The 72,089-nt window shown below is 41.0% G+C and overlaps 2 protein-coding genes and 1 long non-coding RNA gene across 6 annotated transcripts in view; 1 reads left to right on the plus strand and 2 right to left on the minus strand.

The window, feature by feature from the left end:
• The window catches only part of CERKL (ceramide kinase like), a 139,110-nt gene extending 124,320 nt beyond the window's left edge, over positions 1–14,790 (minus strand). The window contains exon 1 of one of the 4 annotated variants that reach the window (XM_059394283.1): positions 14,142–14,790. In XM_059394283.1, coding sequence (XP_059250266.1) covers positions 14,142–14,379 — 238 coding nt within the window. In that variant the 5' untranslated portion in view covers positions 14,380–14,790. The remainder of the gene's footprint in view (positions 1–14,141) is intronic. The other 3 variants (XM_059394281.1, XM_059394282.1, XM_059394284.1) reach the window with 3 other exon arrangements.
• A 13,796-nt stretch (positions 14,791–28,586) lies between these two features.
• On the minus strand, positions 28,587–32,806 carry NEUROD1 (neuronal differentiation 1). Its single transcript, XM_059394285.1, has 2 exons — positions 32,599–32,806; positions 28,587–30,968 (listed from the first exon to the last, which is right to left on the minus strand). The coding sequence occupies exon 2, from the start codon at positions 30,955–30,957 to the stop codon at positions 29,887–29,889; it is 1,071 nt and encodes a 356-aa protein (XP_059250268.1). The 5' UTR covers positions 30,958–30,968; positions 32,599–32,806; the 3' UTR covers positions 28,587–29,886.
• Positions 32,807–35,114: 2,308 nt separating this feature from the next.
• Positions 35,115–53,742, plus strand: LOC132013882 (uncharacterized). The gene is made up of 3 exons (XR_009403133.1): positions 35,115–35,361; positions 39,014–39,162; positions 52,804–53,742. It is a non-coding gene; the product is annotated as an uncharacterized LOC132013882 (long non-coding RNA).
• Positions 53,743–72,089: the final 18,347 nt, after the last annotated feature.

The raw sequence follows: 72,089 nt of genomic DNA on the forward strand, positions 1-72,089 counted from the left end.
TTTCTTCATTCTTCCTAAGAATAATGGTGTAGATAGCTGTTGTTTTCAAAGCTAATGGTAGTACTTGATTAGTTTAGGATATGAACAGGAATTCTTCAGTTCAAATCCATAGTTCAGCCTGGTGTCCTATACTCAGTATTTAAGCAACTGGTAACTACTAGGTCATTATTGTAGAGGAAAGCTGCAAATAATTTAGTAAGTGTATTATCAGCTTCAACCTCAGAAGTCTGAGCTCTTCAAAGATAGTTCTTTGGAACAGTTATACACAACAAAGTATATGGTGACACAATGGATGCTAATTATTATTGACTAAAAGATCTTTGAAAAGCCAAAGCCAAAAGGCATTCCATAACTTAAAGATTTTATTTATTTAAGAGAGTGAGTGAGCACACAAGCGGAGGGGGGGTGGTGCAGCAGAGGGAGTAGGAGAAGCAGGTTCCCCACTGAACAGGAAGTGCGATGGGGGGCACTCAGTCCCAGGACCCTGGGATCATGACCTGAAGGCAGAGGCTTACCCAAATGAGCCACCCAGGCTCCCTGGTAAGCTGTAACTTTTTATACTAATTGTTGGGATTCACATTATACTGTAGGAAAGTTAAATTTGAAAAAGCGTTAGAATTACAATGTACATATTTTGCATCCACTGCTTCAGCATGGAAAAATAAATCCAGCATGTACCTAGCAAAGTGCTCAAGTATCAAGAAGATTTGGGTAAAATTAGATTTACCCATAAGATATTTCCACAGCATGAAGCCCAGTGACAGAGTAGGTTTGATCCCAGTATAAAATACTCAAGCAACTTGGAAAAAGATTTGAATTTTATTCAGAAGCTAGAATACCAAGACATTTCCCCCACCCAGATATGAAAAATGCTAATTTACCAAATGGAAATATGATTTTTAGAGAAAAATTTCTACTTTTGAAATGAGAGATTATAAATCAAATCCCATGACAAAAATGTATTTACATTTTTTTAGTTTACCCTAAGTATTTAAACAAATTATCTGAAATAAGTAGGTTATGAATGGGACTTTAAAAATGCATTCTAGGGGCGCCTGGATTGCTCAGTGGGTTAAGCCTCTGCCTTCGGCTCAGGTCATGATCCCACGTCCTGGGATCAAGTCCCGCATCGGGCTCTCTGCTCAGCGGGGAGTCTGCTTCCCCTCTCTCTGCCTGCCTCTCTGCCTACTTGTGATCTCTGTCAAATAAATAAATAAAATCTTTTAAAAAAATGCATTCTATCCAAGATTTTTTTTCTGTTTTTTTAATTTTTTATTTTTTATAAACATATATTTTTATCCCCAGGGGTACAGGTCTGTGAATCACCAGGTTTACACACTTCACAGCACTCACCAAAGCACATACCCTCAAGTGACTCTATCCAAGATTTTAAGTGTAACAAGTTTCTATCTATATAATGAAAACAAAACATACTCTACCTTCCCTTTACACTTTCAGTACATGAAAACAAGCCTAATATAAGGAAACCATACATGCCAACAGTTGCTCAATTTTATTGATCTTATTCTTTCTGCACAGGTGGACATAGAAAGTACTGTGAATTAAGTGTTAATGTTCAGTACACTTAAAAGGTTAATTTGGAATATTATTTGTATTAGACAAACTCCAATTTTAGGAAATGAATATTTTCTGAGTTTAAAGCGATACGTAAAAAGTCCTTTTTTAGGGGCACCTGGGTGGCTCAGTGGGTTAAAGCCTCTGCCTTCAGTCCCAGGGTCTTGGGATCGAGCCCCGTATCAGGCTCTCAGCTTCGCAGGGATCCTGCTTCCTCCTCTCTCTCTTCCTGCCTCTCTGCCTACTTGTGATCTCTGTCTGTCAAATAAATAAATAAATAAGTTCTTTTCTACATGCAAAAATTGTGTTTAAAATAGCTTCATTGATTTTTAAAATTTCAGTAATACCTAAATATTATGGCTGTACAAAGATCATAAATTTCTAATATTTAATGTTTTCTGAAAATAGCTTTAATTTCTTTTCTTAAAGTAGCCTCAGCCTAGTAAGAAACATGACACAGTTGACAGCCCAAGGTTCATGAGAAACAAAGATCTGAAGTTTGATAAGTTTCAGCTTACAGTCCTTCAGGAGCCATTTCTCCAGTTTATGCATTTTTCAAGCTTTCAATTTCCCTTCTGTTTGGACATTTCGCTAGTCACTGGTATATTTGATGCATGGTACAATGCATTTCGAGTAAGATACTTTCTCATTGTGCTATTCTGAGAATTTTAGCAGTGTCCACACTATCCATTCTGTCATACACATTAAAAATCTCGGCATCACCATTATTTCTTCCCCTTCCCTCAAGCCCCACATCCTCCAAATTCTATCTCTGACAATATCCCTTCATCTAGCTTCACCTCTCCTTTCTCCCCGCAACATGCACACGGTCTCCTGGATCTTCTGCTATACTCGCCACTTAACTGGGCTCTTCAGTGTGGAGCCCATTTATACCTCCTCCTGGTTCCATAAGTGCCTTCTCAAAATCCAAACTCTCTTGCTTTAAAAAAACAAAACAAAACAAAACAACAACAACAACAAAAAACCCTTGACGTTCTCTGACATTCAGATTTTGCCACCGCTTACTCAATTCAGGGTGAGACACCAACTTCCTAGCCTGATATTCAAGTCAGTACAAATTACTGAATAACTGACTTACCACAAAGCGCTGTCATCTCCCTCATTTACACATACACACTCTTTATACCCTATGCTGATTTTCCAAATAGGTCAAAGCATTCTCTCCTGAGATTTTTCCCTCAAAATTGTGTTCGTAGAATTTTTTTTTTACACCTTTGTGTTGCCAACTCCCAGTCCTACTTTCAAGTCTACCCTCACTCACATCCCTCTGTAGCTTTCCCTGACCTCCTCCTCTACCCAACCCAACAGTATGATTTTCTCTTTTATAACTAAAAGTGATAACTTCCATGTATTATGCCCTGTAATATCTCAAAGGCACATAAGATAGGCCGCTAATAATTTTGCCAGTAAGTCTCCCTGCAGATTGTGAATATTTGGAAGCAGAAATTGTGGCAAATTGATTACGCCATTCCCGGAGCCTCCCCCCACCCCAGCACGAAATAGGTGCCCCCTAATGTTGGGGGAAATAAGCTACAAGTATGAATAATTTAATGAGAAAGACAAATTAAAACCATAGGGAAATAGAATTTCTCATCTATCAGGTTTTTAAAACTTTTACAACATACTCTTTTGAAGAAACTTCGCAGAAACAGGTGCCCTCATACAATGATAAAAAGGCAAAACAGTACAATTTTTTTTAAAGATTTTATTTATTTATCAGAGAGAGAGAGGGGGAGAGAGCGAGCACAGGCAGACAGAATGGCAGGCAGAGGCAGAGGGAGAAGCAGGCTACCTGCCAAGCAAGGAGCCCGATGTGGGACTCGATCCCAGGACGCTGGGATCATGACCTGAGCTGAAGGCAGCTGCTTAACCAACTGAGCCATCCAGGCGTCCCAAAACAGTACAATTTTTATGAGGTAATTTGGAAATATTAAGCAAAACTATGCAAGCAGTTGGGGGGAGTACATGAGAAATCTTTGCCAACTTCTGCTTAATTTTGCTATGAACCTAAAACTACTCTAAAAAATAAAACCTATTAAAAATTATATAGGTATTTATTCTTTGAGTCAACAATCCCACTTCTAGGAATCTATTCCAAAAATATACTGAAAAAAAAAAAAACACAAAAGGATACATAAGGTTTTTCATTACAACACCATTTTTTTTTCCAGCAACAAAAATGACTAGAAGCAACCCAAATCCTTCAATGGAGAGCTGGTTCAACAAACTACAGTACACAGATTATTGTGCAGGTATAAAAGCAAGCGTGGACTCTCACTATAGAGTGATATGCCAGGTATATTGTTAATTTAAAAAGAAATCAAAGCGGAGAAAAAATATGGTAGGCTAAAATGCATTTAAGAAAGTAGAAAGGGGTTGGGTAAGGAGTATATACATATAAGCAAACATGTACACACACACACACACACACACACACAGTTTGCTTATATTTACAAATGAATAAGCCAAAAATTTGAAAAGACAAATAAGCTTACCTATAATAGGAAGGAAGAAAAAGCATAGAAAAGACACAGATAAAAAGTTACACTTCCCAGAATATAGTTTGTTTAAAAGGTCTGACTCTGGAACCCTATATTTTTACATAATTACAGAATAAAACTGGATTTGAAAAAAAATGCCCAAAATTAAAAACAAAGTTAAATTATCATTCTGTGCATTGAGTTGAAGATAGACTATCACAGATAGGAATGATTTTGGGTGTCTTTAAAACACAATACTTTGGGGCGCCTGGGTGGCTCAGTGGGTTAAAGCCTCTGCCTTCTGCTCTGGTCATGATCCCAGGGTCCTGGGATCGAGCCCCGTATCAGGCTCTCTGCTCTGCGGAGAGCCTGCTTCCTCCTCTCTCTTCCTGCCTGCCTCTCTGCCTACTTGTGATCTGTCTGTCAAATAAATAAATAAAATCTTAAAAAAAAAAAAAAAAAAAACAGTACTTTGACTACACACACCATCTACCCTGAGTGGTATATACCCTAAAAGCAATAACAGAAAGTTACAGAATGATCTTAAATGGCTTTCAGAAGTTATACTGTTAATGGCAGCATTGGTGTTACTATTCTGTGATTTATAGGTGTTGTAAGATAAAGCAAGGGAGCAAGTAGGTATATTGTTGCAGTTATAAATCAAGATTTTAGGGGCACCTGGGTGGTTCAGTGGGTTGTGCCTCTGCCTTCAGCTCAGGTCATGATCTCAGGGTCCAGGGATCAAGCCCCACATTGGACTCTCTGCTCAGCGGAGAGCCTGCTTCCCCCTCTCTCTCTACCTGCCTCTCTGCCTGCTTGTGATCTCTCACTCTGTGTCAAAATAAACAATTATCTCTTTAAAAAAAAAATCAAGATTTAAGGATAGCAAAAAAGAGATAAAACAAAAACCTTTTAGTTCTGAACTGAAACTAGAAGTATAATTCCATGATGCATTTTCATTTTTAGAAGAAAAATACATACTTCCTAGCTGTTTTCTGGAAAACAAACAAACAAAAAACCCTGGAAAACAGGCCCATTGAAGGGAAATATTGGCAATGAGAACAAGCAGTGCTCAAACTGTGGTCTTGAAATACCACTACCCAATAAAAGTAACTAAGTGTCCTTGATGATTGGGTTGTACCATGTCTGAGGCATGACCTACCATTCCAGAAAGCCAGAAAACGATCAGAGACAGCAGAGGGAATGTCAAAAGAACTTAGAAGTCAACTTGGAGGGCTTCCCAACCATCCCAAATGCCAGAATTAGGACAATTCGAGAATTAGTAAGAATTGGCATTGCTGTAAATTGAAACCTGTATTATATGTTTCAATACCTAAGTTCTTAACAATCATAATAAACCTCACTGGTCATTATGGCTGCTGTCATCTCCCTTTGAGGAAGAACTTTCCTTTCTGCTGCAGAGAAGGCAGTTACCGGTTGGCCCCCAGCTGTCGGTCCCTTCAGGCTCTACCTCAACTCATTGCTGAAGTCATACTATTCCCAAACTAAACACGGCTGAGGTTCGGCCATTTCTGGCCAAGGCAGGGCTCCTAATGGGCAGTCTTATCCCCCAGATCTCACCATAGGTAAGCAAAGACTTGACTAGACCTGGATCATGGGCTGAGGCTCTCCCTGTCCCTGCCTGCTTTACAGGTGTCAGATCGGCCTCAGAGTCACAAGGGTATCCCTCCCTAGCAGCCTCCCCCTACTTGTATCTTTCACAGATACTTGCCCCCAATAAATTTCTCATATTCTTTTAAGAAACTAGAGACCAGACAACTCAGTTTGTTCAGAAAAAAAATTGCAAGGGAAAAAAGAGGAATCCGGGGATTAGAAAATATTAAAAACCCAGCAACCAACTGCAAAATGGCCCTTATTCCCCCCTGTTGATTTCTATTTAAAGAGAAACAATCAGAAGATTCTGAACACGGACTGGATATTTAAGGATATAGGGGATTATTTTAAATTGGAATAGTGCTTTTGTGATTATATTGTGCCTATTTTTTAAATCCTTATCTCCTAGAGATACACGCTGAGATGTTTATATGTATAGATGCGATTTATGAGGTCTAGGAATTGCTTCCAACTATTCCAGAGAAATAAGGGGAAAACCCAGGGCATAGATAAAACAAGACTGAGTTTAAACAATTTCAAGGCCAATGTGTTCTACAGAGCCTCACTCTTCTCTGGGTTTTATACAGACTTCTATTATTCTTTCTACATTTGACTATGTGTCAGGTTTTCCATAATAAAAACACTGGCCTTTTTTTTTTTTTTTTTTTTTTTTAGCTATAAAAATTCCCACTTCTTTTTCATCATGTACTCTGAAATGGAAGTACCCCAAGAAGAATGTGATGTCCATGGTTGAATGGTCTTCAAGGCCTGAAAGAAGTCTGAGAATATTACTGTATTAAAGGTTTTTTGTTTCTGTTTGGGCCATGATGCTCCCTCACACACAAGACAGACTCCTGATGGCATGAGGGGAAATTCCTTCTTGCTTGATCCAGGAAGCAGAGAACCTAATGGGACAGTATGGGCTCACCCGTCAGAATGGTTGGCTTTGAACTCCATTGCTAGTATGACCTTGGACAAGTTATTTAACATCTCTGGGCCCTAGGGATAAAAATCCTACCTAGACTACATAATCTTGCTGGAAAGATTAAACAAGATAAGATACTTGGCACAGGACTTGGCAGTGTAAACATCAATAAGCGTTCACGGTTTTCAGTCAAACACTGGACACTGTTGTGTAGCAGCAGTTTTCCAGAACACGGTTTCTGATTAAAATCCTGCAATGTACACAGGAATTCCCTGATGCCAGCTGGTATATTATTTTAGATTTATCTTTAGGCTTACCATAAGTCCACAGCATTACGCCAAATTTTTTTTTTAAAGATTTTATTTATTTATTTGACAGAGAGAAATCACAAGTAGACAGAGAGGCAGGCAGAGAGAGAGAGAGGGAAGCAGGCTCCCCGCTGAGCAGAGAGCCCGATGTGGGACTCGATCCCAGGACCCTGAGATCATGACCTGAGCCGAAGGCAGCGGCTTAACCCACTGAGCCACCCAGGCGCCCCAAATTTTTTTTTTAAATATTCATACCTGAAGGCCTCCCTGCTTCTTGATTTCGTCATTTATCACACCAAAATCCTCAACTTCTGGTCCACATGCCAGAAGTTATCATAAAACTTAATTCCCTTCAAACTCCATTTCTCTTTTTTCTTTTACTTCTCTCATCACATACTGATTTTGGAAAACTTAAGAGCGTATGAATAGTCATGGCTACTAACAATCCCCTCCTTTTGTTCCTTCTACACATACAACCAGATTTCACTTGCCCCGGATGTACTACATCTTTGGTTCAGTTCTTCCAAAACCTGGGCAGGATACACTCATATGAAAGACTTCTAGAAGGACTGATATTTGTAGATTTGCCAATATTTGAAATGTAATCTAAGGACCTAGTCAAGTAACAGGCTCAGCAGGAGAGATGATAAGGTTCAGAATGAGCAGTGCAGAACTGAGTTCACAGGGAATTAGGTCTATTACCTCCCTAGCCCTTTAAATAAGGATGGTCCATTTCCCCCAAAGTACAGAGAGCATGAAAACGCCCAGTCCAGGCAATACCATCCTCCTATGTATCCAACCTACCCATCAATCCCATTACCTACTACCACGGCTCTTTGATTCTTCAGCTCCACGTTTAGACTTTGATGATTCATGTCAGGTCCTCCTGCTTCCCTCAGTCCCAGCTGGATTCGCCTCTGGTTTACTGACTGTGATCCAGACATTGGACTCTCGGTTTTTAAGTCCCTTGGCTTCAGCACAAGCACGGTTCCCCAGTTCCCAACATAAAAAGATATTTATGTGCCAGGTCTAGCCCCCAAAGATCCCTATGTGGGGGAGGGCAAAAGAAAGGGAGACATAAAAGTAGATCAAGGTTCTAAAAGTACTTGCCTTCAGAGGATGCCATATGGTTGAGGAAACCATCAATATGGAGACTCTTAGGGAGCTGGGGTATGCAGGCTAAAGACAGTCATTTCGCATATACTATTTCTATAGTAAGAAACAGATTAAGTTTGCCAAATCTCAGTTCAAGTAAATCACAGCCACCAAGAGGAATAATACAATCACTTTTAGAGACAAGATTTCAACTTTACTATCAATTCTTACTTTGCAACAAAAGGGTTTGTTTTTTGTTTTTGTTTTTTTTTTGTATTCACAAAATATGTTAAAGGACTTTGCTGTCTCTAGGCTCTGTGGTTTTGTCTAAATTGGCTGCTCCGGTTGTAGGACTGTATCAGTTTTACATGAAGATTTGGAAATGGTACCTTCCTGGAAGAAGTAAATATTATATTAAAACTGACACCTTAGGAATAAAGGAAATCAACAATTTCAACTCTTGATGCATTAGAACCCCATTATCCAATGTGATCACCACTAACCATTTGTGGCTATTAATTTTAATTAAAATTAAAAATTCAGTTAATCACAGCAGTCACATTTCAGGCATACTAGCCATGTGTGGCTGGTGAGAAGGGTACTGGACAGTTCAGACACAGAATATCACATCACCACAGAAGCTTCAAGTCATGCTTTAAAGATTCACTCTACATTTGTTTTCTGTGTGGACCAATTTACTTTAATAAGAAGCTTTTATACAACAGGACTATTTAATATTTCTATAATAGCTTAACAGACCCTTCAAAGCACTTTAAAAACTTCATAAACAATACAGGCAGTTCCTTGGTAAACTTGATTTTTCCTACTATCTTTTTAAAAGTCCTTCAAATCTGACATCTTAGGAACAGTGACCATTTTTTTTAAAAGAAGTATTTTCTTAATATGTAGACTGATAAATCAAAGCATGTTTTACCGAGTAATTAATCTTTCAATAATTCACACAACAGGTCATTTTGGGGTTTAACCCCTGCTTCCATTATTTCTGACCACAAGGTCCACCGACAGATGTCTCACTTTGGATGTACACAACAGAAGACTGGGATCTGTTTCACGTACATCTGTTCCCAAACAGCTTAGGCAGATTAATACTTAGAATGCACCCAGGTCTGCTAAGTCCCAAACAACCATTAACTCTTGTTGTTTTTAAATTATTTTTTCTCACTTTCACATTTTTCCACACTACCTTTCACACTGCTAAGTTTCCAGCAAATGTTTATACATGTAAAGCTAATCATTTTAATGCTCCTAAAAGAAACACTTTCAAGACCTTATTCTGAAGCCCAGCTTTCTCACATTTTCTGTTCAGCTCAGCTCAGAACTAGGGTAGGAATAACCCTTTGGTGAAACAGATCATGAAATTGTGTAATCTGAAGGAGGAAGTCCATGAAAAATAGAGAATTTTAAACCACAAGATTTGAGACTCTCATTTTTTTTCCTATTTAATACATAATATTCAGATGCTAATCAGATTACAAAATCCTTGTCCTGAAATTTGCTTAAAAGGCATCGTAAATGAAATCAAGGATAAGCTAGTCTTTTTACCAATCATTAAAAAATGTGCTGATGACTAGTGCTAACCAACATTTTTCCATCAGAAAATGGTTTCTTCCTTTCCAAAGATAGGCCCGGGGCTGAGAGGACTGTCCACTTCTCTCTACTATGCCCTGAAGCTGTGGGAGGGCAGGAAGGGGACTGTTTTTCCCCCATGTGTTTCTTCTAATTAGAAATTCATTAGGGTTGAATGGCTCCTGCTGTCAAACAAGACTCATCTGCAGGCACCGGACGGTTGACCCCACTGGTCATTCAAACCTGAGACTTATTTATGTCCTAACACCTGAAGTCTATGAAAATAGGTATGTTCTTTAAAAAGCAACTTCTGAGTTAATGGTTTTTGGCAATTATATACAGTTGATCCTTAAATAATGTGGGGGTTGTGCTGACCCACGTGCAGTCAAAAAAAAAAATCCATTTAACTCTCGATTCACCCAAAACTTAATAGCTAACTGTTGAACAGCAGCCTTCCCAGCAATAATAGTCAATTAACACATATTTTGTATGTTAAATGTATTTTATACTGTATTCTTACAAGAAAGTAAACTATAGGAAAAAATGTATCTTTCAAGATGAACATTTATACTTCTGTACTGCATCAAAAACAAAACAAAACAAAACTCACATGTCAATAGAGCTGTGTAATTCCAAGTCAAGTTGTTCAAGGGTCAACCGTAATGAAATGTATAATTCTGCAGGTGAAGAAACTAAGTGGGGTTAAATCACTTGCCCAAGTCAGTTACAGTTCTGATAGTCACAGAGATAAGATGGCAGGTCCTTTGGAGCCCCGTCCTGAGAACATTCCTGCACCAGGCAGATTACACACAGCTTGAGTGGGGAACCTATAAAAGGTCCCATCACATTTTTCATACATCAGAATGCTATCCATTAGTAAATAGTGAGGCTTCCAGTGTGAAAAGGCAGAGATCTGTGGGCATTTGGTATTCCTGTCACAGAAATTCCTAAATTGATCATTCTTTTTTTTTTTTTAAAGAATTTTATTTATTTGACAGAGAGAGATCACAAGTAGGCAGAGAGAGAGGAGGAAGCAGGCTCCCCGCTGAGCAAAGAGCCCGACGCGGGGCTCGATCCCAGGACCCTGGGATCATGACCTGAGCCGAAGGCAGAGGCTTTAACCCACTGAGCCACCCAGGCGCCCCTAAATTGATCATTCTTAACTGTATTAAAATTTGAGCTTAATACAGCTTAACCCTACCCATTCCTAACTCTCCCTACCAGGAGCTTTTCCTTTATAAAACAAGATCCACCCGGTCACACAGTACAATAAGCAGATCCAGCTTTGCGGAGGTACAAAAATGCTTCTATCTTCTGCTTTCATCGAACCTTTCAAGTAGAAGCGTACTACCTGCTAAGCAAACATGGCAAGAAAGATGTCCTTGGCTGAGATCTAGAACAATGCCAACAGACAACTGGTGATGCTTTCAAAGACCTTGAACTCTGAAAAGTGTCTGATCCAATAACAGCACAAGGACTAAGTTGTAAAATACACAGATCTATCTAATACATGTGCCCATGTCCCCTTTCCTGTGCACCCTTCATTTCTGACGCCTCCCTTCCCCACCCCAGTTCCAGGCACTGTGTTGAGAGCTGCCCATACTGGTAGCACTACTCTTAATCCGCTTTGCCTAGATAAGTCCCATAACCCAGGCTTATCTGGTCTCAGACAACTCACTTGATCCCTCTCCCCTTTATTCAGAGTTTTGTTCCTTCCTAGGTCACAGCTAAGGGGGTAATTACTTTATATTCACAGGAATAAACGGTTCATTTTATATTTACACAAGAAAAATGGCCAGATTTTTAAATTCCCATAGAAAGATCATTGGGTAACATAGCAGATCATCAACCTTTTCTGAACAGATGACGCCCTTCTGTGCACATATTTTACATTGTTGTGGTGGCCTCCTGGTCAACCCATGCCCAGGTATGCTTACCACCCTGCAGCTGAGCAAGAGAGAACCTTCTAGCCAAGGCACCCACTGTGGAGAAGTGGGCCAATATTAGCTTAATTTTTTTTTTCTTTTTAGAAGAGTTCCAATACTTTAAAGAAAAATGGAGGGGATACTCCTGCATGCGATGCAAACCCACTGTTAAGTAGCAGTATAATAAAGGGTACAATGCAATAGGCAAAACTAAAGTTCATGGGACCAGTTAGCAAATTCATTCAACGATCAGTCACATGTCAGACACTCTTCAAAGTGCTGACAGGTAACAAACCGATGGTCTGAACATCTCCCCCCCCCCCCCCCTAGATCTAGTCTGAGAGTTATACCATCAGCCCCGCTGCTTCTCAGGCCTTCAGATTGGGTCTGAATTCTACCACTGGCTTTCCTCATTCTCCAGCTTGCAGATGGCATGCAAGGGGGACAGCTCAGGCTCCGTAATCCCACAGTAGACCTCTTCAAAGCTATAGCCCAAGTTCCTTTTCTCTGGAGAACCCAAACACATTCTAGATTTGTCAAAACCCATAGAATGTACAACATCAAGAGTGAACATCAAAAGTGAACCCTAATGTATACTATCGACTCTGGGTAATGATGGTTCATGTAGGTTCATGAACTATAACAAATGTATCACTCTGTTGAGCAATGTGGCTAATGTGGGGGGGGAGGTGGCTGTGCATGTGGAAGGGACAGAGGGTATATGGGAAATCTCTGTACCTTTTGCTCAATTTTCCAGTGAACCTAAAACTGCTCTTAAAAATAAAATCTACTTTTAAAAACCATGTAGGTTTAAAAACTGAGTGGTCTTGCAACTCTTTCCTGTGTATGATCTAATAATAATGCCCAGTGACCCCACTCCACCCTTTCCCGGAACAGCCTGTCACTGGCCAAGGAGCACTGGACACACCCCACTACATCCTTCCACACCACAGCCTCCCAGGTATGGTAACCTTGATACAGCTCTTCCTCCATTAACTGGACCAATTTCACTGGTCTTTCAGCACTCACCTCTAACCTAATTCCACATCAGACATTATTTCTCACATTTAAACTTGTGTCTTCGTACCTTCTTTTACCACTCAGTTTACTAAGTAAAACATCCACTTCTAAAATAGAAGTTCTTATGAAGCTGCTAGGATTCCGACCTTCCAATTTTAAGGGCCTAAAGTGGCACACTAGGTATTAAAAAAAAAAAAAAAAAAAAATAAAAAACCCAAATAAAAAAAAATGGGTTTTAAAAAAAAAAAAAAAAAAAAAAGTAATACACCTAGATGAAAAAAGATGGGTTTTAGAGCAAAACAACAAAAACAAAACAAATTTTCAACCTTTATGTTTTTAAATTCTACTTCAGGAACACTAAGCAAGCATACTTTTCCTCCATCACCACTCAATTTAAAACATTTCCTTTCTTGTGTCATTATTTGCCTTTTTCTGGAGGGGCACTGCAACACCAATCTGTATGATCTCTCATTGAACAAGGTCGTGTTTTAATTGTCTTGTTTCCCCTTCATTGTAGGTAAAACTGGCTCTTGTAGGCTAAACTCTATAACTTCTATATCCTCCCAAATTCAAACTGACTTAAAAACTTAAAAGTTAGCGATATGGACATAGAATTCTGTCAACTCAGAGCTTTGATAAAATAGTCTACCTTAGTTGTCAAAACACCTGAAAACATTTTAATTAAAGTATAAGTGAGCCAGGATGGTTTATGGAGCAGAGGCGGAATTCACACTCAACCAGGGCAGAGTCCCTGACTAGTCGGCAGCATTTTGTAAGCTTTTTGCAGAAGAAACTTTAAAACAGTAACAGGTTTCTATAGTACTAGTACAGGGTGGCCAGTTTTCCAACCCAGAAAGATTTTTTTTAAATTTTCTTAAATTGGTATTCAGCTAGGTGAGACAGCATCACATCCCAGTTTCTTGAGAAATCATCTCTAGACTGACTTGAAATAGTTCTATTGTAAATAAGGCACTGTAATATTTCTAAGTAACTCAAGTCAATAAAAGACGAATGCAAGTAAACAGCATGATTAAAGTTTTAAAGTTAACATTAAGACTAAGCTTGTAGAAGCCTTGATTCTAGACAATGGCAAGGAATGCGAGGGGCATCGAAGTCCAGAGAGAGCCCAAAGTTGGGGGGAGGGGGCTTAAAATTCAGAAGTCAGCAAAAGGAGAGGTGGATTCAGAACCCACATGTTGGTGTACTCTGCAAAGTGCTTATACTCCCAGCGCACCGGCAGAAATGGACGGATTAAAACTTCAGCTTGGAGGGAAGGAGGCCCTTCCAAGCAGCTTGAAAAACATCGCCCCTCTGGGGCTCAATTCTTTTTTTTTTTTTTTTCTGCGTCGCAAAACAGAAGCTGAGCGTGACTTTGCTCCGGAGGCGGGAAGCCAGGCAAGAGGCAGCAGGTAGCGCGAGGCCCCTGGGGGTAGATAAGGTTCTCCCACTTTGGGAAGGAGGGGGCGGTGGCGTCGGGACGCTGGGAGAGGAGGAGCCTGGGGGGAGCGGAGTGGAAGCGCGGGGGCGGGAGGTGGAGGGAGGAGCAGAGGGTGGAGGCGCGGCTGGCGGTGAAGGAGCCGGGACCACTCACCCGCGGGTCGCTCGGGTTGGATGGGCCACCACCTCAGGGCCAGCTCGCTCAGCACCACGTCGCAGCTGCTCCTCCCGATCTCGAAGATGCCCCGCAGCAGAGTCTGCCCGGCCGCCGCCTCCGGCTGTAGCCCGGACACCCACAGCGCCGAGGGCACAGCGACCGCCGCCGGGGGCGCTTCTTCCTCCGGGCCGCCCTCCAGGGCGCTCACGCGGCCTCCGCGCCTCCCCCGGGGCATGGCGGAGACGCTAGCTGAGCCGGAGCCAGGGGTCTGGGGAGGCCTTTGAGGAGGAAGTGGAGGCCGCAGCAGCCACGGCTCCGGCTGCGTCGGGCGCTGCCACAGCAACCGCGCGCAGGGCAGAGACCCAAGAGGGAGGCGGGGCGGGCAGGCGGGGCCGCCGGGACCCAGTCCAGCACCTCGGCCTGCGGGACGCGGGTCTCCGCCGCTCAATACAAAAAGACCCCCGTCCGGAAAGAGGAAAAGTGTCTCCCTCCGCCAAACTTTACTCTTCGCGGGGATTTCGTGGATTGCGCTACCCGCGGCGCTTCTCAAACTTTTACTTAGCCTCTGGGCATCTCGTTAAAATGCACATTCCTTATTGAAGCGGTGCGGGATGAGGTCCGGGATACTGTATTTCTAAGAAGCTCGGGGTGATGGCGACGCCCACGTCCTGGTCCGCAGAGCACAGTTCGGGTTGCAAGGACCTCTGTTTTTTGCATCTCCTTCCCGGTGGGCTCTCTTGGAAGGCGGAGGTCACGCCCGCAAGTGTTAGCTGGTTTTTCCGCACCTGGTGTAAAGCGCGCATTTCCCAGGTGCCCCGAGGGGAAGCCAAAGTCTCAGGTTTGCATCGACCAATTCTCACCTGACAAACATAGTATTAAAAGAAGATGCCTTAACACCATGAGCACTAACGTATAGAATTATTGAATCACTATATGTACACACTTAATCACTATATGTACATCCAGTAACGTATACTGGAATGAAAGGGGGAGGAAAAGCCAATAAAAAGTGCCTTTGTGTTCTCAGTATGGACGGTCCTACTTTCCTCAAGATCTCTCCAAGGCAATCTTGTCTTTGCCTGGATCTGGCACTCCCTGGAGAGAGCTTACAAGCAGCAGGCCTTGTTCTCTTGAAGGCTACTGCCGTAATGCAGTGTTACCTGGAAATGGAGAGGGCCCCGAGGGGTTCATTCATCACTTTCTTCTGGGAGTGGAGAGTCATGAAATTAGCCTATGGTTAATTGGGAAAGCACAGAGAGTCTGGAGGCCAGTGGTTCTCAATCATGGCTGCACATTAGAGTTACCTGGGGAGTTTAAAAAAAAATCCAGATGCCCAGGCTGCACTTGAAGACAATTAAATTGGAATCTCTGGGGATGGGACCCAGCTTCCCTGATGATTCCAGTGCTCAGCTAGGCCTGGGAATCGCTGCTCTGAGCGGTGGATGAACCGGGAGCTGACAATCTGTGACAAGAAATCAGGGAACAACGGAGTTCTCTGGAAGAGGAGCGGAGTGGGAGGTAAATCAGCAGCCTTTTCATAAGGTCAGAATAATTGTATTGAGAAAAAGTTAGGGGCAAGGGACTGAAAGAACAAATTAAATTCACAGAGTTGTGAATTCTCGTTCCAGGGTGCTTGGGCCTCACCAATGACTTCAGGCTCTTCTCACTCCTGCGCTTGTCCTGGTCACGCTGCAAAGCCAGACGGAAGACCTCGTGGAAGCAGGAGTATCTCATGGTTCTCTGCTCAAACTTGGATTTCAGACAAGCCGGGGAGGAAGACTGGAGGCCTGGCCAAATCCCTTTCAGACATAAAGCGCATGTGTGTCAGTTAAGCTGGGACTCTGACTGTTTAATGCTCTGAAAACAAATACCCAAGCTTCCAAGCAAAGCAGGGAAGAGCCTCTGTTTGATCTGATCCCGGAGAGCTGTTCCTTGGAGCAGAAGTGCAGCTGCTTTGAAACCCCACGAAGGCTTCAAGTGGCTCAGCTGAGCCCTCATCAGTGGGGAGGCCCAGGCCCTTGCAGGACGCATTGCCGAGTTGCCTGTTCTGGAGTCAGCATCTTGTACTCACAGCTGTCTGGCCGTCAGCACAGAGCTCCCTGGCATTTGAAAAGTTCACTGAGAGCCAGGGCAAATAGGCCAAGTCAGTGGCTATTTCTTAGGACCTTTGCAAGTGCCAAGTTGCCATTTTTCAAGCTTCATAGGGCCAGACAGTCAAAACAATTGACTTTGCTTCTCTTGAGGATGACAGTAATAGCTGTACTCCATTCTTTCCTCTTGATGGGGGGGAGTGGGGGGGTCTCTGTCCTCAACATCTAGCTACACAAGCCTCAGGGCCTTGGCTTTGCATATAATAGAGGGTTCCTGGAATGAAGTCACCAGGCCCAATCACTCCCCTGAACCTTAGGCTCTAAGTCCAGCTGCCTACCTGACATGACCACTCAGCCATCCTTAACTATCTGAAACATAACGTAACTAAAACCAAACTCGTGATTTCCCATCATAAACCTGTTCCTCCCAGAATGTTCCAAATCTCAGCAAATACTGTTATCAGAATCCTTGATGTCATTCTTATTTCTTCTGATCGTCTCGGACTCACATCCAATCCACTGGCAAATCCTGTCAATTCCATCCGCAAAAAAAGACTCCTTTCAGGCTCTTGTCTCTAGTCTGCATCTCTACACTTCTTACTGGACCACTTCAATAGCCCCCCACCCATTTCTATGATTTCCCCTTTGCCTGTACTCCCTTCTCCAGGCCATAGTCTATTTTCCATCTGGCAATCACATTGCTTCTTTTAAAAGTAAAGATTGGGGCGCCTGGGTGGCTCAGTCTGTTAAGCGACTGCCTTCGGCTTGGGTCATGATCCCAGGGTCCTGGGATCAAGCCCCACATCGGACTCCCTGCTCAGCGGGGAGTCTGCTTCTCCCTTTGCCTACTGCTCTGCCTACTTGTACTCTCTATCTGTCAAATAAATAAATAAATTTTTTTTTAAATTGAAAAAAAATAAATAAAAAATAAATAAAAGTAACAAGATCGTATCACACCTTGCTCACAAACTTCCCATGATCTCCCATCACTCTTGGAACAAACTCAACATGCTTGGCAAACATACACAGCGTTACATAATCAGGGCTCTGGCTACCCCTCCAAGGTCACCTTCTAACACCTTTCCCCTTGTTCCCCCACACAAGCCTCCTTTCTAGTCCTCAAACAGACTGAGACTAGTCCCTTAGAGCATTTGCCTTGCTCTTCCCTCTCTGGAATGCTTTCCCAGCCAGCCAACCAGATGGCTCCCACCTTCATCCCAATCACTTTGCTGCTTAAAGATCTTCTTCTCTGGGAGAACATTGCTGATTTCCTCCATCATTCACCTTCCTATAACCATGGGTATTAGTTTTTTTGTTTTTGTTTTTTAATTGCTGCTGCAACCAATTGCCCTAAACTTAGTGGCTTAAAACAACACAATGTATTATCTGACATTCCTGAAGGTCGGAAACCTAAACTCTGTTTCACTGGACTAATATGAGGTCATCAATAGGCCTGCATCCCTCTTGGAGTCTCCAGGGAAGAAGTCATTGCCTTGCCTTTTCTAGCTCCTAGAGGTTGCCTGTATTTCTTGGTTCATCCCCCCCCCCAACCCCCACCTCCATCTTCAAAGCTAGCACCATCACATCTTTTCTCTGCATCCATCCTTCCATCTCATGTCTCTGACTTTGCCCTTCTTTCCTCCCTGTTATAAGGATCTTTGTGATTACATTGGATCTATCTGGATAATCATTAACCGTGTTTGCAAAGTCCCCTCTGCAACGTAAGGTGACATTTTCACAGGTTCTGGGAATTAGGACATAGACATCTTCAGGGTACTATTGATCTCTCTACCATCCCCTGCTTTATTTTTCTTTATGTCCTTTATCATTACCTCTTACTCCATTTACTTGTATGTGTATTGTCTAGATAGCCCATTGAATGAGTTAATGCACTTAGCAACAGTGCTGGAATATAAGAAACACTCAATAAATGTTAAGTGTTGGGACACCTAGGTGGCTCAGTCAGTTAAGCATCCGCCTTCAGCTCAGGTCATGATCCCAAGGTCCCAGGATCCAACGTGGCATCCATCTCCCTGCTCAGTGGGGAGCCTGCTTCTCACTCTGTCTGTCCCTCTGCCTGTCACTCTGTCTGCCTTTGTGCGAGCTCGCTCTCTCTCTCTCTCCCTGACATATAAATGAATAAATAAATAAACTTTTTTAAAAATGTTAAGAGTTATTATTATTATTATTAGAATAAAAGCTTCTTGATGTCGGAGAATTTATCTTGTTCTCCACTGAACTCTCAGTAACTGACATAGCACATAGCACATAGTATGTGCTCCAGAAATATCTGTAACAGTAATGTACCTCCATAGCTGTTCCCCTTAGTTCCTGAGGCTCAGTTGTTCCATAAGTGATGCATATATCTGATACCCTAATGCATGAAAATTGCTCTCTGAAAATTTTTAGATAGCTTCCTGAACATTGCTTTCCCTGCTTTGACTGAAGCTTGGGCGTTTGTTTTCAGAGCACTAAACAGTAAGAGTCCTAATTCCGCAGGCACATGGTTGCTTTATGTTTGGAAGGCATTTGACTAGGTCTGGAAACACAGTCTGCACCCCTGGTTTTTGTTGTGTTTTTTTTGTTTGGTTTGGTTTGGTTTTTAGAAATTCACATCTGAACAGAAGACCTTGGAAAACTTTCTGCTTTTAACATTGTTTTCAGAAGGTTATTAAGTATCTGAGAGATTTAGGCCTAATGGGACAGTCTCCTAAGTCAGAGACCCCTTCTCAGTTCCACAGATGGAGGCAGGTGAAATTACAGCCAACCGAAACATCCAGATCTACCGCATCGAGGGCAGAGGACAAGGAATTCTAAGGCCTGAATTTTGGCCAGTGGAGAATCCTAGATCACACCCTTTGATTGCCCATAGGCTTGCTGGCTTCAAAGTTTGATGTTTGTGAACATAAAGGAATACCGGTGTTATCAAATTACCATCAACACAACCTTTTTCAAACTCTAGCTTACTTTAGAGAATATTTTTTACTAAGGACTGCTTGTTGCAGGTAGACTCGAATCCAGACGCTCACCATGACCTATGAGATGCCTTGTGACCAGCCTCCTTCCCTCCCACTCACATTCTATCTCCTATCATCATTCTTCCTTCCATGCTTCCTATGCTTATGTCTAACCACATTGGCCTTCTTCCCATTCTTCAAATAAACCAAGTTCCTTCTTCATTCAGGGCCTCTGCTGTTGTCATTTACTCAGTGTGGAAACTTCTTTACAATAGCATGGGCTTTTTGGGGTGCCCAGATCAACTTCATGTCACCTTCTCAGAGGGTCTTCCCTGGCCAATCAGAAGTTCACCCCTACTCAAGCTTATTTTCCTCTTTGCCTTCCCACTATCCAGATGTATGTCATTGCTTTATTTGCCTACTTCTTTCTTGTCTGTCTCTCCTGTCCTATCAGATGGGTACCTCAATGACAGCAGTGACCTGGTCTGTTTGCTTATGGTTCTGTCTCTTATGCCTAGAACAAGACCCTTCGAAGAACAGATGCTGAATAGGTGTTCGCTGAACCCATGAAGAAAAATTAACTTTTTACATTGAGTTCTTGTATTAATTTTTGAAATCATTGAATATATTATATCTCATAGATGAGGAAAAAAGAAAAATAATTTGACATATTTAATTTCTCCATATCAATATATATTTTAGGTGAAATGAGCTTTAGTTATGTCCAACTCTCAGTCATTTCTAATACAAAATGTGCACCTTCTCCTGGGGTCTGCCTCCCTCTCATCCTGAGTGGACATTTTGTCAGAATGCTCTTGCTACTCTAGTTCTTGCTGCCTACAAGGTAGAGAGCAATGTGCCTTTGCAAAAATTATAGAATCAGATTCAAAGTACAGGACCTCATAGATGAGGATTTTGGGATGTGTGCCTCTTATTCTGGGAAACTGTGAACTAAGAATACGAGTTATCTGCCCCCACACATCAACACGCAATGGTGAGACAAGCAGAAAATAACCCACAGAAAACGCTCCCATTGGAAAACAGAGGCGGCGGCAGGGGGCGGGACGGGGGTACAAGATAGAAAGCACATCGCAGTCACTTGTTCAGAGCAATTCTGAGATGCAAGCAGGCATGTGTTGCTAGCTCCGGAGACTCAGAAAGAGAATGTTCCTTATCCTGCATGTAGTTCTGCTCCCTAGGAGCGGTTCCTTAATTCACTGTTCTCAGCAGCTCTTCATTCCAGCCTCTGGGATTTGGGTTCTGCCCTTTATACCATTTTTCTTTTCAACAGGAAACTGACCATGATGACAGCTGAGGAGATTTTCAGCCTTTTTTCTATCCAAGAGGCTTCTTTTAATTTTGAACTTTTAGTTCAAATAGGTATAACTCCTTTAGAAACTATGTAAGCTTTCTATATGTAGTTCACTTATATATGTCATATATGGTATGTAATATTTGTCTATCCCTTATATATAGACATGTATATAACTATATGTATACATATCTATATCTATGTGTGTGTGTGTGTGTGTGTGTATAAAATCATATTATATCATATTCTACAAAAGCCATTCCCACAAATCTCTTTGAGACTGTCCTCTCTATACTTTGGACTCCAAGTCAGGATGTATTGGGGTATAATGCTTCAGTTGTTTTTAGAAGTACTTTTGTGGGGGCGCCTGGGTGGCTCAGTGGGTTAAGCCGCTGCCTTCGGCTCAGGTCATGATCTCAGGGTCCTGGGATTGAGCCCCGCATCTGGCTCTCTGCCCAGCAGGGTGCCTGCTTCCTCCTCTCTCTCTGTCTGCCTCTCTGCCTACTTGTGATCTCTCTCTGTCAAATAAATAAATAAAATCTTTAAAAAAAAAAAAAAAAGAAGTACTTTTGTGTAGGTATACTGTGTCTTCCAACCATACCTTTGATTAGGATTTGACCTGAAGGCTTGTTTAACTGGAAGGAGCCTACATTTCATCTTTAATTTGAGGCTACTTCTTGCTTTTAGGATTTTTTTTTTTCCCCAGAGGGTCTGGGTCTGTCCTGGGCTTTCTCTAGTTCCCCTAAATTATGCTTGCTCATCATCCTCTTATAATACCCTCAAAGAAGCCAAATAATACTTGTGATATTCTGCCAAACAAACACAAAAAGAAAAGAAAAAGATTAAAAACAAGGTAGCATCTCAGATCTATAAAAACTGAAATTTCTGATTAATTGAATAACTTCTGAAGATATAATCAGTAACTGGTATTTTGAGCAATGAAACCAGTCAGATAAGAAGATGTATGGCCTTATACAACTAAGGTTGGCGCTTTAGCCCTGGGTTTTAAGTTCACAAGGCAAGCACTGGCTCAAGGCTCTAAAAAACATGGGAAAGGTAGGTAGGTAGAATTTTTAAAGGTCATGGCACTTAAATTCATTTGGAATATATAATTTTTAAAAAACTATGTAATGTTACATGTCATAGAATTATGTGTTAAATGAGTGAAATATTCTTATTTGTGAAATAAGAAAATGCTATCTTTCTTTTTTCAGAGGTCTATTAGTATACCCGTTGTCCCCACATATCAAATAAGCATGGTATTTTTTACATGAAGAATAAATAGCAGTTTATAGTTCATGATTTTATAAATTCTAGGATAAGAATTTTAAACAAAATTAGATTATTAGGTAGGCCCACTCACACTAAATCTACATGTCACTTTAATAATTCACATGAATAAAAGCCAATAAAACTTTAACATAATTCAGATGCTTATGAAATAGCTATAATTTGTCAGCTTGTTCAAATATCAAACCTGGAATTAACTGAAATAAGCTGGTTGTTACATATTGCATCACTAAAACTTCATAGTAATATTTTCATAAGAATTCAAATGAACTCTCCTATATTTATGCATATTTAACATACCAATTTACTGTAGCCTTCAGCATGTATATTAGCTTCCTAGGACTGCTATACCAAGTTAGCTCAAACTGCATGGCTTTAAATAACAGAAAAGTGTTGCTCACAGTGGTAGAGACCAAAAGTCCGAAATTAAAGCATCTGCAGAGTTGGTTCCTTCTTGGGGACTTAGAGGGAAGCTCTGTTTCATGCTGTTATTCTAGCTTCTAGGGATTGTTAGCAATTCTTGCACATCTTGGTGTATAGAAATGTCAGTCTGGTCTCTCCCTGTATCTCCATCTTCCCTGTGTGCTCTGTCTGAGTTCTGTCCTCTCCTAATAAAGACATCAGTCCCCTTCCTGAACCACTGTTCTAATCCAGTGTGACTTCATCTTAATTTACATCCTACATATTAGGATATGTTATTTAGACACTATATCCAAATAAGATCACACTCTGAGGTTCTGGCTGAACATGAATTTTCGGGAGTTGGGGGAAGGCACTATTTAACTCAGTTCAATACATAGAGAGAATATATATATATATATATGTATATATATACATATATATATATAATATACATATATTAATGTATTTTAAGTAAGATAAGTGGATTTTTAGTTAATTAGGCAAAGAGGAAACCTTGGGAAGCAAAAAATTCTGTTCTTTAATATTTTAATATGCTAGTCAGAGTCAAGGGAGCAAGAAAATGCAGTTCCTATAACCAAATATCTCATGTTGGAATTTTAAATTATCTAAATAAGCAGCCTTGCCTCTGTTAACTAAGAAATTCTTTTAGTAAAAACATATTTTGATAAAGAACCCTACTTAGATTCCAGTTATAATTTACATGCATTTGTGACTATTGTTTACCATGTATTTAATCACCAGCTGGAATAAAGTTTATTTAAGGATCTAGCAGGGACAAGTGAAGTTAGCCCAACTCTTCTTTCTAGAATGTTCATGTTATCCTCAATAGTCTTGGATGTGAATGTCACCTTGTCACATACCTGCAACCTACCACAGATTATAAATTTATAATATCCTGCTATGAGTAGACAAGCACTTCAGTTGTTAGTGACACCAGTGGTAAGTGATTAACAGTTTCCCAAGCATGGTAACACCCCTTCATTGATGTCACAGAAAGTGGGGATGTTCTTCTAACTGACATCATTCAGAGAGAACACTAAAGAAATACTGTTGATGTGTCAGGTTTACACAGTGAACATTTTGAAGTAGAAATCATTGTTTAGGTAATTCATCAGCATTTATCTCAACCAATAGCACATACTGTACATAAATATCATGACCATAAAGAACATTAGTTACTCTTCAGTTTTCAGTGATTTTAAATTAAATCATCTTCCAAGAATACTGATCCTTTGATGTTTCTGGTCTGTAAGCACCTCTCCTAATAACTAATGTGTCATGCTAAAATACATACCTGGTGTTTGGACAACAATCCCTCTACGTTTTTCTTCTATTGTGTTGCATTGCCAAAGAAGATCATATCCCCCACAAACCTGCCACTTTTCTATTCTAACTTATATTTTGGAGGAAGATGAATGTAACTAACAACTATTGTGATGGTTCAGTACTCTTTTATGTTGTAGATTCTATATCTGAGCTATCATCTACCTAGAGGTGACCAGGTTTACTTTCTAGTTTGTTGAATGCTGCTCAAATTCTCAAACTCATTGAGGGTCTACATACATAGTCCTTATGTGTGCTCTAATCTAAATTCTTCAGTGATGATAAGGAAGTTTGGGACAATTTTATATAACACTAACAATAGAACAAGAACAGTTGCTTCAAGAATGATGAACAGAAAAGAAAACAGTAACATGCATTCAGGTTCTTAAGAAATGTAAAAAAAAAAAAAAAAAAAAAAGGCAGGGTCTGGAAAGAACCTATACTATTTTGATTCTTCATTTATTATAGTTCCAAATCATATTTTTAAAAATTGATAGTAAATAAAAAGAAAGAACTGATCAATCATGATTTTTGTTCTCAAAAAAAGTGGGAGAATGGTGTTTGGTACCATGTTATAAGAAATTAGTGTCAAGGGAGGCCTGGGTGGCTTAATGTCTGACTTTGGCTCAGGTCATGATCCCAAGTCCTAGGATGGAGCCCCATGTCAGGAATCCCTGCTCAGTGGGGAGCCTGCTTCTCCCTCTTCCTGACACACATACTGTTTCTCTCTGACAAATAAATAGACAGATAAAATCTTTATCTTTTTAAAAATGAAACTAGTGTCAATTTTTCTCTTTTCCTTGAATTAATGCTTATAAATTTCACTGAGCTGAGAATCATTTGTGGTCCTTTCCCATTCTCAGCTGACTCGATTTATAACACAGCTTTAACATTAGATTAGTGCGGTTTGTTCTTCTTGGAATGTTAATATTTATTAAGGATCTTCTAGATCTAAGTACCAGAGAAACAGCAAATAAGAAACAAGGTTTCTGTTCTTATGAAGCTCACATTCTACAGGGGGAGTTAGATAATGCAAAAGTAAGTGATATAAATAAGCAAGAAAACATCAGATTAAAAGCTCTGGAAAAGGGAGGGTGTAATATAATTTTGATTTTGCTAAGGTTGAAAGTGGTTGCTGCTTTAGATGGGGATCTGAGGAAGTGGCATTTGAACCAGAACCTGAATGAACAAAGAAAACCAATCATGCAAGTATCTAGGTAACCCAGCTTCCTGCAGTTCCTTCATCTGTAAAATAAGGCACAGATTATGTGTTTTATTTTGGTTATGAGATGTGTAAATGAACAGAGAGCACTTAGTACCGACCTAGTAATCGTGTGAGGCCATCTTCCTAGAGGTGTGTCTTTAAGGCATCAAAACCTACAGTAGGGTTAGCTTTTAATCTTGTTAAGGGCAAAGTAAGTTACCAAGTTTCCCCATAGATGTGAGATTAAACTTGTTCTCCAATCTCTAGATGTTATTTTACAAGTGGATCCGTCCCTTTGGATTGCTCTATACCTGGGGATCTACAAAAGTGATGATTGTCACTATCCACTTACCTCTCTATCAGTTGGGCAAATAGCACAGCAATGTTTAGATGACCAAATCCACATTTATTGTATCTGAAGATTTAGTCCAGCATTTGCATAATACTCTGCATTTTAAGATATTTTAAAATTCGCAATTTAAACAGAAGTCCCCAGAGGCTGGGGCCTTGTCAGTGCCACTAGTTTGGTTACCCAGCTAATTCCATCAGAGTCATCGAACCAAGTGTTAGTGTGTGTGAAGAGTCTATGAGTCAATTGCCAGCACAAAATTCTTCCTGACATGGGAAGGCAGATGATCTCAACTTTTGAGTGCATACAGTGCAGATTTCTAGTTGAATGGTTCTTGACAATAGTGTCCTCTGAAACATAATGCCTGGCCAAGAGCCAATGATTATGCCACCATACAAATCACTGTGTATCTGACGCCAGAATGCCTCTGTGCAATGGTAGCAACAAGAGTTCTCAGTCCTGGTGTTCCACAAGATGTTGCGTTGGCTCTTTTATTCTTTATCAGACCCTGGAATTAAAGATTTTATTTAGATAGTTTTTAGGAAATAAGTGGTGATGGAGGAAGAGGAAAAGGGAAGAGAGGAGGCTTTAGTGTAGTTTAAGAACAGCTTTGCTGTTTTACAATTCCCATTAGGACAAAATTAGTCCACATTTGAAGCCTAGTTTTAATAATTGTTGGATAGATATTTTCACTTTAAATCTCTTGTTTAATTATAGAACTAAAACAGCTTGCTTCAAACTGCTAGCTAATGATCCAGATATCATTTTAGTAATTGCTAGCTTCTTTCAGAAATGCATTAATTTTGTAAGAATTATAGACTTTCAAATGTAAAAAACATAGGGTGTTTTTAAGATTAATACATCAGAACACTCATAATTTGTTGCAAATGTTATTTTACTGTATCATATTATAAATCTAAAATTATCAGAACATTCTTAAGATATTTTAATTATTTTAATTTGCATTTAATTGTATTTTTTAGGATTAAAAGTAGGTAGATCATACTCTATGAATGCAGTTGGTGATGTAAATGAAATCTAAGTTATGCAGTGTTCTATTCAAAGGGAATTATGCACTGGTTAAGATATTTAGCCAAATTTCATCTCCCACTATAAAATTGATGGCTGATTTTTAAATACCAGGTTTTTTTTTTTTTTTCTGGAAATAACTCTTTAGTGCTTTTTCACATTAGATAAGTAGATCTAAGCTTTGTATTTGATAGGAATAGTAATTTTCCACATAGAACCCTAAATGTTACTCATAACAAACAATATACAGCTACACTAAAAAATATATTTTTTTTGACTGAAATCAAAGTTGTCAGTGTTTCTTCTTTTTGGTTGGTTTTTGACATAGTAAAACATTTTCTTTTCTTATTAGCTAGATATAGGTATTAGCAAATTATAAAAACCAAGTCTCTTTTAAATATTGGTGGCAATTCAAGAAGAAAAGAAAAAGATAATTGAAAAGGTTTCTTGTGGTTTGAAAATGCCTTCCAAATATTCATTAAACATTTAAGTGAGTAAATTTGTAGAATATGTTTCTGACATTGGCACTGGTTCTGTGGTATTTCTCTGATCAGATGGAAGTGCTGTGTGTTATGCAGAGTGCATTCAGTTCATTCATGCATAAACAATATCATTTTCATAAATTAAAACCTCCCCTGCAGAAGGAACATCTGTGCCTGCCTTTGAATAAAAGATGGTGGCATGTGAGTTACTCCTTGACTGACTGAAAGAATCCTTATGTTTTAGAATGAAGTTATATGGGCAAAATGAAAGGGGGAAAAACAATCTAACTTAAGAGCCTGCATTTCTACTTTACAAAAAAAGAAAAAATCCACAATATACATTTCCTTTCTTGATGTTTTAAAAGCTGGAATCCTTAAAGTGCATTCTTTTATTATTTCTTCTGTTTACTACAGCAAGAGTTTTTAGTTTGAATGAAGATGTATAATATTAAATATAGGTGAAATTAAGCTGCTGAATAGATCATCACATCAGATCTGAATGTTCACTTCATGTCCCGTGGGCTGGAAGGCTGACAATGTTCAGATATCCTATCAGTATTACATCTCTTAAAGTAAGAACAGTGAGAGCAATCTTAGAAGCAACAGCTTGATTTCAAAATAACAACTCAGATTCACTTGGAATGAGATTACTGCATTTTGGATAAAGTTGGGACTAACTTAAGAGCATTTCTGTCATCTGATGAAGGCTGATGGAAAACATGTTAAAATGATATACTTTAAATTGAACTCAAACATTTTTTAATGTTGAAATATTCCTTACTGCTACTGTCACAGCTTGACATAGCCCCATTGGCAGTGTTATTAGTATGGCTAATTGTTCCTGTCCATTAGATTACTCACATTTTTCTGGAGCAGTTTGCTAAATGAGGTCAGCTTTCTGGAACCCCTAAATCACCAATGAGAAGGAGATTAAAGGAACAAGCTTGGGAAGAGAGGTAGCCATCCAATGTGGCATCCGAATCAGAGGAGGAACAATGGAGTTACTAATGACAGTAATCAGAGCACCATGGTAGAGCCAGGACACAAGTGCCAAAGTGTTATTCCCTAGGAAGCATTCCTGTCAGTCAGTACATCCAGACGAAGAGAAATGCCAAACTTTGTTTTTGGTGGACTTAACAATGGACAGAGTCATCTGTAAGTTTTCCACAGAATTCTTTTTAATGTTCCAAAAAGAGAAGGAACACAATTGTACCATCTTAAAATATATTACATTACACATAGTATGTTCTTGAGTACAAATAACTCACTACATTTTCTCCTGGAAATCATCACAGGAGGTTCATAAGGTAATTACAAAATGCTACTTCTTGGATTCTTTAAATTAATTAAATCATTTCTACCTGGCATTTTCTAAAGGTACATAACTTTCTTTGGGGATAGTACTGGTTTGTAAACCAGTACTATATTGTATAGTACTATTGTATAATACATGTTTGCCAAGTGCAATGGTACTTTATGATAGTACTGATTTTCAATTCTGTTCAGGAAAATGCACAGATAACAATGTACTAAGAAAATGGCAAAGTTTTCTCATATATTTTTAAATGTATAGACAAACTAAGCTAGGGCACTTGTTTGTGTCTGCTTATTAATAATTAACTAAATATCCCCTTTTTTTAAAAAAATGGAAAAAACATAATCATTTAAAAGAATAAAAATCAAAAAGCTAAAAAAGAAGACACAAAACAAAACAAAGAAAAACAAACACAACCGTTTGTCGCCCCCCCTCCCCCCGCCTCATGTTCCATGTAATGAAATATGAGTTAGGTTCTTTCATTATCTACGAAGAGCTGGTGACTCCCTAATCCAGATATACAGACTAAAGAGTATGCCAAAGTAAACTTTTGTCTTTTATTTTATTCTACTTTTAGCATTTAGTATTTTTTAATTCAGCAAATAAAGCAACTATTCTGCTTAAGAATTATACTTAAAAATCACTTTAAGAAGAAATGCAACAATTGGTCAGATTTTCAATACTATTTTATTGCAACTGGATGAGTGTTTTCTAAATTGTGCATTACACCATAATATACAGGATTACAAACAAGATTACAGTACAGATCGATTCCAGTGGTACCAGTATCACATCTCAAACAGCACTTATTCTGGACTGCATTTTACATGCAATAGCTATTGTTCTAATTATGAATTAAATGGTTTGAATTTATTTAAGCTACTGTACTAATTGACTACAATAGGTATAAATCCCAACATTAACAACCTGATTAGATTTAGGCTCAGATTTATTACATGAATATATGACAAACCACCATTTGTGTGACTATGTATAAAATCATGCATTTATATTTTCTGGGAACATCAATAGCTTCAGATTCTCTGTAAAATCATGGAATGCAAAGGAGTAAAAGACTAAAAAGAAACAGTGCAAATTGTATGTGATAGTCAAGCAGCTTTTGATTTAAAGAAGGGTATGTTGGCATTTGTTTATAATATGTATATACAAGCTTGTGCAAGTAATGTGTTGAATTGATATGTTTTGATAGGGACTACATCTCTCTCTCTTTTGTTTTTTAATCCTCTTAAGAGTTATGGATCTGGTTTTCGTTTTAAGGAGAAGGAAAGACTTTAAAGTGAAATGAATTGCTCAAATTGTGCAATTTTTTTTACAATTAGAGAGGAAAGAAGTGCTAAGGCAACACAATAACTTTCTAAGCACTTTTCTGCTGGTTTAAATTAGTTAAATTATTTTGTATAAATTAGATATAATTCTACTTTTCTGATATGTATAAAAATTGATGAAGCTGCATGGTTTTAAAATAGGAAATCCACATTATAAAAAGTCATTAAAAATTCTGTACAAAATCACAACAAAATAATTCAGCATGGGAAAGGTAACAAGTAGTAAAATGCTGGTTGAAAAATATATATTTATATATATTTTAATTGGCCCATTACTAGTTTAAAAATTGCATAGATCCTAATTATTGCTTGTGATTTTGTTATCCCGATCTGATAATTAATATGATCTGAATACAGCTACACCAAATTTGTGGTGCATTTTTTTTAACCGTATTACTTTTTTAAAATAGAAGAGCTATAGAAAATAATACATAAGGTGAACAGGAACTTTGATCCCCTGTTTCTTCCAAAGGCAGTAACGACAATAAATACATATATCACTTGAAGCTTGGAGTATTTGCACTTTGCAGCAATAGTACCCAAAGGGCTGCCTTTTGTAAACACCACAGTCACTGTAAGAACAGTGGGTACGTTTCCCGGGGATGGTGAAACTGACATGCCTCTAATCGTGAAAGATGGCATTGAGCTGGGCACTCATGACTCGCTCATGATGTGAATGGCTATCGAAGGACATGATATTGTCTATAGGGATCTCACAGCGAGGGGCAGCGGCGCCCGAGAAGATTGATCCGTGGCTTTGGGCCCCTGCCAAGGTCGCTGCAGGATAGTGCATGGTAAAGGCATAATTTTTCTCAAACTCCGCGGACGGTTCGTGTTTGAAAGAGAAGTTGCCATTGATACTGAGCGGCGGGCTGAGGGGTCCGTCAAAGGAAGGGCTGGTGCAATCAGTCAGGGGGCTTTCAAAGAAGGGCTCCAGCGCAGCGCTGTAGGCGTGCGGCGGCGGCTTAACGTGGAAGACGTGGGAGCTGTCCATGGTACCGTAGGGAGGACTGGGCAGCCCCGGCGACTGGTAAGAGTAGGGGTGCACAGGGAAGGAAGCGCTGGCGGTAGGCAGGTGCGGAGGCATGTCCTGGTTTTGCTCAGGCAGAAAAGTCCGAGGATTAAGCTGCAGGCAGCCGGCAACCAGGTTGGTGGTGGGCTGGGATAAGCCCTTGCAGAGAGTCTGTACGAAGGAAACCAGATCAGGGCTTTTGCCCGAACGCAGGATCTCTGACAGAGCCCAGATGTAGTTCTTGGCCAGGCGCAGCGTCTCGATTTTGGACAGCTTCTGCGTCTTGGAATAGCAGGGCACCACCTTGCGCAGGTTGTCCAGAGCCGCGTTTAGCCCGTGCATGCGGTTCCGTTCCCGGGCGTTGGCCTTCATGCGCCTTAGCTTAAAACGCTCCAGGCGTGCCTTGGTCATCTTCTTCTTTTTGGGGCCCCGTCTCTTGGGCTTTTGATCGTCGTCTTCCTCTTCCTCTTCTTCCTCCTCTTCCAGATCCTCGTCCTCGTCCTCCTCCTCTGCCCCGTTCCTCAGTGAGTCCTCTTCTGCGTTCATCGCTTCGAGGTCGTCCTCCTTCTTGTCTGCCTCGTGCTCCTCGTCCTGAGAACTGAGACATTCGTCTGTCCAGCTGGGAGGACCCTGGGGCTGAGGCTCGCCCATCAGCCCGCTCTCGCTGTATGATTTGGTCATGTTTCGGTTTCCTACATTCAACAGGGGTGGGAGAGAGGAACAGAAAGAAAAGGAGCAAAACACTACATTCAAAAACTACCTAAGCCTTCAGCTCCCACTCCCTAACCTTGTAGAAATGCACGTGAAGAGAAGTACCAGCTCACTACAAAATGGATGCCCCTAAGAAAAAGTTAAATGCTGTGTTTTATAATGGTGCGCGTGTGTCCCGCTGACACATAGGAGACAGGGCAGGGCTGGAGGTGGGAGAGAGAGTAAGTATGTGTATATGTACACTCCTGTGTGTATGTTTCCTAGGTTTGGTGAAAGTGTGTTTATGGTGATTATGTGGCAGAATAATATGCGTGAAAATGAGCATACATTTCGACTACTTCATGTTTGTTGGTTTTTTCCTGACTGTCTTACATTTATCTGTATGAGTTCAAAGTCACTCGCAACTCCACAAAAAATGAGGAGTTTGAAAATCCCAATTTTGTTTGTTCCCTTCTCTGCCCTTGCTTCTTGTACTTAGCGATTACAGTTGAAGAGCCCTTACGTAATTTACTAACGGTAGCAGTGATTTTTAAGAAGATTATACTAACTGGAGATTGAAGAGCAAATGCTTGGCAGAGAAAAAGTAGTATCCACCAAATTATTTCACCATTAACGAAACATTTGGCAACAAAAGTCGTCCGGGGTCTCCATCCCACCCTCTCCTTTTTTTTCTCGCCTCCCACCACAGTCTCTCTGCTGAATTTCCACCTTCTACAAAAGCTCTGGCTACATGACCAGGGCTGAGGGCACGGCGCAGAGCGCCCTTCCACGCACTTGGGATCAGGTGCGGAAGGCGCCTCTCTAATAAACAGCCCATTGAAAGAGCTGCCCGCTCTTTATTGGGGCTTTTCAAACTTCGCCTCAAACCTCTTTTTAAAAGAATGAGTAATTATAATGGTCGGCGATTGGCAATAGAGAAGTTGCCGCTTCTAATGAAGAAAATAAAAAGCTTTTAGTGAGACAACTGAATTTTCTGGCTTTTGCGGTGGCTGCTGGAGACTTGGCAGCCTCTGGAGCAGTAACAGGTAGCAGGAGTTGGTTCCTCTCTCCTCCACACTCCTTCCCTCCCCTCTAACTAAACTATCTGTCAACGGGATTCCCCCCCCCCCCCCCGGGGTGTGTATACTCTGGCTAGCAAATGTCCCTTTTATTCACTGAAAAAATAAGTTGGCACTTCCAATGTGCATAAAATAGATGCACACAAAACAAATCTTGGTATCAGGGCTTTTTTTTTTTCCCCCTCTTTTTCCTTACTGGAAGAAGTGAGAAAGTGAACTAGTTATTTGCTTTCATGACTTCGAAATCACCACTAGCAAATAATCAGAGTTACTGTGCATTATTTTAAAAAATCCAAAGATGCTCCTGTAATTTCTCCCGTCCTCAAAACCAATATACTAAAACATATTTTTTTAAAAAATCAGAAAGCCTGCCGTGGTTATTTGAGTGATGCGAGTCGAAATTGTGCGTATTTGCCTGCAATCATAAAGAGGAGTGCCTGTTTCAATACACATACACACGCTCGCAAACGCACACATTCAGAATATGTGTAGGTATATCCGGTCTTCAATTACTGCTTTTATTCCCAGGCAAAAATGAAAGACTTGTAATTACCTGCAGTTGTTAGTAGGTCCTGAGCAGTGATGGTCTCATAACCCTGGGGCCTCCGGATGCCGTGCCTTCTGCGTGGGGCGAATTCCTCGTTTCCCGGCCAGGCGGGCGCTCAGGTTATATAGGCGGGTTGGTGATGCTGAGCGCAGGCGGGGCCCGGAGCGGAGCGGCTAGCAGGTCCTTGCGCCCGGCGCCTGCGCACGCGTCCAGGCTGAGCGCTCCCTTCGCCCTCCCCCACCGCCCGCCCCTTCAGCATTACTGCTCTCCCACCCTCCTCCGACTCCAGCTCCCCTAGCCCCCACCCCTACCCCCGCCCCATCTCCTTCCTCCCCGGCATGCGCCATATGGTCTTCCCGGTCCAGCCAGGAGCCAGGGACCACGTGACCTGCCCATTTGTATGCCGCGGAGCGCTCCATTCCGGCCCCTTTGTGGCCAGAAGAAAGTGGCCCATCTGTCGCCAGTTAGAGACTCCGCGGACCTGTTTTTACCCGCAGGAGAGATTAACCCTTTCAGGCGGCAGAAGGGAGAGGGGGCAAGGGGGGAGGAGAATTGAGGGAAGGGAGCGGGAAGCTAACGTTGACTGCGTTTAGATCAGAGTGAGTGGCCCGCGTTGGGGCGGGAAATAGGGCAGAGGTGAAAGAGGCAGCAGCGTGGAGACTGAGGCGCGCAGGGAAGCGTCCTGACTCCGTTGGTTATCTCCTCCAGGCTTTGGTCTCCAGAGCACCAAGACTTTCTGCCCTCTCGGAGTCGTCCATCTCTGGGTTTCCTCCTCTTGGCAGACGCTTTGCTTATTGGCGCCAAAGGGTGGCTTCTCCTCATCTCCACCGAACCTTTAAGAAAACATATATGCCATGTAAAAATGGCTTCATCTGTAAACTCAGCTTTGATGCTAGTTCTTTAGCCTCCTTAATTGTATCGTCCACTCCCACTCTCTACAGTCCAGAAATTTTGTACCAGTCACTCTACCCCATACATAATGCAACTCGGTGTGTCCCCACCTTCAGCTACCCCTGTTTCTGGAGACTTCCCCCACAGAAGTCCTGGCCCTTGGCGCAGTCTGGTCCACACGCTCGGGCCTTGGCTCCTTCGGCCTCAGAGCTCTGTGTGTGAAAGCTGGGGCACTCCTTTGATGCTTAGATTCTGCCTCTTTGCCAAGGCCATTGGATTGTTGCAAAGGATGCCCTCATCTGATGCCCCTTGTTCCTTGTCAGAGGCTGGCATTCCACCGTTTCAGGCCTGTAAGTGGGTACTTGGCTCAGACAAGTCTTCTCAATAGGGGGATGCAACCGGCCTATGCTAAAGGAGTCTTTTTGTTCGGCTTTCAAGAAAGAACTGTAACACAGCTCTGCAAGGGGTTAATGGCCATGACTCCTCTATACCTCAAAGACACTGTCTTGATGCGACCTCCACCTTGTCTGTCAAACAAAGATCATAGAGATTCCTGACTAATTCTGAAGGAGCTATATTTGTGTTCGAATGGTGATTCTCTATTTATTCATTCCTACCAAGGCAGATTTTAGTCACATATCCCATCTTTTCCATTCCTTCTCCACCAGCTTCTTCTCTAATTCTCCATTAACTAACACCTTATCCCTCCCAGACCCATCGCCCCTTCAAATGAATGCCTCGAACTTGGATTGTTTATTTAAAGGCAATCTTTCTAAAAGCCCCTCAAGTTTGCAAACAATGTCAGGGTTGAGCGGCAGAAGCTAGGTGCCTCTGGGAACTGGAGGAGCAATGCAGTGGAGAGGGAAAGAGGGTTCTAACAAGATCACTGGTGCCTGGAAGGCGGTGGTTGCAACCTTCCCCGTCCACTGAAAGCATGAGGTGAATTATGCTGAGTTTCCAAGACCAGAGCTGTAAGGAGTTTTTGCTCTTCTGTGTTCACTCATCAGTGTACAAAGAGCACAGAAGAATGTCAAATAATTCACCTCAGAACCTAGTCTCATTATTTACCCCTGCACCGTCTGTATCATCAGTGATGGGTTAAAACTTAAGGGGCTTGGAAGTTAAGGAGAGTCCACAACTCACAGGTCTGAGGACACTTGCTGCAGGGCGGGCCAAGTGCTCCCCACTCTCCCAGCAGCCTCCCACAGGCTAGCTCACCGTGCGGCTACTGGCGCCCTGGCTCTCCCTTGTTGGTCTTAGATGAGCTTTAGGGGAAACCTTAGGGGCGAATGGAAGACACGGCCCCAGCTGCCCAAAGAGCTGGGGATGACCTAGGGGATCCCTCCTTTCCAGGGAAGTGGAAACCTCAGTTTGCAACATCCTGTGGAATAGAGGAGATTCTTGTGGAACCAAATGTTCCAGGGCAGAAAAGGACTGAGTTTTTCACCAGCTGATACTCAAATGTGCAAAGTGCAGAAATTAGTAGACCCGTTCTTTCCCTTTCCTTCTAATAAATTCACCCCTAATCCAGTGCTTGGGATTTATATAAAGAAAAGGCCACTCCGGGATGTTGCAGAGACTTGACGAATTTCGGTCTCACTGGCTCTTAATGAGCCTCATGGCCCACAAGAGTTTGGGAGCAAACACTCCTCTGCGCGGGGAATGTCAGTCCTCCAGCGAGGGAATCTTGGCGCCGAGAGAGCCCAGGCTGGACCTCCCGAGGCGGCAGCCTAGTAGTCGGGCCAGGAGGCGAGAAGAACAAACTAGACCTAGATTGAGGCGCTTATTGTTGAGAGAGACGGGGCGAGAAAGTGAGGCCAGACTACAGTGGTGGCGGTAACGCTGGAAGAGGATGGAGTGCCGGCGCTGTGGGGTTCGGTAGGAGGCACAGTCGCCGCCCCCGCCTTATTTTCCTCTCCCTCTTTGGACTTTGTTCCGACAGTTGCACACTTTCCCCCTCCCGATTGCCTAAATTCTCGTCCTTTCCCTCTGCCCGCGCTGCCAGTTAGCGGTGCTCCTCCAGCTCCAGTCCCCACTGGGCGCTGCAGGCTGCTGAGCGGCACGCGAACCGCACGCGCGGGTAACAAAAGCGGCTTTCATGACTCACTGCCCTCGAGCAATGCCCCAAATCTGTCGCCCCCCGGGTCTCCGCTTGGAGCGCGCTGCGCGGGCCGGGCGGTCCCGGCCGTTAAAGCGGCAGCAGGAGCGCCGGCGGGAAGGGGGGCGGGAGGAGCGTGTGGCCGGGGTGGGGAGAGGGGAGTGTGCCCGGGGCGGGGAGATTGGGGGGGAGGGGGCGTGCGGTCGGGATGTAGGGAGTGGGAAGGGTGTAGCTGGCGGCGCGGGTGGGGGTGGGGTGTTCGACGCATTCACCGGGTCTAGATAAAGAGCAGGGGCAGGGCCGGCGTCCCTGGCGGTGACCTGTTTCTCGCGGAAACAGATGCTTGCTTTTGCAAAGGGAAGCTTGCGTTCAGTGAAAGAATCAAGTGTAGCCCGGGTGGCCCCACCAACCTCGAGCGGCTCCCGCGTCCTCTCCCAGCGCTTCCCAGGAGGGGGGTGTCCTGTCCCAGAAGCGGGAGGTGGTGGGAAGTTTCGGGGCGGGTGACACCGTAGGGCGCTGGGGCCGAAGAAGTCTAGGGCCAGAAAGCTGTAGATAGATATTTCATAGGCCCGGCAGCTCAGGGGCCTTTGGGAAGCCAGAGGGGAATGTTTTGGGTTCCCCCCAACTTCGCCTGCGCGGCGCCAGGTTTGCGCCTACGCCTCCGGGGAGGCCGCCGGGAGCCCAGGTCTTGGCCAGAGGCTGGAGCTGCCCGGGCTCGACAGCCAGGCGGCGGGGGGAGAGCCGGGAGCAAGAGAGAAGCTATTAAAATGCCTTGCCGTCGCCCCGAGCGCAAAACCCGTCCTCCCCAAATCTCCTGGGCTTGCGGCATAATCTTAATTAAGATAATTGATTCATATTGCACCTGCGAGAACGGAAAAAAAATTGATTCCAACCCCCAGCCCCACAAATCGCTTGGAGCTATTGGATGGAGCACAACGCGGCTGTGATTTGGGAAGTGATTTAGTACTGGGCTTCCCCAGCTAGGCCTGCCTGTGCTCTTTTATTTATTATTTACGTCCTCCTTGCCCCGCCGGGGGCTGGGTGGCTCCCCTTACGGCGCCTACAGGTCTCAGAGGGACCTTGTCTCCGATTCTCAGTCAGAAGTGAGGGGCTTTCCTTAAACCATCCAACATGCAAATCCACAATGTAAAATCAACGCGTGGCTCTAAGCATTGTGGCGGGCTAGGTCATCCAAATGATTGCCCAAGGCCTCGTGCGTTAAATGCGCTCTGTGAGTGTGCTTAAATGTACAAGTGTGTGTGAATCTGAATATGAGTGCATAAGAGATTGTTTGAATGGGAGTGTGTACATAAATGTAAGAACGTGTGTGATTGTGTGTGAATGTGAGAATGTGGGGATGTGAATGTGACTTGTACCACTGTGTGTTTTGGGGTTTGTGAGTTAAGTGTGTGTGAGTGTGTGCATTGTGTGCATGAGTGTGTATTTGTGAGGGCTCCTGTTCTTAGGTAGGGAAAGTAAACGGAGGGCGCACGTCTGTTTCAAGCGCCTTGAGCAACAGCTTGAGGTCTAAAGGGGACCGCGGGCTGGCTGGGTAACTCACGAGCGCCCCGTGTTTGCCAACCTTCGCCTTAACCGAGAGCCGCAAGCAAATAACAAGCCCCGGTAACTGGGTGTAGCTGCCCGTACCGAGAGCAGAAGAACACCGACGACGACTAAGCGTCCGCTGAACAAAGGCTGCCGCGGGGTTGGGGGAGGAGGCCCGACTAGTTCCTGGATTACAGAGAAGCCAGGCGAGCCAGGTTTAGAGCCCCAGGCAGCTTGTAGGAAAAATAGTTTCCTCAAGGTATCAGCACCGTGGACAATTCCCACTTCGCGGCCTTAAAATACTCAGTACCCAGATTCAAAAGAACCCCTTCCAGCAGCTTTTGCTTTTTCCTATTTGCCTTCTTTCACAAAACCACTGACCACCACATGCGAACTTTTAATGAGAGAGCCCTGTATATCTGCATTTAATTAGCCACCTTCTTTTCAGAATAAGTTTCCTGGAAAACTAGATATCCAGGTTTAGGGGCGAGGGAAGGGCTTATATTATCTTTTGAACTGGCAAGCCTGAAACAAAGAAATGATATATTGAGTAACTTTCAGAAAGATAGTTGCACTTGTTTGCCACACAGTATCAAAATCAAAATGAACTCTTATTTGTTTTTGCTGTGCATAGAAATAATAAAACATCTAAAACTATTTTTTAATTTTGCTTTTATTATATGAAGTATATATTTTATTGATGATATGTCTTTTTACATCACCATTACCCTTTCAACTCTCAAGTTATTTCATATTATAAACAATTTCTATTAAATTAATGGGGAAAACAAACCAACTGATGTTAAATGGCATTATTTGCCCAGATTTAGTGAGCCACATTACCTAAATACTGGATTTAGAATACTGCACTTTAAACACATTCTACCCACAACATACTGGGAAAAACCTAGCAGAGATGTAACTTAGAAGAACAAGCACCTTTGGTGATTTCAACATCTTAGAAACATATGCCACACACCCCTCCCCCTATAATTGATGTAATTTTTAAATGCTATTATTATTAGCAACTAGAATGCTTATTAAGTATTATTCAGACTTTACTGAAATGGAAAATATAATTATTTTTGATCAAGAATTTACACCTAGAGTCTCACTTTCTTTAAATAAAATGTTTTCTTCTTTAACAAATATATTTTCACCTGAATTAAATATTGATAATTTGACCTTTTATGTCTTTAACTAATCAAAAGGGGGAAATTCCAAATGGAGATCTTGGAGTTTGGCCCTGGTGGGTCTTTCTGCTTGAGTAGGCACTGAGATTAAAGGAGTCAAACTTCCTCTTTCACTGCTCTCTCTTTGCACTAATTGCTTATGCAAAAAATGCAGATTTGTATTAATTAGTAACTCCACTGATTAGTTCTGTGGTATTTTCACATAATAAATCATGCTGCAGACATGAATTTTGGCACATCACCCAGTAGTGGCTCAGGCTGTAATACAGATTTCATATTAAAATAAAATCTCTGACTAAATCTACCTTTTTGATGCAGGTACTGTGAGCAGCCACCTGCTGGGAGCACCTGCCATGGGAAATTACTTTTACTCAGTGACAAGCCACTTTTGGAGCCCAAACAGGTCAATCTGTTTATGAAGTTAGGCTCTTATAATAAATAAACAAATAAATACTTAAATTCATATATACATGCCTAAGTGACACAAAGGTGCCTAAGCTCTAGGTATTTACAAACAATGATATTATAACAGGATCTGCTTGTAATGGGACTAGATTTTAAAAATGACTTTCCAGGTTATGGAGAAATACGGCAGTCTATTTTCCTCTTGTGAGATTTTTGCTCTTTTGTGAGATACTCTGATGATCTGAGACTTTTCTCACTCATACTCGTGGACTTACTCTTTCACTAACAGGCAAGCTGGCTCTGCAAGAAGAAAGAGGGAGCAGAAAAGCGTAAGGAGAGGAGTATGAATGCTGAGAGTTATCTCAAGGGGAATTGGCACTCCCATAATCCTAATATGTGGTGAGAAGCTGTGAGGTGTGGCATCCGTAGTTGACTGATGTAAGTAAGACTAATTCTCCTCTACCCATTGGTAACTATATGAACTTTGACATAACTCTTTCTCTTTTCTTTGATAACTGTTTAATTTGATGAGGCAGATTACAACCAATATTGCCAAGATTATAAATTAGACCCTAGTGTCTGCGGTGCCCTCCACCAACCCTTAACATGTTCCTGTTTTCTAGCCACTGAAGACATCTTTCCAAGTCCCCTCAGGTGCTCTAAGCAGCTATATACTCTTTCTGGTCCATACTTATTGTTGAAAGGAATCTGTAAATTCATGCATTTTAAGAGATTAAGAGAGAGAGAGAGAGAAATGTTAATTAATTTGATTGCCTTTACCTACAGCACTGGCAAAGTAACAAGGCACAGAAAACAAAAATGAGTACTTGATATTGACATTCAGAGATGAATACAACTTAAGGGAGTTAAATTTTGGATGGAGGCTGGAGCACCATGCTCTGCTGCAGTTGTCTTAAGCAGATTACAATCTCTGCCTACCTTTGAGACTCCTGAGGTGGTCGCATACTCAGCTAGGGACAAAGGAGGGTCCAGACTCTAGGGAGGTTCTCTCTCTAACCATCATTTACTGAAACTTTCATACAGTTTGATGATTCAAGGAGAAAGCCATGCATCTTGTAGACATTTTATCTATTTATCTTAGATGTGGAGATCTTTTTTTCAAGGAACTAAAAAAATTAAGCCGAGAGGGGGATATATAATTTAAAGCAGCCCTCTATCAAATCAAATGTGGCTCCCCTGCCTTTGCATTCACTCCTGGATCCTACCTCAAATGGTTTGACATGGAAAAGATTGATCATCTCTGATGGAGGGAGGGAAGTCCTCTCTTTTCACATTAGTTCAGAGTGCTGAGATATAGAGGCTATGTAGAGAACGAGGATGGAACTAAGCAAAGACTCTAAAGTGGCTTCAGTTTATTTTTGGAGAGCTTGTCTCTTCATTCCCCTCCTTTCAGAAACTGCCTTCTTCACTGCGTAATAAATGTATTCTGCAATCTATATCAAGTGTCACTATGTGCTAAGCACTATGCTTCTAGGTGCTAGGCATACATGGAAACAGTCATTAGTCTGCTTTCTCAAAGACTTTTAGTGAAAGAGATAGACTTTCATAAGATTTACTCACAAGCAAGTACGCACTCATCTGACTTGAGATAAGTGCAGGAAAGGAAAACAAAACCCACAACTGCATAAAACTGAGGACAAAGGACTGGCAAAAGACTAATGTGGGAGGGCTCCCCACATTAACAGAGCTGAGGCCATGAGAAGAGCGCTACCCAGTGAAGGTGGCTGGTCTGGGAGAGAGTGATCCAGGCACGGGGAAGAATATATGTAAAGGGCAAGAACAGTCTCGGAAGTTTAAGAACCTAAAAACATTCACCATAACACTAAGATGAGGGATAATGAGAGGTAAGGTAGCAAAAAGAAAGACAAGTCCCAGAACCTGCTTTCCATTGAAGAGCTTTGAGCTGCTGGCCGCAGTATGAACGAAACTTGAGTAAGATTTACATTTTTAGAACATCATTTTAACCACAGTCTGGAAATATGATTGCGTAGAAGCTGGGTTGGGTAAAAAGAGGCTATTTCAGCTTTCCTAGCAGGAGAAGGTACTCGAATTAGGCTGGTTGCAGAAGAAATTAGAGAGCACATTTCGATAGACCTAGAAAGACTACCCTGAAACCACAGCCTAGTTCCACACAAATTACCCAATCGCCACTAAAAACCATGATTCTTTACAACCTTGTGGGAATATTGCTGGCTTCCTCAGAAGTAACATGCTGACTTTAATTTAATTCATTAAGAATTTATGAACCCATTAAAAATTACAGTCTAACAGTACTGCCTGCTTTGCAAAGCAGGTAGTAGAACAACCGTACACATTTAATGGGCACTTAAGACATTTCAGGTGCACTGAGTTAACAACTATGATATTCTCATTGACAGTTGAGAAAAATTGGGCTTATGTAGGTCTGGTAATATGACCAATATCAGGTCACTTGACTCCAAAGCTTGTACCTTTTAGCCACTACATTGTACCAATAAAAGAAGTTGACCAAGATCTATTTATATGTTTTGTAAACACACAGACACACACTTTAATATTGCTTCAAATAGTTTTAAGCTTGATGTTAATCATTCAATTAATCTAAAAATAATATTAATAAATACAACTATACTATAAATTGCTGAGTCTTTCTGGAAATAAGAATGGGGGAATGATAACCAGTAATTTAGTCAGCTATATTTAGCCAAGTTTTGTAGTGAACCAAATGATGAGAATAGATCAAGTTGGAGGAAATCATAGATAAGTTGTCCGACATCATAGGAATATCCATTCTCATTGAAAGCTCACACTAAATTTTGTTTTTCTTGGAAGTCCTCAAATTGTTTGGACTCTGGATGTATCTAGTTCAAAACAAGTAACACTTGTTTAATATGCTCCTACTTTGGCCTTTAATAATCAAAGATTTTTGTTTTTATTTGGAAAAACTGTCTTATTTAATTGCAGCTCAGTCCTTATTCTTTAGCAAACTCATTGTCTAAAAGCATGTACTTTCACATGGAGTTGGGCAAAGGGAAAGGCTGTGACTGACATCTCTTATTAACAAATTCATTTATTGATGAGCTTCTTAGCTTCTAAACATGAAAATATCCCCAAACTCAATGATGTGTGTTTCAATTTGGGTAGCTGACAAGGAGATACATCAAATGCATAGTTTAAAAGCAGAAAAATAAAGTATCATTTTTCCTTCTCTGAAGAAAGTCTTTGTCAGTTTTATGGAAGCCATGTTGTAAAAGTTGTCTAATTCAGAAAACACACTGGATGTGGTCTTTGGGGTTCTTTATACACCAAATGTTAGTATTTCTTAGTTTTACATACACACATATACTAATATTCCCTCTCTTCTCCCTTCTTCACACATATACGTGCATAGGTCATCTTGGAACCTTTTTCCCATTTAGCCCCTGATCTTGTTACTAAAGCCTTGCCTTCTTTCAATTCCCACATAGCTTTTCAGGTTATCCTTCAGTGTCTGAATAGACCAGCAGTTTAGGAAAAATTTCACTTAACTATAGTACATAGTCTATGGGAATTTATTTATTTATATTTATAATTGAACTGGAAAATTATTTTTTCTCATGCAACAGAATTCTTTTATTGACAATAATAGCCAAATATGATATTTTTCTATTGAAGATTATAAATCTATGTTCATAAATACTTCATTATTAGTTTTAGCAATTGGATTTTGACAGTTGTGGCTGTTGTAATTTCTTATTTTTTATTATATGAGTATCTACAAACCACTGTGTATTATTAAACATCAATATTAGTACATAAGGAAGAGAGTTCTATAAACCATTAGTTTTGAAGCAATGTACCTGGAAGTGTACCAGGGTCCGTGAGAACAGAAAGAAGGGCTCCTTAAGAATCCTGACAAATACAGCCCAGATCAACAAAAGCATTCAGCTGACTCATAGATACATGAGAAATAATAGTTTGTTTCCTTCATTTACTAAGTTTTGGGGGTAGTTTGCCATGCCGCAATAGTTAAATGTTACACTACTCTAAAAAAATTCCATTTCTTCCAGATGGCTCAGGGATCTGAATGTTTGGATTAATCAAAATATCAAAAATACTTGTTCAGGTGAGACTTTCCATCAATATCCCACACTTACAAGTATTTCAGAAGTTTTGAAATTGTAGCTATACGTCATAATAAACATTAAACTCCTATGTATGTGTTAGGGACTGTGCTAAATGATATAGAAAATTTATGTCATTTAATCCTCCACAGCTCTATGAACAGGTATTATTATATTCATACGAGTGACATTCTATAGATGAGGAGACAGAGAAGTTAAATAACTTGTTTGAAGTTATATATCTAGAAAGAGGTGGAGGTTTTTTACTTTTTACTTCTGCTTATGTTCAGATTACTTGACTACCAGTTTAATTCAGTATGAAGAACAGCAAATATTTGGGATACTTCATGGCCCACCATGTCGCGGTTCCACTTTCCCTTCAGCATTACGATTCTCTCAATTCTTCTTCTCTCTTAGCCAGCCATGCACAATCATGCAAAATCCGGGCTGCACCTTCCACCTGTAGCAGATGCAATGGACTGGTTCACTCAGCATTAATCTCGTTCCCTTTTTGCATGCTCTTCTAGAGTGAGAAGGTTGGAGAGCCACCACAAAGGAATAGATCAGAAATGTTTCCTACACTCCCTAGATGTGGTATGTGTTCTGCTATTCATATGCAGTAGGCCTTAATTTAAAACAAAGTTACATGGGGGAGTCAGAGGATAGGGGATTTATTTGGTTGGCACAAATTCCGATGCACTATTCTGAAGCCAGCAGATGTAGTGGGGCTTTTTGAGTTGTCAGCATTCTGAATTCCGAGAGGCAGTATTTTTCTTAATAACCTACTTCTGTGATACAGTTTTAGATCTCACACTTGGAATTCTCAGGCTACAGTTTTTTGTCAGGTCGCATAATATTTCTGTGTATTTTCTATAACCATTATGAAATCCACTTGAGGGGCACCTGGGTGGCTCAGTGGGTTAAAGCCTCTGCCTTTGGCTCAGGTCATGGTCCCGTAGTCCTGGGATGGAGCCCTGCGTCAGGCTCTCTGCTCAGCAGGGAGCCTGCTTCCTCCTCTCTCTGTCTGCCTCTCTTTCTACTTTTGATCTCTGTCAAAAAAAAAAAAAAAAAAACTTAACAAAAGAAAAGAAACCCATTTGTATAGATTCCAGGTAGCGTTGATATGTCATCTGTCATTAAAAATTCTTTCCTGTTTAGTAATTGGTACCAGAAGGGTTTATGGACAATAGAATATTAAAAAGGTAGAAATATGTGATCAGGAAATGAAAAACACATATATATGTATTTGGAATAAATTGGAAGATTGGAATAAATCTTTTAAGAGATGACAGTAATTCATGACACCCAACAATAAATTAGTTGGCTTTTCACCTGTGGTCACCTGGAATGAAATGCCACACTCAGTAGATACTGCAATTAACCATCCTGGGAGCACAGAATACAACGGATGAAGAGTTGGGTTGTCTGCCATTAACTACACTGAGTAACTTCAAGAAAGAACATGGACTTACTCAAGAAACAGTCAAAAAGCTAGGAATTTCTGATTTCTCTGAAAGAAACTGCAGTCATTTGTGACTACAGAACTGTTATAGCCAGATACCAAAGATAGGTTACTGAATTACAGGGTAGAGCAGTAGTGCTCAAAATTCGGTCCCTGGGTCAGTAGCCTAAGCAACTACCAGGAACTCATTAAGAAAGGCATTTCTTGGGCTTCATTCTAGAACAACTGAAACAGAAACTCTGGAGGTGGGGCCCAGACACCTATGTTTGAAGAAATCTTCAATGTGATTTTGACTCATGGTAATGTTTAAGAACCACTAAAGATTCTCAGTATTTCACCACGACCACCTGCAGATCTCTTTTGTAAAGGAGCAAAAACTGAGACTGTAATGTCAACACTGGGGAGGACTGAGATGGCTCCAATTACTCTGAATCCTTAAGTTATACTGAAAGTCTCCCCATGTCCAACTGATGTCCAATTTATAGCACCTCCTCCTGCCATATCAAGCGAGGCTGACCTGGATTGCTTAAGAGCTTGCCTGAAGTACCCAAACTGCAAGAGAGCAGAAGTTCTATTCTTGCCTCACTCATTTCACTTCTTATCGCCTCTCACTGATGAACGTGTCAGACCCCAGCAGGTGAGACAAGAGCAATGGCACACGCAGGAGACCGGCACATAATTGCAAGGTTTTGTTTGTTATTTTTCCAAATGGCTTGGCCAATGTTCAGATTCTGAACATACTAATCTAGGGAAGATAGAACACTACTTCAGATCAGACTGAGTTTAGGGATACTGTTATAATTATTAATCATTATGGATTCAAAGTGCTGATGAAGCTCTGGGGAATAGTGCTCAGAGCTTGACTAGATGTACATTCCAAAGTCACCTACATGGCATGAAGTTGAAATACAAGAAAATTTCTTGAAATGACATAGCAAAATAGTCCAGAAATCCAAAGTTTTAAGCAGAAAAGGTCAGAGTGAATTCATTATCTGCAACCTGCTTGATGACCATCTCACTATGCCTAACTATGACTAGCAGCACTGTATTATTGATTTGGGACCAATGATATCTTTTTTAAATCCCCTCTTCAGGCTGGAAAGGAAGGAGGGCAATGTTACTATTGAATGGGATCCTTGATAGCAATCGTGATGATGGGTTGACTGGCCAGGGAGCATCCTATAAAAATCAGAGCAAAGTGGAATTTTAACCACAATGTACAGTAGAGCTGGAGTGGTGATTATGGTGGTTTAGAAGAGAATTCCTTAGTGGTCTCTTAACATTTCATGGGATTCCCTAGGAATGAATTAGGTCAAATTCATAGTAACAGTAATAAAGAATGAATGATAACACCTAAAGTGGCTTATCACAAGTCACCAAAGTATCACTATGGCTTCTCACTCAATTTCTAAACTGGAGTCTATCCTCAAACCCACAGCTCTTTGAATGTAGAGGAAACCCAACCTTGAAGGAAGACCTTGTAATATTATCACAAGTACATCTTATAAATCTTTCAGCCTTCTCCAAAAGGATATTTGACTATTTACCAAGGTAACTGGGTAGTTGGAAAAGGGAAATAGTTCGTTCTTCCAGGGATGATTGTCCCCCGACCTTCAAGTAACACAGTCCAGGATGTCACTATGATCCACCTGGAAGAATGGGGGCATATGAAGGTGAGATGACAATTAGATTTTGGGGGCCAAATTCTGCTTCAATAGTACCTGTGGATCTGCAAACCCATACTGTGGGTGTTTCCACATTTCCTGCATATAGAGATGACTAAATATCCAGCTTGGCTCCTTGACCTCCAAAATGAGGATTATTGTGCAACAATGGGCCACACAAATGTCTTGAACTTCCTGACCTTATCCAAAGACAAGCTGCACAATGAGGATATTGCAGAGAAGAGTCCAGCATCGCTGGTTTGGAAAGATTAAGGTGATATGGCAGCAGCTACTAGTTGTCCCCCAATGGTTGTGCTCCCCTTTACTCTCATGGAAGCATATCTCCACATGTTAGCTAGAAAAACAGCCTCTCCAGACAGAAGTCAATATTTTTCTGACATACTTTAGCCATGTATGGCAATGTGACTAAATTTTGGTCAATGGGACATGAATAGGAGTGATAAGAACAATTTCTGGGGATCTTGTCATCATAATGAAGTGATATAGCCACCCCTTCTCCTTTTCCCCTTTGTGCCAACTAGAAGGCAGACCAAGGCACCTCCCTAGAGACAGTGTGAGGATAAGACAAAAGAAGCTGGGTGACTAAGCCTACATCATGCCAGCTATACTTACATAAGGACTTGTATTTAATGAGAAATAAATGTTTAACTTGTTAATGCCTCGATCACCCTGGATCTCTCTCCAGCAAATGAATCCATGTGCTAACAAATTTAGGTAGTGATTCCTGTCGTATCTCCATACGAAAACAAAAACAAACTTTTTTTTTCTAGTTTGTGCAGATGATCAATCAGTCTTGGAGAATGTCAGTGAGTTACTATAAATTTAAACAAGTGATGATTTTAAATATAGATGCTATATCATGTGATCTCTTTAGTAAGTTAACACAGCCCTTATACCTGGTAGCCAGTTACCATTCTGATAATTTTTTTTTTTTAAATCCTGATAAGCAAAGAACAGCAGAAATAGCTTGCCTTGACACATTCTATTTCAGGTACTTTAGCCTTCAAGGACTGTGATCATCTCACTCCTCTGTAGAACGTCATGCTGGTCTACTATGTCAATGACGTTTATGTTGTTACCTGTGGAATGTAGGAATTGACAGATACTCTAGATGCATTAAGAAAGTTCATACATGTCAGAGGATGGGAAGTAAATTCAAGGAAAATTTAAGAGACTGATACCTCAGTGAAGATTACATTCAATGATGGGGGACACATTGAGATACTTCTTTTGAAGTAAAGGGTCATTTTCTTCATTGTGCATCACCTACTCCTAAGGTTATTATGCAAGTTTTTAATCCAAAATTCTTAAATTGGATCAAACAAATTAAGTTGAAGAGGAAAGGAAGGTAAATAAAGTCAGGGTTCTTATCTATATTGGACCAACTTTGGAAATGTTTTTGGTAGTTATGAACAGCTTGGACGCATGAATTGAAAGAGACCTTATGCTCTGCATAGCTTAAATAAATTGTAGACGATATGGGAAAAGGAAACCATAAGTGATTTGCAGTATGAAGAAATGTATTATATGCAAAGGTAGAAGTAACTTTAACAAATGTGGGATACAAAAGTCAAAGATGCAAGGAGGAAGTATGCTTGGTGAAATAAAATGAGAAATTAGATAAGCAGAATAAATTAAGAGAAACTATTCATATATAAGATTTTTTAAAAAGAAGTGAAGAAACCCTCATACTTTGCTTTTGGGAATATAAAATAATACAGCCACTGCAGAAACAGTCTGGTGGTTTCTCAAAAAGTTCATTACCATGTGTCCCAGCAATTTCACTCCTAGGTATATCCCCAAGAAAATTGAAAAAGTATGTTCACACAAAAACTTTACACAAACATTCATTGTAACATTTGTAAAAAACAGAAACAACTCAAGTGTCCATCACCTAATAAATAGATAAATAAATGTGGTATATCTACACAATAGAGTATGATGCAGTTATAGAAAGTAGTAAGTATAGGTAGATGCTACAACACGGTTAGACCTTAAAGACATTATACTAAGTGAAAGATGTCAGATGCAAAAGGGCATATGTTATATAATTCTATTTATTAAAAAAATGTCACAAACAGGCAAATCTATAGAGAAAGAAAGTTGTTTCATAGTTTCCAGGGTTTGGGAAGAGGTAAAATGTGAATGGGTACAGAGTTTCTTTTGGGGATGATGAAAATACACTGGTATTAGATAGTAGTAATTGTTGCACAGCCTTGTGAATATACTAAAAACCACCACTGGATCACTGGATTATACACTTTAAAATGGTGAATTTTGAGGCATCTGGGTGGCTTACTTGGTTAAGTGTCCAATTCTTGATTTTGTCTCAGGTCATGATCTCGGGGTCCTGGGATGGAGCCCCGTGTCCGGCTCCACACTCAGCAGGGAGTCTTCTAGAGGTTCTCTCTCTCTTGTCTTCTCCCTTCGCCCCTCCCCCAGCTCTCTCTCTCTCTCTCTCTCTCTCTCAGGCTCTCTAAAATAAATAAATAAATCTTAAAATAAAATGGTGATTTTTATAGGATGGGAATTATATTTCAGTTTAAAGAAGTGTAAAATGCATTGCAACATTTCATTTCTTGCTTTGTGTGATACCATAAGTTTATCATTTTCCTCCCACCTCTTTGGTCACTCTTTATAAGTTATTGTGCACATTTTTCTTCTTTGGCCATTCCTTAAATCTTGGTTTTTCTCAGGGTTCTTTTCCAGGCTTTCTTCTGTTTTCTTCTTACCTAATCACTGCCTTAGGTTGCAAAACAGTCATTGCTTTGAACAGATCTGATACGTACAAATATTATTGACTGTGGCTTAGTTAAATAACACCAGTATCCCAATAACATGGTTCAAATTTCAGTTATATTATATATGAACTGTAGTTGCATAAAATATAAAATTCACAGCCAGCTCCACAAGCCCCAGAGAAGTAACAGACACACATCAGTGACCAACCACACCCCCTCTTTCAAAATCTGTTGATGGTTGGCCATTACGTACCAGTTATTTAGTCATGCACAAACACCAAGACCCAGAGCTGGGTCGCCTCCTTGTCGCTCAGGGATAAACCCACATGATATTTTTTACAAAAACGAATAAAAGAAAAACCTGAAAGTGCAACAAAGAAATTAAAGGTGATAACACTGGAAGTAAAATAGGATGTGACTAGGAGATTTGGGAGGAGACAGCAGAGCAAAGATAGGACATGTCCTGGTCTGCATGAAGCCAATGAATGCAACATCAGAGAAAGTTCAAGGAACCAAAGAAAAACAAGGTAAAGTGGCTTCAACACTGTTTAAGTTGTTCTTAGAACAGAAATCCACTAAATGGTCGAAAAGGAGTGTTTATTTTTACTTTGAAGACTGTAATGAAAACACACATTGAATCAGTTTAAACAGCATTTAGGCCAAACACTGAAGTGAGGTGTTACATTGAAAGAAAACAGTAATTATGACCAAATAAGAACCTTTTACTGCCAGTAAAGGCTGATTTCATTGTTTCAGAAATTGGCATGACTTTGCAGAATTCAAAGTGAAAGTAAATAGAGTTATAAAAGAAACAGCCCCCTGTAGGAGTATTGACACTGGTCACCGTCCAAGAGACTAGACTTGCAGCCATGGGACCATCAGGAAGAAAAATGTACTGACATAAATGAGGAGAGTTGTTGGGATAACAAGAATGATGTCCCAGAGGAAGCAACAGGGGCAAAAATCCTCAAAGGAAAGGAAATCATGGAGAATTTCATGGTATAGAAAGTACAAAAGATTGGGGCACCTGGGTGTCTCAGTGGGTTAAGCTTCTGCCTTTGGCTCAGGTCATGAGCTCAAGGTCCTGGGATCGAGCCCCGCATCGGGCTCTCTGCTCAGCTGGGAGCCTGCATCCCTCTCTCTCTCTCTATCTGCCTGCCTCTCTGCCTACTTGTGACCTCTCTCTCTGTCAAATAAATAAATAAAATATTTTTTTAAAAAAAAAAAGGTACAAAAGAGAAAATGTTGGAAGCTGATCCAAATGTAGAAAGGAATACAAGAGTTCACCAAGGCCTAGAAAAGACACTCTGTTTCTTAGGTTACATCATAACAAGAAGGTAAAAATTACTCAAACTCCTTTTGATACATTTTGTACAAAGAAATAAAACTTTAATTCTCAATGTTTTTAATGTTGAAAATTTCAGTGTACTAATAAATATCAATTTTATTATTATTTTTATTTCCTAACCATAAGAGTTTTTAATGTTTTGAAAATAATATATTTTTTGAAGATTTACATAGTTCTTTTGGAGAGACAGAGCATAAACGCACATGCAAGTGCGGGTCAGGCAGAGGGAGAGAGAAAATCTCAAGGAAAGTCCCTACTAAGTGCGGAGTCCGAGGCACTAGGGGCTCAGTCTCAGGACCCTGACTGAGATCATGACCTGAGCCAGAACCAAGAGGTTAACTGACTGAGCCACCCAGGTGCCCCAACAAGAACATTTTAAAGGTCACAGACCACTGTAATTTTCTTACTGATTTTTAAGATCTGTATAGTTTTTGCTTGAAAGAGCATTTTTTTTAAAAGATTTTATTTATTTATTTATTTGACAGACAGATCACAAGTAGGCAGAGAGGCAGGCAGAGAGAGAGAGGAGGAAGCAAGCTCCCCACTAAGCAGAGAGCCTGATGCGGGGCTCGATCCCAGGACCCTGAGATCATGAGCTGAGCCAAAGGCAGAGGCTTTAACCCACTGAGCTACCCAGGCGCCCCAACTTGAAAGAGCATTTTTATGGTCTCATGCTACCACGCAAAGTGAGGACTGCCTGTACTTGTTATATTGCAGATATAAAAATTTCAAACTGTCTTAAGAAGAAAAAGGTATATATATATATTTTAGCTCACATAATTTAAATGTCCAAGATTAGGTCTTCCTTCAGGCATGGCTAGATTCAGGGCTGAAATGACATTAAAAAGAAAAGCTTTCTTTATCTTGAATCTGTGTGTTTGCTTCTTAGGCTCTGAGTGATTCTCACTCTCATGGTGGCAAGATGGCTGCAGTAGCCTTAGTTCCATATTTTTCTAGGCTCTAGACCAATGGATAGAGCAGAAGAAGCTTTTTTTTAAAAGAAGTATTTCCATTATGAGTCCTTCAGTTCCCACTTAACGGCTGCCAATCCTCCACTCTAATCATTGTGACCTTCTGCTAGACCTCAACCTAGGTCTCACATTCTACCCTTGGAGTGGGAGGGGAATTCCCCACCCAAACCACACACTGTTGATGAGAGTGTACAAAGCATTCAAAAGAATACCAAGGGAAATATGTTGGCAGACAAACCATAAATGTCCATGCATACTCATTGTTAAACAACTCTTACAGCTTTTTTTTTTTTTAAAGATTTTATTTATTTGACACAGAGAGATCACAAGTAGGCAGAGAGAGAGAGAGAGAGAGAGGAGGAAGCAGGCCCCCACCTAGTGAGAGCCCGATGCGGGACTTGATCCCAGGACCCTCAGATCATGACCTGAGCCAGAGGCAGAGGCTTAACCCACTGAGCCACCCAGGTGCCCCAACTCTTACAGCTTTAATTACCCTCCCTATGAGAGGGGCTCCAGGATGTCTCCAGAAATTAGAACCTTTGTTTCCAACTCCTTGCTAGACAATTTCCCTTGGATTTGCTGCAATCACCTGAAAATCAGTGTGTCTGATGGCGAACCCTTACTTTCCTCACCCTCAACCCCAGCCAAACCGGAGTCTCTTCTTTGTTCCCTACCTCAAAGAATGTCAACACCCTCTGTCCCAGTTTATCACACTAGCAACCTGGGGCACAGGTTGACTTCTGACTCTCCCTCATACTTGACTAAAATCGATTACCAACAAATTTTTATCTCTACTCCTGATATCCTTAAAATCAACCCATTTCTTTCCATTTATATTTCTCTTACCCCATTTCAGCTCTCATCTTTACTTTTGAAGTCATCACAGTGATAACCTCTTCTAACTTGATACCTACAATTTTTTTTTTTATTGTGGCAAAAACAGATAAGCTACGATTTACCTTTCCAACCATTTTTAAGTGTACAACCTAGTGGCATTCAGTACATTCATACTGTTGGGCAACCATCACCACCATCTATCTCCAGAACTCTTTTCATCTTACAAAACTGCAACTCCATACCCATTAAACAATAACTCCTCATTCTCCACCCACCCGAAGCCGCTGCCAACCATCATTCTACTTTCTGTCTTAATGCTCCTGACTACCCTAAATACTTCATGTAAATGGCAAGAAAGACATTGCTTGTCTTCCTGTGGCTGACTTATTTCACTTAGCACAATGTCCTTGAGCTTCATCTATATTGTAGCAAATGTCATGATTTTCTTCCTTTTTAAGGCAGAATAATACCCATTGTGTATACACCACATTTTGTTTATTCATTCGTCTGTCAATGGATACTTAGGTTGTTTCCACATTTTAGTTCTTGTGAATAGTGCTGCTATGAACATGAATACACAAATACCTCCTTGAGATGTTGCTTTAATTCTTTTCCAGAAGTGGAATTGCTGGATCCTATGGTCCTTCTAATTTAATTTTTGGGGGAAACTTCATATTGTTTTCCATAGTGGCCACATCATTTTACATTCCCACTGACAGAGTGTAAGAGTTCCAATTTTTCCACATTCTTGCCAACACTTGTTATTTTGTTGTTGTTGTTTTAATAGTATCCATTCTAATGGACGTGAGGTGCCAGCATCAGTTTTTGTCATCTAAGTGTTTTTCATACAGTAGTGAGAATGATTTTTAATAAATACAAGATGATCATGTCACTACCCTGTTTAATGTTTTATCTATTTATTTGAGATACAGGGAGAGAGAGAGTGAGAGAGAGAGAAGACAACCAGGGGGAAGAGGGAGAAACAGCCTCCTCACCCAGCAGGGAACCTGAGGCGGGTTCCATCCCAGTGTACTGGCTGGCATCATGACGCAAGCCGAAGACAGACTCCGAACCAACTGAGCCACCCAGGCACTCCCACTACCCTGTTTAAATCCCTTAGTAGCTCTTCATTACCTTCAGACTAGTCTGGCCCCCTTCATATTCTCAGGAAACCCATCATGTCTTCTTCCCTTGCTTACTTTCCCAGCCTCCCCTTTCCACTTCTCCCTTTTCCACCTCCTCTTCCTTTCTAACTTGCTTTCTACTTACTACATACATGCACAGTCTGAATTGGCCACTCTGAAATATGTTCAGGTCTGTGAAAATGCATTTCCCCTCATGTCTAATATCTTTCTTCTGTTAGACACCCTTTCCTCCTTGTCAGCTGGCTGGCTCTTGCTTGAGGTCTCAGAATAGACAGCATTTTCTCCAGAAAAATGTCTTTGATTAAATTCCTCTGCCCAAGTTATATCAGCACCCCTAATATGTGCTCCCAGAGCACTCTATCCTTTCCTTAACATAGCACTTTACCACATTCTATAATTGCCTGTTTATGTATCATACTTTTCTCTATCCTGCACCATCTAATATGTGGCTCTTAAATGATAAATTATAACTTATTGTGACTGAGAAAATGAGTTCCTAACTTTATTTAATTTAGTAAGCTTCAATTTTAGAAAATAATATTCAAATCAGTTATTGTAAAAATATATTTGGAATTAGTTGTATATGTGAATCTACTTTTTCAACTCTAAGTTTATTAAATCTATATACAGGTCTAAATATAAATAAGAAGTAAGCATCTTAATTGAGATGTCTTCTAGTATAACATATTCTCTGTATTTCAAAGATTTGGTGCAAAATAAAGAATGCAAAATATCTTATGACTCTATATTGATTACATATTAAAATGCTTATATTTTGATAGAATGGTTTAAATAAATTCTTAAAATTAACCTTGCTTGTAATTCAATTATTTCAATGTAGCTACTCGAAATTTTTAAATTATATATGTGGCTTACCTTATATTTCTGTTGGACAGCACAGACCTCTACTGTGAGTTCTGTGAGCACAAGAATCTTGATGGTCTTATTCACTTACTTAAAAAAGCTTTTGTAACATTCACCATGTATCAGGTATTATTCTAGAATTACTTAAAATTTGCATGCATTAACTTTTAAAATCCTTATAACGATCTTTTAAGTATTATCATTATCCACACTTTACATATGAGGAAATTCATATAAAAAGATTAACTTAACTAACTGAAGGTCACAGAGCTGACCTTGTGAAGCTAGTCTGTAGGGGTCCAGCATCCATCCTTTCAATAACTTTGCTATGCTGTCTCTTGTTCAGTCTTTTATTACAGCTGTCTAAAGAAATAGTTACGACCCAACTTTTTCAATTAACAACATGCAAATATTCTTCTTTAATTAATGAATCTGATTATTCAAAAAGCATTAATTGAGCGGTGCCTGAGCGGTGCCTGGTTGGTGACAACCTGGATGTCAATGAAACAAAAAGAAAGCTTTTAAAGAAAGTCTGTCTAGTGGTGATGATAACAATATGAGGCAATGATAACACAACATTGTATTAGATGAACAACTATACAGTACCAATGCACTCTTTGAGAACCTATAAAATTGCACGTTCCTCAGCTGGGAGATGAGGGATGTAATGGGAAGAGTTAGCTAATGGCAGTAAGTGAAAGTGGTTGGTGAAACAAATATTAAGCAAGGGAGAGAAGACAATCAGATGAAAGAAATAGCTGGTGTTTGCCACTGCCGTGGTTTAATCCAAATGGATAACAAGTTCAGATTTCTCTCCATGAAAGATCACTCTGGATAAGATGGGAGAAGATCTCAGGAGGAAGGAACTCTGACTTAAAGCATAGAAACAATGAGCAGGAGTCTGTTGCTGTTGTCCTGAGCAGGATGATAATCACTTACGCTAAAGTGGGGGTAGTGGTGAGGCAGACATATTTCAGAGATATTTATGGCATAGAATAGACCCAGCCTGATGCTTGATTGGAAGAAGTTTGGAGTTTGTTGCAAATGCTACATATTACTTAATTAACATCTATTTTTCTCTTTCTTCCTGGTTCTCTGAAGTGCCAGTGTGCCCATCCTGAGGCGACGGATCTTGACTGGGGTAATCCAATCATAGTAGTCCTGTTGTTGATTTTCTCAGTCTCATTTGGAGCTGGGTTAGTCTGTTCTGACCAATAAACCAGAAAGAGAAATCTGCTAGGAGGTTCTTCAGGGAAAGCTTTTTTTTTTCCTGGTGGAAGGGACTCATGCCTGTTGCCATGTCTTTCCACTTCTGTTTTCCTTGAAAAAGAAAAAATGCAGCTCTCTCTCAATCCCAGTGGGGAACACCAAGTAAACTGCAGAAGTAACGCTGGGTGTTTTCCAGCTACTATATCAATACCACAGCCACCTACCTTGAACCTACTTGTTATGTGAGAAAATGAAGTGATATCTTGTAAGCTGCTATTAATAAAGGATGTAAAAATTGTCTACTGCTTGTAGCTGAACATGTGCCTCTTTGATATTAGGTGAAATGAGAGCTATAAAGGCTTTTTCTGGTTTCTGACTTAGGCAACTGGGTGAGTGGTTCAGGGAAGCCTGGGGGCAAAATGGAAGTCTGTTGGACTAAAGATGTTCTATGCTAAGTGTAATAGATGTGGGTATAACCAAGGGACACATAGAACATCCAATATGCATGTTCAAAACACGAGAGAGTTCTAGCTGGCTTGGAGACTCACATTTCTGAATCATTGGCTATTAACATAATGGAGCAATTCATTTAGGAAGATAAAAATATAATAAAAGAAAACCATATTGCGTATAAAATTATACCTTTCAAATATAAATAAGGCATCTAATCGCCAGCCTTATCCCAAGATATGTAGGGTTCCGGTGCTGGGATGTTATCTGGCTGCCTAATTTGCATATGAAACACGTGGGAAAGAAGGAAATCCAGTGGCAATATCTTTTTTTTTTTTTTTAAATTTCTTTTCAAGTGGTGATGCAACATGGGAGCTTAAGTGGGTAGAAGAAGAATCAATGAAACAAGATGGAATTGGGAGGGAGACAAACCATAAGTGACTCTTAATCTCACAAAACAAACTGAGGGTTGCTGGGGGGAGGGGGGTTGGGATAAGGGGGTGGGATTATGGACATTGGGGAGGGTACGTGCTTTGGTGAGTGCTGTGAAGTGTGTAAACCTGGTGATTCACAGACCTGTATCCCTGGGGATAAAAATATATGTTTATAAAAAATTAAAAATTAAAAAAAAATTTCTTTTCAGCGTAAGAGTATTCATTGTTTTTGCACCACACCCAGTGCTCCATGCAATACGTGCCCTCCCCAATACCCACCACCTGGTTCCCCCAACCTCCCACCCCCCCCCCTTCAAAACCCTCAGATTGTTTTTCAGAGTCCATAGTCTCTCATGATTCACCTCCCCTTCCAATTTCCCTCAACTCCCTTCTCCTCTCCATCTCTCCATGTCCTCCATGTTATTTGTTATGCTCCACAAATAAGTTAAACCATATGATAATTGACTCTCTCTGCTTGACTTATTTCACTCAGCATAATCTCTTCCAGTCCCGTCCATGTTACTACAAAAGTTGGGTATTCATCCTTTCTGATGGAGGCATAATACTCCATAGTGTATATGGACCACATCTTCCTTATCCATTCGTCCGTTGAAGGGCATCTTGGTTCTTTCCACAGTTTGGTGACCGTGGCCATTGCTGCTATAAACATTGGGGTACAGATGGCTCTTCTTTTCACTTCATCTGTATTTTTGGGGTAAATACCCAGTAGTACAATTGCAGGGTCAGAGGGAAGCTCTATTTTTAATTTCTTGAGGAATCTCCACACTGTTCTCCAAAGTGGCTGCACCAACTTCCAGTGGCAGTATCTTGATGAAGGTTCCCTAAAAGCAGGTCCCAAGACAAAACCCAAGTAGTTATTTGTGACGTTATCCTAGGAAACATAGGTAGGGGAATGGAGATATGATTAAAAAAATAAATAAAGTTAGTAAAGAAGGCATTATAAGGCACTTACTACAGTGGGAAACTGAAGCTCATGCTGCTGGAGGAGTCATGGGGCCATTGTAGAACACATGCCTCCGAGATAGTCCACCTGAGTTTGAAAGAGCTGGGGTAGGAATACCAATTTCACACTCTCCCCAGCCCCCTGCTTTACTGAAGTGTAAGTGACAACACTGTAAGATATTTAATGTTGTATATACCAACTCCTATCCATCACTGGTGAGGGTGCGTGCCTGCCGTGCACGTGGGCCAAGCTATGCTATGAGATGCTGATGCTGGCAGCCAACAGTCTGGCCTACGTGAACCCTAATGGCAAGTTCTTGGGGGCTATGGGCAGGGCAACAACAGCATCTAAGGGAAGGCCATGGGATACAAATGGGGGCAGCCAGAAAGAAGCAAGAAGAGTCGAAATAAAAGAGGAGTTAGAGCTGAAGGGAACTTTCTGAACCGGGTATCTACAGTGACTTAGAGCATTCCAGCAGCTATGGTCACCAGCAAGAAGGAGTTATTAGAAGAAGTAACCTGACCTAAACATAAGGGACACTAAGCCACTGAAATGAAATTTGGTGGCATTTGGAGAGCCACTTCTGCTTTTCCTACTAACTCTTCATTTTGAGTAGACTAAAATTGCATCTTCCCCTCTTAAAAAAATAATAATCCTTGAGAGAAAAATGAAACAAAATGACAAAAAAAAAAAAACAAAGCAAAACACTGTTCACTGCTAAAATATTTTGCTCCATCCTTTTTAGTGGAAGGAAGATTTTCAATATTCTCTTGAGACCTTGAAAATTCATCTTTTTTGGTGCTAATTTGTCAGTAGGTGATTTATCTTAGGTTCAATGCCAGTATACTGACAATCCTCAATGTTTAAATGATCTTCCTATGCCAGAAAATGCTACTAAATTCCTGGAAGGACTAGTACCTTGGGATGTGAATTATAAGGAGCCAGAGGAGTGCCTCATTTGTAATCAGAAATGAAAATACCTTGCGGGCGGTCTTATCTTTCACGGTTTGCTCATGAATTTTGTTTTTGAGAACCAGGGAGTCTATATGCAATGAATTATTTCTCATTGTGTCTGGACATTCAGCATGTAGGGATTCAGAAGAGGATCATACAAAAGTGGGGGCTCATGTACCCTGGAGACTTAGGATTCCTCAGGTCCCCATGACCCAGCACTTTGCACAACGTTTAACACCAAGGTCAAGCTTTTTCAGAGGCTTTCCACTGATGCAAATAACCCCTGAATATGACACCAGATCTGAGAGTTGGTTGATCCAGGAATACTTTCTTCCAGAGAGAATACATGATGTTAGATCTGGTTATAAAACACAAAGAAATTTAATTGGCTGTTTTGGAACATGTTACGTATTTCTTGTAATAGCCCATCTGGCATGGCGATGTTTGAAATGCCATTGCAGGATGACATGATGCTGGTCCTTCCTCTGGCATAAAACCCGGTATATGTGGAACACATTGTAAGCACTGCAGGGAAAGACTTCTTTTTTTCTATGGAAAATCACAGTTCTTTGCTGCACAATGCCCTGAGTGCTGAGTACACACAACTTTTTTTTTAAGAGCAAATACAAAAACTCTTAATTTATTCTCTCTGAATAACTTTCCCCCAAATGGTGGTGAGAACATAGCAAAATCATGTACAAGTTAAGTAACTGTGATAAACAGCTTCTAGAAAGCTGTGAGTCAAGTACGAGCACTAGAATATGCATTGTTTTCAGGCAGAAATTGTCATAATTGAAAGAATTATTGAGCCATATCTACTATAAGCTTCCCAGTTTCCTGCTTGAAAAAATACCGCATATAACAAACAAAGCTAAAACATAAATAAAAACACCAGACCGACAAGGCTGGCACTTGGCAGAGTCGGGGAACCAGAAGCCTGAGGCCCAGGCCCGCCCTTGTCCTCTTTGGACCCCTCCAGAACTGTCCTCAAGGACATGAAGAGTTTGTTTTGAAATATATTTTTTTAAAGATTTAATTTACTTATTTGACAGAGAGAGAGAGAGAGAGATCACAAGTAGACAGAGAGGCAGGCAGAGAGAGAGAGAGAGAGAGAGAGAAGCAGGCCTCCTGCTGAGCAGAGAACCCCATGTGGGCCTCCATCCCAGGACCCTGGGATCATGAGTTGAGCCGAAGGCAGAGGCTTTAACCCACTGAGCCACCCAGGTGCCCCTGTTTCAAAATATTTGCCAGACAGCCAGTCCACTCCTCCCCTGCTGCCTAAAATGATGCTGACTTCCTTTTAATAACTGAGTATTCAAATTTTTACCTACCTGGTGAGACCGATAAATTTATATTCTGGTTCAAAAGGAAAAAGGGAAAATTTAAAAAGAGAGAAGAAAAGGGCAAGATTCACACTTTTACAATTCATTTTAAACATAAATCCTGGCCCAAAGTCCTGTATTTGGGAAGATGACAGAAAGACAAAGGAGGGCCCGTCACTGCAAAACTTCTCTTTTGCCTCTTCTAGCCACCCAGAAACTCAAGCCCAGGACCTTCCCTGACTCACAGTCCACCCTCCATGTACTTTCAGTGCCTAGCTCTCTTCTCCAAATCTCCTCTATGGGAAGGTATTAATCTACGCTAAATCATAAATAAATATACACTAAAGCATAAATAGATCCATGTATATTCACACCTCCAGGTAATGTGTTTGCATTTTAATAGGAGCCTTCTGGAAAGAACGCATTTTACCCGAGGAATAATTCAAATGGTGGGAATTGTGAGTAACACAGCAGACCATTGAACGAGAAGGCAGATCTTTCTGCAGCTAAGGAACTTCCCTCTGAGCTTGGGAATCCATCTCTTCTCTACCAAGGCTGCTCCTGTCCCAGAGGGAGACTTCACCTCCTCTCTGAAGGGGGCCTTTTGCAAGTTGCTCACTGCATCACACCCATGAGAAACAGCCTGGGCAAGGAATGACCAGGGCCTTGCAATGTTGGCATAACCAGCAAGAATGTCCGGGGATGCTCAGGGACCACCGAGGTTTGTTTCTTCTAACAAAGCCTGCTTCGTTTTCTTCAACCCAGAAATTCCCAACACGCTTCACCAAACAATAGCATTTGGTAGAACATATTTTGAGGAAGCCGATTTGTATTTGTTCATGCTTTTGGACTCCCCATGGTGGGCGTGGGTCAGTGTTTCATTTTAGGTTCCTCCATGGTTTTTTAAAATTTATTGTAATAGTATCCATATAAGGGAGTGTTTGCCCAACATGGGACCAAGCAGGCAGTTTCTTTTTTAGGATTTACCACTTCCTTGCAATCACGTTGTCTTTGAACCAAGTCTAGGACTTATATATTCTGATTTTTTTCTGGTCAGGATGTGGGGTAATCACTTCTAAAACCAAATAGGAATGACTGTAGATTTCCCTAGCATTTCCGGTAACCCTCATTTGATCATTTAGGCTTCCGTTGTGCAAAATCTCTGGAATTTTAAGGGATGCTTTTCTTTTCCCGAAGATCTATTCTCTTCTGTCTGGTTTTTCATCTCGTTGTTAACTTGAAGAATTTTTGAAAATATAATCCCATTAGCAGTTCCAAAGATGAGTCCTTTGGAATGAAAGAGTCATTATGTAGCTTAGTTTACATAACATCATTCATGTCTCGGCCACTTTTTTATCCTTTCTTCTGAACCACAACCATACCTCGGCTGTTTTACCTGATCTCTCCCAATTATGGGGAATTTTTTCCAGAAGTCATCCTTCCTAGTTCTCCGTCTCTCTTTTCCTTCCCTCTCTGCTGGTCTGGATGCCTATTTTAACTAAATTACCATGTAGACTTTCATTTTCTTTCCTGTAGAACTTCTCTCCAAGAACACATAAATGATGACTCCTGTTTTCTTCTCCACAAAACGTAACGTATCTTGACCATTTACAGCCTAATTGTTACCCAAATCCTCAGCATTGTTAGAATGTCTAACTAAATAGTAACCTCTTCATCTCCCTTTCCTCAATGCACCCACATGCTTTCCTCTCTGTTGGCCAGTCTTATGCTATTTTGTAATGATGACGTGCCATGAGCTAGGTTTTCAAATCTTGTTTTTGAACTCCCAATCAAATATGGCATTCAATTTTCTCCTTTCCTTTGGCTTTAAGTAACTATGATCTTAACCCTCAGTCTAAACTTCAAATTTTCATGTATTTACTTTCACTTCTATTTTGTTATAAATGATCATTCTCACTTTGCTCTGTAACAATTTTTCACATGTTCATATAGAAACTATGCTTACTTGTAGTTGCAATACGATATTCCCTTGAAATTACAGAGTGGTGAGCATCTGTTTCTTCGTCTTCTAACTCTGAAAATGGAAGTTGAATCAAACATCTGTGATAAATCATTAGCCATGAATCAGTCTTACATATTGTAAGACTGAATGTTTTCCTCTAGAGTTGTTGATCATTGCAAGGTGTTGGAATTTTACAAAATGACTCTATACCCATATTGCAGTCATTTTATCAGAGTCTTCTTTGCCATTTCCTGCTCAGGAAATTGGGCTCTATTCTCACTGCACAGCTGGTTTGGCTTGAGAAACCTCACATTTCTACCCAAATGGTCAGGCTGATTGTACAGCCAGACAAATCCATGGCTTTCCACATAAAAAGGGCATCAGTGACTTGAGAGAATCAGTTTTTCTCTGAATGTCTCCTCAGTTAACTTCGGAAAGATAAGGAATCACCACCTTAGGAGCGGTCCACGAGGAGACATTTTCAATGAGACCAGTAGCCCTGGTCTCACACCATATGTTCTGTTAGTTTTCAGGATATTCACTATTCGGATATAACTGAAACAGGAAGGACCTCAGTAGATTTCTGCTTTCTTCTTTTTGTGAGAAGATTGATTTCTAATTCTAATTTCTCCAACCCCTCCAAAGATATACGTCTTCTAGAAGTAAGAAGTGAAAGGAATCAGGAAGAGGAAAGCCTTTCCAGGTGCAGACACAGTTCTCTCCACCCATAAACTAGAAAAATTTAATACCTAAAAAGATGAATGACTTAGATTATAAAATCACTAGGGTGCGACTAATATGAACAGTTCAACTGACTACTTTGCACCAGACATAATTCTGGGTGCTGAGGATAGAGCAACGGTTGAATCAAAGAGACAAAGGTCCTTGCCCTCATGGAGCTTACATTCTCATGTAGGGAGATTGATAATAAGCCATGAAAGCATATTAGACAGTGGTAAGAGCTGAATAAAAAAACAAAGCATGGAGGACGGGAATATTGGTGGGAGGTGGTAGACTGGATGGTCAGAGAAGACTCCACTGAGAACGTGGCCTTTCAATAAAACTCTGAAGCAGGCATGGGAGAGAGCCACACAGAAAACTGGAGAAAATACATTCTAAATAGAGGAGGTAGCAAGTACAAAGGCCTTGAGGCAGGATCATGCCTGGAAAGTTAGAGAAGCAGCAAAGAGGCCAAGCTAGAGAAAACAAGCCAGAGGAACAAGCAAAGGAATGAGGAGAGAATGTAGGTAACAAGCAGAAAATTCAGGTGAGGGAGGCAGATGATGGGAGGCCTCCTAGGTCACTGTTAGCATTTTATGCAAGGAAGACACTGCCTTTGCTTTCAAGGGCTCGTAATCTAGCAAGGGAAAATTACATTATTAATAATGACAAAATGAGAGAACTATTAAAAGTAAAACAGTAGAGGGTGTTAGGGAGCACTGGGCCCTAATGTCCAGGAGGGGTCTCTTCCATGAAGAAATGGTAAATATGGGGCACCTGGGTGGCTCAGTGGGTTAAAGCCTCTGCCTTTGTCTCAGGTCATGATCCCAGGGTCCTGGAATCGCCCCCTGCGGGCTCTTTGCTCAGCAGGGAGCCTGCTTCCCTTCCTCTCTCTCTCTGCCTACTTGTGATCTCTGTCAGTCAAATAAATAAATAAAACCTTAAAAAAAAAAAAAAAAAAGAAATGGTAAATATGCAGAGACCTTTGGGAGAAGAACGAGTTGGCTAGAGGTGTGAATGGCTCAGGTTATCGGGAGGTGTGAAATGCAGTTGTTCCTGGGGACACAAGCAGAAGCAGTAAAAATAAACAGCCCCGAGGTGAATATCCCCGAATTAAAAAGGAGTCTATTATTACTAAGGCAAAAGAACAAGTAGGACAGAGTTGCAAGAGGAAGCTGGAGAAATGGGGGGTGCGGTGGGATGGGAGGGGCAGCTACGTAATGAAAAATACTACAGGCTCTCTAAGAGTCTGGACTGTACGTGAGAGCACTGGGGAGCCATGGAAGATTGTAAACCAAGGGATTACATGACTGAGTCTGTCTATTGGAAGATCACTCTAGGTGGAGAGAGGAGATTGAAGGGGAAGTGGTTATTATGCTCTTCAGTGGTGCAGGGAGTAGGTGACTGTGCCTTGGGATGGCACTGGTACAGAGCGAATAGAAGGATGTGGACATTTACAGACCAGAAGAGACGGGACTGGGTGGTGTGGGTGTAGCATTGCTGGGAGGGGAAATTTAAAGTAAAGAAAAAGATCAAAGACGTCATTCAAGTTGCTGGCTCTGCAGTCTGACACATGGCGGTGCCCCTAACTGCAAATAGGGGTCAAAGGCGAAGGAACAAGGTCGGGGATGGACTTTGGCTTTCAGAACCTGCCATTGCTCTAACTGGAATAGCATTATTGTGCTGTATTTTTTCCTGCAACTCCTTTTCCTAGCTGAAAACTTAGAGATGATTTAATCAGATGATCTCTTGGGTGACTTAGATTAATTTTTATACTTTAAAAGAGGAACATCATTTCAAGGTAGCATTTCCTACAGATCTTTCTGTAAATCTGGCTGTGAGGGACTCAGTTTCAGTAGATCACGAACGGTACGGGTTGTAACATAGCTAAGCACGTGGCGCCATCTTCAGGACAGCTTGTTAAAAGGTTATAAACCAACCGGACTCCAAGGCAAGCTGGAGACAACACTTTTCTGTGGAGTGTAGGACTCCATCTTGGTTTGAAAATAGGAAGCTGCAAACAGGTTTCTGCCAACTCCGACTGCGTGACCACGTCCTTGCTTTCCTGAAAACTATAGTTTCTCACTGGATATAGTAAAGATGCTGCCCAGCTAATCAACCAGCTTGAAAGTCTGTGAGCTGGACAATGAGCTTCGCTGCGGAAAAGCCTCGACAAGGAAATGAAGGCAGGGTGACTTGATTTTCTACAGTGGCATCCGGATTCTCGGGGGCCTTTCTAATTTCATAGTTTTGTGCTCTTCGCTAGATGCTTCCTTAAATGTACAGCCATGTGGAATTTAATTCTTATGTATTTGTAACAGTGACAGTTTGCACGAATGTAACAATTTTAAAAATTCATTTGTCAGATGTTGTAGGCAAATTTTTGGTTCAGGAAGCATGGTATCAAATTTATACGCTCTCTACCTTAAAAATAAAAGGTCATAAATAAGAAATCAGTATTGTACCCTTAGCCAAGCACATAAAGAAGAATCATGTAACCGATAAGATGACTTTTATTTTAAAAACTCTCTCAACCTTCAATTATTCTATTTGAAGAAGTTCCGCCTCTTCTTTTTGCAGGGTTTGGATGTAAAAACAGGCACATATATGTGTTTACCAGAATGTATCTGCCACCTTCATGTACAGGGCTCACTGTTTAACCTACACTGATCATTTAGCACAGTCTTGTGAATAACTGGGAGATAAACAGCTTGGCTTTTATGTGGAGGCAAATGGTTTCTACCATCTTGTGGCACCCTGCTTGCAAATGGGCTTTCTTCCTAGACTGCACTCATTAAAAATGCATGTCTTTCAGTTGAAGAATTGTAAGTCCCAGAGTTCCTGTTAATTTTGAAAGAGGTAACAAATTAATCTAAATTCCATTCTGGACAAATGGGGGCCAGGCTTCCCATTAGTGATAGGCTAGGGGTTCTTGGGGTTCAAATTAGCCTTATGGGGACTGAGGGGAAGGATGGGGACACACAGAATGTATGGCCAATTGTAGTATCTGATAGTAACTATGTGTTCACTCTGTGCTGAGGGCTTAACATGGATTATCTCATTTAATCCTCAGGAGTTCAGGTGCATTTTCTAAATAGGTGGGCACTTTCACTATCACTTGTGTTCTACAGATCAGGAAACTAAAGCTTAGAGAATTTAAAATAATTTGCCCAAGGCTCACATTCAGTGTCTCTTAAAGCTATGGAAATAAATTCTAAGCCGGGCATTCTCACTCCAGAGCCAACCAGCTTGACCAAAACCCCATACGATCCCTTAAAGGGAAATCATATCCACAAAAAGGAAAACAGCACTAATCAAGAATCAAGCTAATGGTCTGAGCTAAAGATTCAGAGAGCAGAAGGTTCAGAATTGAAGAAAGGGCAGAACCTGGAGTGATTCCTTGAGATGCAGAAGTTCTTCTCACTTCTCGATAGTTCCAGACTCTTGGCATGGCCCAAGAGGGGAAATCCTGGGTAGAATTAGGTCCTTGAGACTTCCCAGGGTGAGTCTGGGAGAGATTGTGACTTGCAGAGATCAGAGAGTAGGGCACCGAGGAATTCACTGTTATCTTCTTTTACATTTTGTTCTAGGATCACGTCTAGAGATAAAGAGCCATGGTCCATGAAAATAGAAACCACTGTATGAAGTTAAGAGCACTCAGCACACTGAAACAGGAGCAGAAACAAATAACATGCTTCACTCTATCCAGTCAGGCAGAGGTTGGTGCACAGACTGTGGCATGGGCATAGCTGAGGCCCACAAAGAGACCAGCAGAAAAGTCAATGGAGTGGCCAGCCCATGAGCTGCCCCAGCTACAGAGACAAGCACAAGGTTTGGAATCTAAAGCCCTGGTTTCACGCTGAGCATGGTGACTTACTGTGTGACTTTGGATAATTCATTTAAATTATTTGATCTTCAATTTACTCAGCTAAAAACACCATAGTAATAGCTACTAAATAGAATTGTTGGACTGTCAAAAACAATTCTGTGTGAAACACTATAAGCTATAATTCTCCTTGAGCTCCTTGTACGTGCTAGATATTCAGAATAGAATATTAAGATACAATCTTTGCTCTCAAGGAGCTCACAATCTAAAGATAAATAAATGTTGATTATCTTTAGTATTGTGAATCCCCTTTTCTTTCTGATTATCCCTCTCACCCTCCATTTGGATATCGTCTTAGTTTGGGTTTCCTCAGAAGCAGACTCTGAGGCAAGGATTTGAATGTGAAGGGTTTATTTGGAGGTGCAAGGAAACAGAGGGTGAAGTATGGAAAGTGATTGTGGAGAAGCAAGGTCGCTGACGTATATCGCAGAGGTAGGGTGTCTACTCAACCAGCTACCACCTCTGGCCACTCTGGAAAGTGCTGCAAAACACACAGCTCAGTGGTTCCCCACCTAAGGGATGGGAGAGCTAGAGTATTTTCACCCCAACTTTCATCGCTTATCGGTTGGCGATTTCTGTTCCTGGCTGTAATTTCCTGGCACTTCTCACCTGCCAAGGGTCCAGGCAGAAAGTCTCACAACAGCTTCAAAAGACCTTGGGCAAAGAAATGAAGATATTGGCAGGTGGGAGATCGCTGGAGCACACTGAAGTCGGAAGAGCCAAAAATACGGGCAGGGCAGTGACGGCATTTGCAAGAGGTGATCCGCTATGTCCAAGGGCGCCTGGGTGGGCTCACTCTTTCCTAGCACCCAAGGCAAAACCAAGAGAGACTCTTTCCACACCTCCCAGTATAAAGGAAGGAGTAAGGAGGCTAAAGGTGCACTAACACTTTTTTTTTTTTAAGATTTTATTTATTTATTTGACAGAGAGAGATCACAAGCAGACAGAGGCAGGCAGAGAGAGAGAGAGGGAAGCAGGCTCCCTGCTGAGCAGAGAGCCCCATGCGGGCCTCGATCCCAGGACCCTGAGATCATGATCTGAGCCGAAGGCAGCGGCTTAACCCACTGAGCCACCCAGGTGTCCATGCACTAACACTTTTAAAGACAGACCCATGAACTATTGCGCTCTTTCAGAAATCTGGCAGAAGCTGTCTAGGTCCATAGAACTCTTGTCTCACTGTTGACCTTCCTGTGATGATGGAAACATGGCACATCTGCACTGCCCAGTAGGGAAGCCACTAGTCACCTGTGACCAGTGAGCACCTGTAATGTGGCAAGTGTGACGGAGGAAATGCACTTGTACTTTTACTTAATTTTCATTAATTTAAATGATCACATGTGGTTAGTGGCTACCATATGAGACAACATTACCTTTAGAGTCTTGAATTCTGTTTTATCATTCATAAGAAATTGTTCAGAAATCATTTATTAGGGATAAATAAATTTTAGGGACAGAGAAAAATCAAATATGTGATAGGGCTGAGTGTTTAAACCAATATTAAGTTGAACCAAGTCACAGCCGAATATCACCATCCTACTAGCAACTTCGAGGACATGGCAATAAATGTGAAGTTTTACCATTTATTATAAAAATGTATTATAAAAACTTAGTGGTTAAATTTCTAATAGTACTGAATAGGACAGGAACAGTAATATCTCAGTAGCTCTAATGCAAACTGGTGATGATGCAAACTTGGTGGAGGAGCAAGGTATTTGGGGGTATGTGATCTTCCTTTATAATTCTTTCCTTCATTTCTTATTAATTGTACCTCATGTTAGTATCTAAATTTCTATATACATTTATGGACTCAAATTCTACATACCATACTTTACAAAGCTAACTAGCTAATACATTATCTCTTAAAAATCAGATTAATTATAACCTATTTTCCCCTCTATTTGAAAGTTTTTAATAATTGTGTGCATGATTAATAGCTTCGAGAATCATCATTTTTATTGTTGCATTCTCCTCTGACAGTTTGTTTTGCTTTACTGTGTCTATGCGTTTCTGCAGTGTGAGTCAGCTCATGTGTAACTGAGATCAGGGAGCAGTTTTGTCTTGGAGGTCACATTGGTTCATATGTGACTTTTCCCAGCACGTTCATGTTTTGGACCACTGTGTAACCGCAGCTGAATGCAAAGTGCACGAGGATGGCTGAACATCTCTGGCTGGGTTGCACAGTGCCCGTTCATCCTCGCTCCCCCTCTTGCTTCCATCTGGCCCCATGCTCTCTGGGGGGGGGGGGGGGGGGGTCTGCGAGAGGTCCTTCCTGCTCTTTGTATCCTTGGCTTTCACTCTCATCTCCCTAACTCAGCAGCCCCAGCCCTTCCACAAGCTGCTTTTGCTGACTTTTTTCTTAATGCAAGTGTTTTTCTAATGCAAGGTCTTATTTACATAGTAGTATTTCTTTGTTTACTAGTCACACAATAGTTTTTTAAAAACTGTGCTGTATTTTTATTAGGAATTATTTTTGTTAGCTTATCATTATAGAGTTTTATATGTTTTGAGCAGAAATTGAATGTGATTTGAGTGGTTTGGCCCTGACACAATTTTGCCCATAAACCTTATCATTTTTTTTTGGTATTGATTTTAAAAATTTGAGTTGGCTTTTCTTTTTCTTTCAGAAATACACATGTTACATGAAGGCAAAAATACCTCTACAACGTTGACTCTTCAACCAAATGAGAGAATAGCAGTAAGAACAAAAATTCACAAGACTCCAGACTACATCTAGAATAACTATCTATGTTGGAAAGTGAATATTCACATGTGAACAATATTCCAAGCAATATGCTTTGTTGCTTTGTTAATGTTACTGATTTTGCTAAGCCAATTATATATGATGGTAACATCCTGACAATCCCTGGTCTCATACAGTCCTGGGGGGCCAGAAATGACAGGGAAGGTGGTTATTTGATCTTCCAAAGACCAAGGCCAAAGACAAAGGAAAAGTGTAGGTTTTAGCTGAATACCTAGACCAAAGATAAAGTTCTATGTCTCTATTGAGAGAAGAAATGTGTTCTGTCCTATATAAATCATATGTATATAATTTCCTTGAGATTTTGGTATGTGTGTTCTTTAGGTCCTAAAAATCCTAAAGAACATGGTACTTTTCTTCTCAGCCCCATCTAGCAGGTCTTTCTTTTGACCCAATATAGTGCCCCTTAGGATATGTGCAGGAAAAGTGTTTACAAATGACACACCCATGTTCTGGAGTTAGAGTATTTCTCTACCAGGTGGAAGAAGTCAGCTACCAAGCGGTTCTTATGGAGTGGTTCTCATTTTAAAAGTAGAGATAAAATAATTTCAGTCATATGGGGTTACCTTAAATGCGGTATATGTAAAGTAATTAGTTTAGTACTTGGCATATAGTAAGTGACTGATGTACCTGAGCCTTCATGATATATTCTGAGTGGCTGTTTTTTTTCCAAATTGTAAGTGAAATCACAGCAGTGAAATTGTTAACATGACAAAAAAGCTCCCAGCTGAAAAAGCGTAGGATGCTATCACCGCTGGACTCAGAACTGAGGGGATCAGTGACACTGAAAAGGGCAAACTGATGACGGGAATTGGTTGGCTACTTCCTCTCTGAAGCAGGTCCTAGGGACAAGAGGATCTTATATATTACTGAGTGAGAATCTCTCTCAAAGAGGTCATAAGGAACAATGCAATCCATGCAGGTGACTAAAGTCAAATATGCAATTGGATATTGCCAATGACTTTCAGTCTATCTCATGAACAAGCAATTTTTCCTTTTTTTCTTTTCCATAAGTTGTCTATTTTTTGTACACATTCATGCAGTACACCATGAAAGGACATGATGTCTATGATCACATGTTGAGAAGCCTGGAAGGTATAGCCAGGAGCACAGGCTTTGGCTTTCAGATTTTCTGGCTCTTCCATGAACCTGCAGGCTGCCAAATGCTCTGACTTCTGGCTTTCTCATCTGTGCCATGGAGTGAATGACACCTAGCACATGTTTGCTATGAAACCTATATAATGTAATCAACATAAAACACTTATATATTGTCTTGTGTATAACGAGTATTCAATAAACAATAGCTTTTCATTTATTGATAGCATTTAAAAACAATCTACCATTTTACAGAAAAGTAAACATTGCATATATGCAGAGATGCTTCTATGAGTGTTGGGTCATATTTTTACAAATGAATGAAAATGGCAATAGAGAAGGAGGAAAAAAAAACAAGTTTTTATCTCCATTGAGTTGAAGGCGGCTTATTGGGAGGAATCCCCACAGCTCTTAAGGAGAGAAGGTATGCAACTTGTTGGACTTGGTGGAGACAAAGGAGAGAGAGAGAGAGAGAGAGAGAGAAGAGGGCACAGATGAGAAGGGAGATGATAAATAAAACAAAAGGTGAGTTGGTTTACTTCTCTGGGAAACAAACATGGATAGTGTGTGGAGAGAAACAGTAAGACAGATGATGGTGGGCTAGCACCATAACATGGTTAGTTATGATAACACTAGAGGCTATGATACAAAAATTGCTGAGTTAACACTGGCTTAACACAAAAGAAGTATTTTTTCCTCATGTCACGGTCCAGTGAAGTGATTCCTGGTTGGGCAGCTCTCTTCTAGCAGGTTTTGGGGTCCAAGCCCCTCCCATCTGTGACCACATCTTCAACGCATAGATCTGATGGGTCACTCTGTGGGGATTTATGTTCCAATCAACGGGAAGAGGAAATCATCTGGGATTTTGGAGGTAGAAAGTCTTCACGGCCTGGGCCTGGGCCTGGAAGTGGGGCTTTTTTTGGCTCCCATTCCGTTAGACAGGATTTAGTCTCGTGGCCGTAACTACATTTAACTGTACACTCAAAAGGAAAGGACGTGGGTTTTGAAACTCATCGCAGTCTCTGTCTCAGACACTTTTATACAAAAGGACTCTATCACCTTTCATAAAGCAGATCAATACAGTTTCATAATCTAACTGGGAACAATGTCAAAAAACCTAAATTGCCCCTGGAGATTCAGGGACAAATGAACTGAATCTATCTCCTTACTACAAAATAAAAATTGATGGATTGTTATGCAAATCAAAATTATCTGCTCCAGAAAGTCCTTCCACGATTAGAATAGTGGCTAGTATTGAGTTCTTAATCTGTGTGAGGCACTGTGCTTATCCAATTTATTTACTTTTACTGTACTACTGTGAAATAGATATTATTTCTCTTTTATAGATTAGTAAACTGAATCCCAAGGAAGGTCCTGATTTACTCCAGATATTAAGGATAGGAAGCAGTGGGGTAGAGATTCAAACAGGTTTCACTTCCAGAACTGTCAGACTCTATTGCCCCTTATGACTTCTGATCACTCCTCAATCCAGAATTCCTTGCATATACTCATTCAATTCTTCTCTGTGGTTCTATGCAAATTTGGTGTGTACATTGATTTGTAAACTATATCAGTTAATTACTTCTGTGTAACAAACACTCTGCAAATGTAGGGGCTTATAACAAGAAAAACTTACTTCTCATGATTCTGTAGTTGACTGGATGGTTCTTCTATTCCACATAGTATTAGCTGGAGTCACTCAGGAAACCGCACCCAACTGGTGGTAACCCTGGTCAGCAGGCCCAAGAAGGCCTCCTTCCTTCGTCTCGGGCCCTGCTGCTGTCAGCTCTCTTACCTCAGTTCTCCTTCGTGTGACTTCACTCTCCGTGGTTTTTCCTTCTCCAGAACTTCTCCACATGGCCTCCTTCTACAGAAATGGCCTGGACTTCCTTATAGCTTGGTAGCTGTCTTTCAAAAGGGAGAAACCAGAGGCTCTCATTCCTCTTCAGATCTAGTCTTGAACCAGCCCAGCATCACTTCTGCCACATTCTGTTGGTCAAAGGAGCCATGAGGCCATCCCACATTGGTAGGATGAACAAGGAGTTTGTGGCCATTTTTATCCACCACACAGCATTCTTTGTGGGACTATCTGACACTGTCATCCCGACTAAACTCCTAAAGTCAAGATAGGGGTCTTCCTGGTTTTGCAACTAGTTTTGAGCCCTTAAGACTAATGGGTCTCAATAAAGTCAATTGAGCAACTATGGAAAAACCAGCACCTACACAATTTAGGTGGCCGAAAAAGCGACCTGGAGCAAAGAACAGAACACAGGCCCTCTGGACATCTTAGGCCCTCAGGACTCTCACTTGTAAAATCTGGTGAGAGCTCTTTCCAACTACTGTCTTACCAGAGAAACCATGCAATGTACTGACATCCCTTTGTAAGTTCTTTGTTTCTGTGCTCACCTAGTTTCAGAGGTTCATCTGCCTATATGAGGTGAAATATGGAGCCCT

This window comes from Mustela nigripes, chromosome 3, assembly GCF_022355385.1.
Source record: "Mustela nigripes isolate SB6536 chromosome 3, MUSNIG.SB6536, whole genome shotgun sequence".
NCBI classification, from domain to species: Eukaryota; Metazoa; Chordata; class Mammalia; order Carnivora; family Mustelidae; genus Mustela; species Mustela nigripes.

What these genes read in the sequence shown, in the direction of transcription:
- NEUROD1 (XM_059394285.1), bottom strand. Translation starts at nt 30,957, where the DNA reads ATGACCAAATCATACAGCGAGAGCGGGCTGATGGGCGAGCCTCAGCCC.